Raw genomic sequence first — 71,260 nt, forward strand, 5'->3', positions numbered from 1 at the left:
ATCAGATTTTGTTCAGTGGTTACAGCCGTAATACAACATGAAAATAATTTTTTTTTACAAAAAATAAAACAATAGTCAACATTACAGTTTTATCTGGATCGTAATCGTTATCAACTAACGATTACTTTCATAATGGAGTCATCGTTTGGTCCATAAAATGTACAAAATGATTGATTAAGGAAAAAGAATTTGCAAAATGTAAAACGTGAAAAAAGTGCAATTAAAACAGATTTAAACGTTTCTAAATGACCTTAACTCGGATAAGGCTATGCCTCTTTTCACTGACTCAGAGACGCGTTGTGCCAAATTGAATTCTGGTCACATGCAAAATCAATTGAAGTGGTTCAAGTGCAGCAGAAAAGGCAGCAGAGCCACACTTTATTCACATGATAAGCATGCAGAGGGGACCCGAGTAACGGAGCACATCAAAGCCTGACTTCCCCTGTCTTATGATAAATACTTAACGGGACACAACATCTGCAAATGAAATTAAATAACTTTATTTTATACCTGAAGTACATGTAATAAACAGGCTAAAACATGGGTGAAACCATGAGTAGATTATTTACAAGTAAGTCGCTGTGAAATCTATTGATGATAGATAAGCGGTGTCAAGCGCTGCAGGCACGGCCTCGCTGTGCTTCGAAGAACAGTACTGGAAAATCCTTTCTAACGAAGAAATACAACGTTGAACCGCATCTCGCTCCAGTTTGCATCACACACACACACGTCAGATCACATGACAGTCACAACAGCGGGATAAATGGCAAACATGATCTGTTGTCAGTCCTTAAAGTTTGGAAAAAAGGTTAAATGAACACAATTATTATCAATGAATGAGCAGAATCAAAATGTATGATTAATAAGATGAAGAAATAAAAAGGAGAATAATGAAGTGATTGAAATAAGTTGTACAAAGAAGTGATTTTTTTTTTTACCAAAATGTCAAGAGTGTGACTTTTTATTTACGTTTTATTTTGTCAAAAGGCAAACGCTATTTCCAGGATTTAGTCTTTTTAACATTTTAGTCAGGAAAATAGCAAAGAGTGGAAAAGGCTCTGGAATCTGTGGCTGTTTTAAGTGATAGACATTCACTCTTTTTCTGTGTCTTTTCAAAACAATATTTCATCGACACTACATTTTTGTCTCCATTTTTCCACATTACATGATCTAATGAGGATCCATAGAGCCCCACTTTGTCATATTTATGACCCAGGGGGAACTCTGGGGCCAGGGACTCAAGAACACAAGTGTCCCATGCTCCCCTGAGTCTTCCCTGGAGCTCCACCCAACACGTCACTTAAGCCACGTCACTAAAAGCTCACCTACTAAAAATCTGTGCCAGTTTAAGTGTGTGCTTCACTTTATTTCACCATTAGATAGAGTTTACCAATAGAAGACAAAAGCTCACATTTAGCTGGTGCACCAGAGTCCATATATGTCAATAATAGTCCCCCCTTTAGAGTGAGATTGGTAATAAATCTCATGTATTTTTTGTGTCTGAAAAAAACGGAAAACATTTTAAGAGTACGTCGATATGTGAAACGGTCTAAAATACAAAATAAGGAGCAAAATAAATAGGAATTTCAATTAAAAGGCACATTGAAAAAGGGTAGATTTGCTGCCCTCAGGTGTTTGGGAAGTCAGGTGCTGTCGTGATAACCTGACAAACCTTATAAGAACCTGAGAATCAAATAAGATCAAATAAATAAATAAATACAAAATGTTTGACTACCCACACAGATATCCCAGCGCTTTATGATTTATGACTCAGGGGGATCCACCTGTCAGAGGAGGATTAACGCGTCAGAGACGGGATCAGCTTTTCTCCTGTTAACCAAACACACGTCCTCCATTATGCTCTGACAATAATAATAATAATAATGATGATCTTAGACGCCGATCGTGTCTGCTGTGGTGACTTAAATTAAATGTAGGTCATTGCATGTGTCACTCACTGGCTCCTTTATTTACTCTGTCTATCCTCGGCCTTGTTTATCTGCCCTGCAGCTGCACTATGCTCGTTCTTGCCCCGGTAGAGCATCATAGAATCATGTGTGTGTGCGCGCGCGGCAGAGTTCGCGACAAATAGATGACACAACCTGGCAAACCCAGACCTGTTTTGCCGTTTTCACATCTGCTCGCGAGTAAGTCGTACAAATGATCTCCAAGGCCGTATACTGTACGTATCCAGGGTAAAAAAAAAAGGAATTTGCAAAGTGATGTAAGCGAGAAGCGTGAATGGACATGTAAACTGAGCCAGTGGCATGAAGTCAATTTACATGTGCAGCCTCGTGACAGCACAGCCTGTGAAAGCATCACTTCTACTCCCTGAGTGACCAAGCTTTACTCATCTATTAAGAGGGCTCACCTCTCTGGGCCGAGTCCGGCCTGGATGCGCGTGGCACTGTATCGCTGGGCCGCAGTTTCGTGGCCGTGGGAGGTTTGCCGAACGTACTGCTCGCACTCGGCCGATCCGGCACCTGTGCGAAGAGGCTCGGTGTCCCCCACGATTCGTCTGTAATCCACCGTCTGGCTCTCCCTCGTTCCTTCCGCACCAAAGTGCTCGTATCCATAGCCCTCCATCTCCCGGCCAAGGTCAGGTCTTTTTCTTTTTTTTGTAAAAAATGGCAACGCAAATTCACACGGGACGTCCAACAGCTGACAATTTACATTTGGGCCCAAACAACAGCAAAAAAGAAGACTTAAAACTTCATCACCAAAGTTGAGGAAATGTTTCTTTTTTTCTTTTTTAATCTGAATTCCTTTGCCCGTTGCTGACGTGCAGATTAGATATGTCGCTGCACAGATGTTCCCACAGAGACACAAACTGACAGAGAGCGTAAAAGAGAGAGGAGAAAAAAGAGAAGGACCAGAGGCAGGCTGCTCCGTCTGCTCCTGCTCTGGATGCACCTGCCCACAAAAAGGCACTGGCTACCTTCAGGCGTGTCAACAGAGGGCGTCACCCTGGAGACTCTCCCACTGAGAGGGTGTTGCTGTGGCAATGATGTCAGCAGCAGAGAGTTGTTGTGGAGTGAAGGTTGCGTTTAAGTCGTTGGAAATCATCAGAGGAGAGTTTCTGCTGTCAGGGGAAGAGGAGGAGGGTAATAATGAAGCTACGGTGTGTGTGCGCTTACATGCGGCATGAAAACACTCGCTCGCTCGCTCGCCTGGAGCGTTTCTCCACAAGGTTGAATAGAGTGAGTGGCCGCCCAGAGGGCTTCCCCCCTCTCTATATGAGTGAGCGGAACACTCAAAGTGGAACAATTTCAGCGTTACAGAGCGAGCATGATCATCACCAGACTGTTGGGGACATTTGACCGACACAATAAATGTAGCCTCTCTTACTCTTGGTTTCTCGTTACAACCAAATAAACTCAAACATTATGATAAAAGCTGCGTTACGCTATCCTTTTCACCTGGTTTGGATCCAATTTGACCACTTTTTTACTCATAAAACTCGTGATAATTGACAGAAACACAGCGAAGAGCAATGTGGCGCTTTTATTTTCTTTGAAGGAAGTGACTTTGACGTCAGTTTTATTGATTTATTTCAACATGAGGCATCAAATAACACATTTATCTCTGCAAACTAGGGGAGAAAAAACACAATATATTTTATGGGTGAAGTGGCCCTTTAAGTACAGTAAATGTCATATAAAAAAAGTGACTTAAACTTCTTCCAAAGTCATTTTCTGGTAACATACGTATACTTTTATCCCTTTAAGGCACCGTCTATTTCACGTGCTGGAACTGTTGTATAAAATAAAGAACCCCCAACACACACACATACGGGCCGACACTCAAAGGGATCACCTCCAGGTGACTGACTGTGACAGCTGGTGGGACGTTAAGATGGAAAATCCTCTTGGCATGTGCAACGACGGAAAACCCCCCTCACCCACACCGTGCCGCTAATGAATCCTAGTGTACTTATATATATCCATCCCATCCATTCATCTTCTACCAGCTTTCATCCTCCACATGAGGGATGAGGGTCACTGGTGCCAATCTCAGCTGACATGGGGGCGAGAGGCGGGGACATCACACCCTGGATCATCAGCCCATCGCAGCGTCACATAGAGACAATTCACTCTCACATTCAATTTAGAGGGTCCAATTGGCCTCATCCACAAAACATGCAATACTTATATATATATGTATGTATATATATAGAGAGAGAGATTTATTCAGGGATAATTGGTGAGCTGATGCTTCACGTCTCCCGTCCTTTCCTGCTGTCGTCATCTGTGGCATTAAAGAGTTAGTGTCACATGCAGGAGGGAGGAGAGGGACGAGAGGGAGGAGGAGCATCCACTCCAAAAAGAAAAAAAATCTCCCATGTGCTTCCCCTCAGACTGTGCATGGGCCTCACTCATTCAATCACTTAATCACAATGACTGTCATGTGCACGGCGTGGGGATTCATCGACGGGCTGAGACAAATCAGAGTCATGAGATTCAACACAAGGGCAGCAATGCCCGACTAAAGAGTGCTCCTTGTTGTTGTGTAGAATCTAAAGGAGAAACTGTACTCTGCTATACAGCTCAGGCCTCTCTAAAGGTCCAATTGGGGATTCATTGGCTGGAATCAAACCTCGTACACATAAGTATGTGTTTGTTAAACGACACGTTTGCGCAAGCGCACGCTTGCATTGCCGTAATTACGCCGCGGTTTGTGCTATCGCTAAAATTTCTCAAAGCGGAGAAGTTGAATCGGCGTCTTCGAGAAAGAGAGTTGGAAAAAAACGCCTGTACATAGTTTTAAATTCAACACAAAGAAATCTGGTGTTCGTGTACAACGACAGAGTCTTCTGTTTTTCTACTTTAACATGGAAGTTAATTGTAAATAACTGGCTAACGGCCTGAATTACCAGCAATAGCATTTTCTTGCCCGTCCTATATGAGGAGACCTCGAGGCAGATTTCTGCCCTGCTCCTGAAGTTAAGCCGGATGAAATCAGAAGCTTTAATTAAACAGATACTGAGTGTTCTCACAAGTGTTTCAGAGAAGTAATGACAGCTCTATAGCTTTAGGGAAGCTATATGTACTCTGAGGGCAATAACACAATTCAAAATAGCTCAGTCTGGTTCTTAAGATGGCACAAAACAAGCTGAACCACTTAATCTAAGAGGAACATTTAAGGACGCTAACCTTTTCTAACCCCAAGCTGGCACACCTATAAAGAAAGCACCCACCTGGTTGAGACACGTCAAATTCCTGTTATCACACTGTATAGAACATTCTATTCTATGGAGTTGTGACTCTTCAGTCTTCTACTTTCACACACGGTGCACTGTGTGTGTGTGTGTGTGTGAATTCACGGTCACGTTGTCCCAAAACAAACAAAACCATTTCGCTGTTGCCAGAAATTCTGACCTTGACCGTCACCACTGCCAAATATATCTGCTGCCGTCAGCTGCTTTGCTCGCTTCATTTCATTCTTGTCCGCTTACCCCATTAACCCATTAACTTAAGAGCACCAGAGACTTAAAGGCCACTTAAAGAAACAAACTTAGACAGCTAGCTAGCAAGATAGCTAGCTAGATAGCAAGATAGATAGATAGCGTTTTAGCTAGCTAGTCTCTTTTCTAGTCTTGTTAAGCTTCTTTACACTACACATTACACTTTGCCGTTCACCCATTCACACGCTTCAGCATGGGGTTAAGTGTCTTGCTCAAGGACAACGTAGACTAGCAGAACCAGGAATTAAACCCACAACTTTCACTTGAAAGACAACTCGCCCCACCACTGAGCCACCATGGCTCAACCCTAACTCCTCACTTAAGTACATTTTATATCAGAGTTCAGTACAGTTAATGTCACACGTTTTAATACTTTTACTTCAGTAATATTATTTTTTTTTTTAAAGTGACAACGCAAAGCAACTTCTACCAAAGTCATTTTCTGGTGAGATTTTACTTTTACTGAAGTATCTCAAGTAGAAGAAAGGCGATGTACTCCACGTGGCCTGGTCGTCTGTATCAGACAGGCAAGTGTGAGTAATATAGATCTTCTGGGATTGTTATGAAGAACCATCTTTACATGATAATAGTCCGAAAAGTCCAGTCCTGATGCCAGTGGTCAGAGGGAAAATTACAAGACTGGTTTAATATGATGACAGTAACTCAAATAACCACTTGCTAAAATCAAAGTAAGCATAGGAACCATCTCCTGCTACATCAGCAGAATACAACATATCCAAAGTCCTCTACACCTGATGGAATGGCTGCATACTGTTTATTTAAAAGACTAAACCACAGGTCTGGTGTGGTTTTACATAAACAGGTCCTCTGACTACTCTAAACGACTTTTAAGGTCATCAACCCCAAACCTGTATTCTAACTCCTCAACTATCAAACACTGCCATCTAGTGGATGCAATGGTGCAACGTCACAATCGTTTATTTTGAAAGAATGTGTGTCTCGGTGACCTGATCAACACATAACTGTGTGGATTCTATTGCAGAAAACAAGTGTTTCTATTGATTCGCAGTCTTGTGAGCTTGTTCCTGGAGTGACTCCAGCACACTGTTTATGAAGATGTTTCAAGTCCATGAAAACAAAAGGATTTAATTCTCTCTCTGCCTCTCTTTGTCTGTGTGTGTGTGTGTGTGTGTGTGTATGGTAATCTGAACTCTTGGCTGCCGCTCAGTTGTTTCACTTGGGGAAGAAGCAGAAATGTCTGGGAAAAAAAAGTGCACTGAGTCAGAGATAAGTTCGGTGACTGATTCATGGTTTCTCTTTAAACCCCCGAGAGAAATCATAAAACCTCATTGTCTGTAACTGAAGCTTATTGCGAAATCCAATCCAGGCCTTATTTGGAGCAACATGCTCGCCTGTCTTTAATCTCATAGCTTGGAGTAACATTGATTTAAAAAAGCATAAACTACAACGCTGGGTAACCGTGTGCTGTCGGGAGATATGAAGTTAACCCTTTCACAGCATCAATTCCCAAAGGCCTTCTAGTAAAAGCTCCTAATGTAAAGCTCTCCTATGTATTACTTATTTAATAATAATGATAATTACTCATATTTTCATCCTCTAGTAGCAAATGCATTGTGTTTCCGATCGCTGAATGTATGCTTTTATGCCCCGAAGAGAAGTGGAGGCTCTGTGGGACGGAGTTTCCTCATAGACTGTGCCAAGAGGAAGTGAAATCATGAAACACAGAGCAGCACTATTCTATTTTTTCTTTCTCTGCTCACTCGAGCGCACAGTGGGGAATTTCTGGGAAAGCCTGGAATCTTCACTTTGTGCAGAAACTAGATTTATCTAAAAGCTTATCTCACATGTTTGTGTGAGTGAGGGTAAGAGCAGGTCCACACTCGCTTACACCCATCATAATGTACGTGTGTTCATTCCTTAATATTCACCCACTCATTAGCTCTGAGTCACAATTAAAAGGTGGTGAATGTGTTTCTCGACACTTCCTCAATTCCTGTATAACGACAACAACAAAGCTACAGCGACACAAGAGCACAACGTTTTCAAATGACACCAATGACACCATACCCATGACTAAGCATGACAGCTCTGAGGGGAATGTGGACGTCCTCTGCCAATGAATCTGTCAGTCTGTCGCCTCAAACAGGTCACCTACAGATTTTAATTTCAAACGCCCAACCTTCCGCCGAGTCATGTGACATATTCGAAACATCTCGCAGCCTCCTCTCGTGCCAAAAAAACGAAACAACCACACAACTTTACTTGACTTTGGTGTCAAAATGTAAATTAGACCAAAAACGTAGTTCATTATTGGATATTTGTAGATAAACAGAAGGATATATGGATTCATTTATCCCCAAAAACTGCAACTCTTAATAAGTTCAACTGCCCTTCATATCTTACATGGGCAGCCCATGGCCAAGAGGGAAGGAATTGGGCTGGTAAGCGGAAGGTTGCTAACAGGCCTTCCCAACCTGTGCTGATGAAACTGCTACAGATGGTCCAGAACTCAACGGCAAGTCTGGTCTTCAATCAGCCTTAAAGGGCACACCTCTGTTCATTGAGTTCCACTGGCTACCCTTCGCCGTCCGCATCAAATTCAAATCACTGACACTAGCCTACAAAGAGCTTCATGGGTCTGCTCCCACCTACGTAAATGCTCTCCTAAAGGCCTATGTTACCCCTCGACTACTCCCTTCATCAAAGTCTTGTCGTCTGGTCGTGCCAACACTCCGCACAAGACAATCCAGACTCTTTCCGTGTGTCGTTCCAAGCTGGTGGAATGACCTACCAGAACAGGGGGGGGCGTCCCTGTCTATCTTCAAGGAGCTCTTGAAGACCCAGCTCTTCCAAGAGCATCTTCTGTCCTAGCACTGACTCTCCTTCTGCACTTGGATCCACGTCTGCACTCTCACCCTCTGTCAGTCCACTGTTCCTTTCCAAGACTTCTTCTATGTAGCTTATCCCTCTTTGGGAACCTTTGGTTCACTGTGGTTCTGAACAGAACTAGAGCTTGAACAGGGACCATGCAGTGTGAAAGTACGCCACAACAGAAAGGTGCCAAAATGTGGTTTGGTTGTGTTGGCACGCTCTAAAACGTTTGATGCTCAAAATGCAAAGTAAGTGAGTAACTTATCGACACTAAACAGAATTGTTGGAATGTCCCTTTACATATATTTCCACTTGGTACATATTTGTGATATTATTTATATACTTATATATACTATACTTAATAAGAAATAAACGAAATAACGAAAACTAGCGTTTAAATAAACCTGGATAACTAACTGAAACTGAATTGTGTCTTTAGTCTGTTGGCTATTTCGTTTTTACGTAGACCATTACATTTCAGGGACAGTTTTTCATTTGTTTAAAATGGCATCTTTTGTTGGGGTTTTTATGACACACAATAATTATTATGACCTTTTTTTTTGGCATCTTGCACCTGGCAAATACTCCATATAACAAAAAGTCTGATAGTAAAACTAAGCATTTATAAAAAAAACAACAACTAGCAAACCTGCTCTAAAAACTAATGACAACTAACTAACACGAATGAAAAATCCGTAACTAACCTTAACTGTAACCAGACTCTGACTGTTCTTGGGTGAAGAGGGGGTGCCCTCTGTGCGAGGACAATGGGGGAGAAAGGGGGACAAAAATAAAATGTTACACTGTTCACTTATGACTGAGCGGAAATCCCACAAGTCTCCTCGGGCCATCTGATGTTTACAGAGGCAGGAAGTTGAGCTGCTGTTCTCTCAGGTGATGTCACTCGGAGAATACGAGCGGAGCTCGACGGCTCGATGAATCACAAAGACTCAGCTCCTCCTGGGATGAAGACACTCGAGGCATAAGACGAGGAACGACTTCAAACAGCGTCGGATTTGACTTGTTCTGGAAACGGCATCTTTAAGCTTTTTAAGTTCCCCTCTCCTGACAACTGGTATGTTGTTGTTTCAAGTTGTTATTCGCCGTGTGTGTGTGTGTGTGTGTTCTCAATCACTCTCTGTCTTACCGCGGTGGTTTTTCTTGTCTTCCTGGTCTTTTTGGTCGTTTTCGTCTTCCACGTCTGACACCATGTGCTGTGTCTGTCTGCGTCGGCGTTCATGTTCCTGTCTTTGTCGCTGACCGCGTTTGATTTGGCTGTGCACGTGTCTGTGGCGCACGCGTATGTATGTATGTAAACGTATGCATAAGAACACGTCAACACATTACTGTGCACAATGTAAGGAGGACGACGCAAACACTAGTCGGACTAAAATAGAGCTAGTCAAGCTACTGTAAAAATGTTAATATTGTACCTGCACACTGTAATTGTTTTTGCAAAAGTAAAACATCTTATCCTCAAGCTATACTGCGTTTCATAATCGTCTCTTTTTTGTTTTTTAGATTACCCAAATCATTTCTTTTCTACTTCCAGCAAATTAAAGAAGCAATTTTAGTGTCAAAAACACAACATCTGTTAGTCAAATTAGTTCAATTTTGGATGCGGTTGACCGATATCAGTGTTAGTCGTTAGTTGGTGCGTTTACATGCGTGTTTAAAGACCGATGTTAGTCGGACTAAGAACAGTAATTCCATTTTCTTAATGTTATGTAAAGATGTTTGTCTGACTAAAAACGATCTAGTACTAACATACCTGGATGAAAAAATGTAAATATTGTACATGCATGTTAAAAGTCAAATATTTGTCAAACTGAGACAATAATTCTGTTTTGTTAAAGTCACATAATCTTTAAAAGTTGTTTTTTTTGTTTGTTGAACAATAACAAAGGACTATAGATCGTTTCATCATTGCAGCTCATTAAATAACCTTTTCTTTTTTTCTCCTTTAGTAGCCAAATCTGGTTTTGCCATCGGAGACATGTTTTCCGCCGTGCTTAAATTGTACTTCATCGGGACAGCGCTCACCTTCTTCGCCGTCATCTATGGAATCGTGGACTCCGTCGGAGGAACGATGTACCTCCCGAACCACCACCGCGGCGACGCGCTGGGCCGCGCCACGCAGCAGGAGCTCTCGCCACGAAACCACCCGAGACAATCGTCTGTGACTAAGAGAGTCGGCTCGTGATAAGGGGGACATCCCAGTTTACGGACCTGTCCGCTGGATGGACACGTTGGACGTTGAACAAAGGGACATTTTCGTGCTGGTTTCTTGCTGATCATTACTGTATATCTGACATGTTTGGAAATGTTGTGCACTATGTTGATATGGAGGACGTCTAATCCCACAATGTGTGTTTTTTTTATTTTTATTTTTTTTATTGGGTCTACTTTACGCATGTTAAAGCTTAACTTTACATCTGATGAAAAAAGTAACAGCACTACTGAAAAATGACTTGCACTAAACATAAGAAATTTTGCTCCTGGGGTTATGTTTTTTTGTGAAATAAAAGAAAAATGCAATTGAACTGCTGTGACGAGTGTGAGTTTAACTGCAACAGGATTATGGCCGTTTACTGGAAAGCTTATGACTCAAACTTGGATGCATTTGTAACTTGAGTGTTCCTGGCAGTGACCGATGGCAGAGAGTATTTTTGAGCCACTTTTTGAATCAAAGACTCCCGAGAAACAAGTGGGAACTTATTCTTTTTTGGCCCACAGCGAAGGATTTGGCAGAAGCCAGAAAGCCTGGTAACAGTAGTCAAGTCATGTCAGGTTTGACTGTTTTGATTCATGGGCCTGCAAGAACTAATGCATGCCGATGCAGAACAGGCTAGAAGAGTTTTGGAAAGTATTCAAAGGCACAGCACAGCGCAGTGCACACAGTGTGAACAGTGAGTCGAAGTTCCAAGGAAGCGGTCGCTTCTGTCTTTGTCTGATTCCACGAGTGATGTGAAGCCGCGGGACACTTTTCTGATTTGTAATAGCGGGTTTTATACATTTTTATACAAGACCAAAACGGTAAAATAAAAGTTAATGTTGCCACAGTGGCTTAAGATGTCGAGCAGAACAATAAAGTCCTATGAAATGCAGTGTACACTATCAGGGCCTTGGGTTTGCAGGTGATTTCACTGACATTTAACTACAGTTGAAACCAGAAGTTTACATACACTATATAAAAAGACACATATGCTTTTTTTCTCACTGTCTGACATGAAATCAGACAATCACTTTTCCTGTTTGCACCCAAGGATGAACCAGACTTGTGCAAGTCCAAAATATTCTAAATTCTATTATATTCTATTGCAAGGGAATGCAAAGTTATTGCAATAGAACATAGAAATATTGCAAGGGAAATGCAAAGTTATTGCGATAAAACCCAAAATATTGTGAGGGAATGCAAAGTTATTGTGAGAGAACTCGAAAGTATTGTGAGGGAAATGCAAAGTTATCGCAATAGAACATAGAAATATTGCAAGGAAAACGCAAAGTTATTGCGATAAAACCCAAAACATTGCAAGGAAAACGCAAAGTTATTGCGATAAAACCCAAAATATTGCGAGGGAATGCAAAGTTATTGCGAGAGAACTCGAAAGTATTGCGAGGGAAATGCAAAGTTATCGCAATAGAACATAGAAATATTGCAAGGAAAACGCAAAGTCATTGCGATAAAACCCAAAACATTGCAAGGGAATGCAAAGTTATTGCGATAAAAAAAATATTGCGAGGAATGCAAATTCATTGATAAAACCCCAAATATTGCAAGAGAATGCAAAGTTATTGTTATAAAACCCAAAATATTGAGAGGGAATGCAAAGTTATTGCGATAAAACCCAAAAATATTGAGAGGAATGCAAAGTTATTGCAATAAAACCCAAAATATTGCGAGGGAATGCAAAGTTATTAAAATATTACGAGGAATGCAAAGTTATTGCGATAAAACCCAAAATATTGCGAGGGAATGCAAATTCATTGCGATAAAACCCCAAATATTACGAGGGAATGCAAAGTTATTGCGATAAAACCCAAATATTGCGAGGCAATGCAAAGTTATTGTGATAAAACTCAAAATAACAGGTCTCCTCCAAACTATAGAATGTATTTTTGTCCACACTCATATTTCATATTTTCAATATTTGTTACATCACAGGAAAATGTCACATCTGAGCCTAAACAATTAGAAGTCACGCTTTTTCCTTTCTTGCACTGGTTTCCAGTGGCCACAAGGTGCATTTCCATCAAATGTGACTTCTCTCCCCGCGGCTCAGGACACTTGGATGCGGGCAGAAACACCTGCTGCTGGCTGAAGACTCACTTCACTCAGCACTTTTTCCCTTTATGTTAATGACCCGTGCAAACACTTCCCACCCCTACTCGACTTCAGAGCGCAAAGGAACCAAAGTGAGTCAGAGTCGGTGGAACTCAACAAATCGGACATGATCTGGAGACTGGTGGTCCTCGGTGTCGTGTGCGTCTGTCTTGTGGCCGCTGGAGAAGCCAGGCGCCGCGGGGGGAGGACAGTGACTTTCCACCGGACTCAGCAGCAGGCTGAGAGCCGGGGCCAAGTGCGCACACGCCCCAGAAGAGACACCAACAGCCAAACATCATCATCATCATCATCGTCATCAGGCGCGTCCAGGCTTATTTCTCACGGTCCTCCCTTCACCTCCTGCAGGCTCACACTCACCCCAGCAGAACACAGAGTTCTGGATGACAATACGCACGAGGTGAGGTGTGTCTAAAAAGTGTGTGTGTGTGTGTGTGTGAGACAGACGTTGATCTGGGAAGTGTTTGGTGAAAAGGGAAAAAAAGCCATGTTCAATATCCACATACTGAATGAACTGACTTACCACTTGTTAGCACTTCAAGTTGCATTCACTGTCAGCAGATAAAGACTTTGTTGGCATGGAAATCAAGCGCTAAACATGGTTTGTTTAGCTAATTAAAAAAAGGGTGTAAATAAGCGTTTTAAGTCATGCAGGTTTTCCCTCGCCTTGCTCTTCCAGACAGGCTTCAATGGTGACGATGGCTCCTATGTGATCCTCACATGGGTGGGCGGTGGCACAGGAGTGAGTATTTCTGTTATGATATTAAGCATGGAAGGTATAAACCTGTCACCGTCATATTTAATAAGCTGTCTTTCTATAGAGTGGACTCTCATGTCAGTTTTGAACTCGATTTCTCAGGTGGTCCTGGTGCTTTCCACCATCAGTTCTCCTCTCGACTCTTTTCTGGACGGTGGCTCGTCTCGACTTTACAGGAGGTGAGTCTGCGTCCGTCCGTCCACGTGTTTGTCGAAGCCGCTCAGTGCCGACCTTGACTTCATACTAGACTCCCTTTCTCTCTCTCTCTCTCTTACTCTCTCGACAGCACGGACTACGGAAAGTCGTTCCATGACATTTCCAGTCGCATCAACAACACCTTCGTAAAGGAGGAGTTTGGAGTCAGCGTCGGCCCGGGAAGCTCTGTGAGTTCACCTCCGTGTTAGTTTGGGCAAATCCGGACAAGTTCTTGCACCCTTTCTTTCTTTCTTTCTTTCTGAGTTCTTTGTATGAAGTAAATGGTACGTTCACATGGTGTGTGTGTGTGTTATTGCTTCACAAAAGACCGAAGACATATTGTGTGTCAGGGAACTACGGTGGCCTTCGCACACCAGGAATGTTTGTCTCTTTAAAACACACACTTATGTCAGGAGTATTATTCATGTTCTGCCAATAAACCCGACGCTACCCACCGCACACAGAAGTGCAACTTTTAAAAGGCGCTATATGTAAGTTCTCTGTTCCGTTTCCACGTCCCTCCACGCAGGTGATCCTGACGGCCGACACTCCAGTGCTGGACAACCCCGGCGGGATCATCTTCACCTCCACGGACGCCGGCGCGACCTTCAAGTTCACCCGGCTGCCTTTCCACCTGGCACAGCCAATCACCTACCACTTCCTTAACCACGACTACCTCGTGGCACTGAGCATCGATGTGAGTCGCACATTCTTTCTTCCTTTCTTTGTGTGTCAAACCCACGCCCTTGAAGGTAAACATGTGCGACGTTGCAGGGCGGCCTGTGGCTCTCGCTGGACTTTGGTGCCAAATGGACAAAAGTGCATGATGGAGTGCATTCCTTCTCGTGGTGAGAGTGAACAGGAAATCAATCCCTCTGTGTGTGTGTCACTGGGATAATATCACACACACGTATACTGTTTATGTTCTCACACAGTAATACACATATCTGTAGCACTTTCACAAACGTTTTAAACGTCTTCTTTCCATCAGGGGAGCTGGTGTCAACTTGTTCTTCAGCTGTAGTCGAGTAGACGCAGGTAGGAATTACAACAATACAACTATACAATGATACAATAGCGGCTCTTTATTGCGCCTGTTCAGAAGGAAGCATAAAGCAATAAAATTGCCACAAAACGATAAATGGCAGTAGCTACTGTCTCAGTGCTCAGGTGATCGAAAACAAGCTGAATAGAAGCCGGAATGGTTCCATTCTCACTGGATTCTCCTTAGAGACCCTGGTATACTTCTGCGTCAGGGTCCTGCAGTATGCCACGTCACCACCGGGTGGCGGCACAGGTCTGGACGCACGGGAATAGGACGCATTCCGACCAAAGAAGAGGAGAACGATGCTACAGCTCCCTCTGCTGTAGTTTGCAGATGAAAGGCTCGGAAGGGGGGGAAGTTGGGGTGTCAGCCGGTTTGTGGGTCACCAGGTTGAGGCTCGGATGACTAACCCTTGGCGACGACTTCTTCTGTTGCCGAAATGTTTTTTCTGCTTGGTGAGAGGGGGCTTAATACTCCACCACTCGGTGGGGGGGCAGAAGTTCACTCCCAATGTGGTCTTTATGCGTGGTTCCAAGATCTGCTCTGATATCTGGCAGCATACCGTCGCATGATCCCGTTTTCTACAACGGCCCAAACGGACAAACCAGCCCGAGGTGCTTTTACGGCAGAAGCTTACTCTGCAAACACAGAAAAACAACTCACTTGTTTGGGATGTGAAGGCCACCGTAGTTCCCCAATGTTCTGGAGTAAAAAGGTTTACGTGAGAACAGGAGTCCTCCCTTTTGTTGAAATACACGGCCTCACAATTAGATGTCAATGGACCTTGATGGGTCTGTGTTTTCAATGAAGAACTACGATCCCTGTGACCAAGTCTTTGTTCTCGTCGATGTGTGTAGTGGAGGCGGACGAGCGGGGAGACTTGGTGCTGAAGAGGACGAAGGACCTGGGCAGAACCTTCACGGTGATCCACGAGGACGTCTTCAGTTTCGGCTACATCGGCGCCTTCCTCTTCTTCTCCGTGATGGAAGACTCGGTATGAACGACAACTGACACATTTAGAAACGATGACACGCTCTTGTTATTGCTATTGTTCCGTTCGCAGAGATCTCCGCGCGTCATGTACTTCTCGTCAGACCAAGGAGACACCTTCAGTCGAGCACTGCTGCCTTCTGCTTCTACTGAGCAGGTGACAAATCCCTTTTTTATCTTCTATCAGATAGACTTGTACACCAAAATCATACATAGCTGTTCATATTTTCTTCCACAGAAACTGAGGTCTGTCCTGCCCAGTTGATCTGTTATGGAGTTACACACACACACACACACAAACCTGTACTATACCTTAGTGAGGACACGTCAAAGACCTCAAAATGGCCTTACCTTAACCTTAAACCAGGTCTTAACCCCCCCTGAAAAAGCCCTCTAAAGTCGTGAGGCCCAGCCAAAATGTCCCCACAAAGATGTTTTTGTGGACCTCACAAAGATATGAACACACACACACACACCCTTCACATCTTGCTGACAGCACAAACAAACACATGATCTCACGGGTTTATGGAATAAGAATTAAGCAGTCGTCGCAAAGTTGTTATTTGAATTTCGTAGTCAATTCTACCCTCATGTTCTTTCGTAGTCAATTCTACCCTCATGTGCTCTGTCTCATGTGTGTGTGTGTGTGTGTTTGCAGTTCTACTCCATCTTGGACGGGGATGAGGACATGCTCTTCATGCATGTGGACAACCCAGGAGGTAACACACACACACACAGACACACACAACCTGTTTCTCCTAGTAACAATAATACTAATAATAACAATAATAATAATAATAATAATAATAATAATTATAATGATGATAGGTGACACACTTTCAGCCCTTCTTCGGAAAAGCTCAACGGTGAAGAGCAAAGACTGGTTTCACAAGTTCCTGGTGTTGCTGACAAATCGTTCCATCACGCTGAGTGTGTTTGTCCACGTTGTTCCCGCCCCCTTTGTCTCTCTCCCTCTCTTCTGTTTTCTCCCCCTTTTTTCTCCCTTGGCCCCACATTTCTCAGTCACGTCTGTTTTGTTGTTGTTGTTATTGTCGCGATTTTAGTGTGTGTATGTGTGTTGCACAGATCAACATTGGGGGTGGGATCTGTTGTTTTATCTTTTGTTGGCTGGAGGGAGGGGAGGGGGGAGGATTTAGGTTACACTGTAAAAGCTGACAAACATATCTTGGCATCAGGGTGTAACACAAGCACACACAATAACGAACACACACACACAAACGTCTTCATGGTGAAGCGTCAAATGCTGCTCATACAGGTTTATATTATCATTCAGTTCTCACTCTTGCCAACAAAACGACCGAAACGAGGCACTTCTATCACCTTTTAAGCTTTATTTTGGTTTAAAAAAAAAAAAGAAGAGTGGATTCAAAGGTTAAAAGAAAAGTCACTTTTTAAGTTCTTTGTTCGGTTTCTTTGAAATATTCAGAAAACAAAAAGAAAGTTACCACATCCTGTTTGCACCAGTCGGAGGAAATGTGGTTTATGATAACGTAATAAAAAAACACTTTTCTTCATCTCATGTGAAGACGATGATGAAGATCTTGTAAAAAGTGCCTAAAAGGGAAGTATCTTACAGTTGAAGTCACTTTTTATATAATACGACTTATGAAGTCTTATAAAGTATATGACATTTACTGTGCTTAAGTATCAAAAAGTCATTTTCTGACATAACATGTACTAAAGGCCATGGTGGCTCAGTGGTAGGGCGAGTTGTCTTTCAACTGGAAGGTTGTGGGTCCAATCCCTGGCTCTAGTCTGTATGTGTCCTGAGCAAAGACACGTAACCCCCATGTTGGAGCGTTTGAATGATGGGTGAAAACTTTAGTGTTAAAGCAGCTCATCGAGACTGGAAAAGCTCTATATACAGACCATAATACCGACTCTTCTTCTTCTTCTGATTTTATTTGGTAGTAAAAAAGACTGAAAGTAGGGCAGATACGGTTATTACCTGGTACATGTTATTATTATTATTTATTTTTAAACTGCAGACACCTTCTTTGGGACCATGTACACGTCCGACGACCGCGGGATCTTGTTCACCAAGTCGCTGGAGCGCCACCTGTTTGACGGGCAGAGGAAGAGCGACTTCACCAACGTCACGTCACTGAGAGGAGTTTACCTGACGAATAAACTTGACACGGGTAGGGTTCTTTACGTTTCCACCTTAAAGAACAACCTTAAAAAATATTCCTAAGACCGTTTGTGATATCTGGGAAATTCACGGTATCTTTGTCTGCGTTTGGTACGTTAGCCGTGATCCAGACCAGATTTACCGGCGCGTCGCCTCTCAGTACCCATAATTCCCTAAACGGTTGTTATTGTCATAGCGTCTTTTATGTTTCATTTGGTTCAGGACAATCGTGACTTGGACTCTGTTTTCTTTGTTGCAGACGGCCGCATACGCTCCGTCATTTCCTTCAACCGAGGAGGGAAGTGGCGACAGCTTAACAAGCCGGAGAACGTGGACTGCAGCGAGCAAACTAAGAAGGTACGGGGACGTGACTGCACTTCACGTTATTTCAAGTGAACCGTCGCTCACTGTTGCCCGTTTGCTTCGTAAATCAGTGCAACCTTCACGTACACGGAGAACACAGTCGGAACAACAGGATCGTACCCATGCTCGCGCTGACCGAGCCGACGGCTGTTGGTCTGGTCATTGCCCACGGTGAGGTGACTTCACCACGTTTACTTGCCTGTATCTCTGCTGTCAGCTGGAAATGTAGACTTAATAAAGATTAGACACTAAATCGGGATTATTTTCCCCTTTTTTCTCAGGCACAGTGGGCGATTCCCTGTCGTCGTCGCAGCACCCCGACGTGTTTGTGTCCTCGGATGGCGGCTATACCTGGAGGGGGACACTGAGGGGCCCTCACCACTACAGCATCCTGGACTCTGGGGGTCTGATTGTGGCTGTGGAGGCCCAGCACGAAGGACAAGTCAAGACTATTAAGTACAAAGTGGATTTTTTTACTATTGCATTCAACCCCACTGTTACCATCCATGTCGTCGTGCGTCGTACTTCTCATTACCGGAACTCCTAGACCCGTTTTGATATCTAGAAAATTCAAAAACTATGGACTGGCGACCTGTCCAGGGTGGGGCCCCACCTTTCACCTCAAGGTCAGCTGAGATTGGAGGATAAAGCGGTAGAAGATGGATGGACGGCTACCGGAGAGCAGAGAACTAGAGCTTTGTGTTTTACGGTAGAACCTCAGGACTTCCCCGGGAACGAGCGTCCAATCAATATAAATCCAGATGATGGTCATAAACACAGTTGGCACAGTTAAACAATATAGAATTCTATTAAGTTTTTTGTGTTTCCAGATTCTCCACGGACGAGGGCCACTGCTGGAAGTCGTATAACTTCACGGAGCAGCCCTTCTTCTTCGCTGGTCTGGCGTCGGAGCCGGGCACCAAGGCCTTGAACGTCAGCGTTTGGGGTTTCCGGCCCGAGGAAGACGGGCAGCCCATGTGGGTGGCCGTGACTATTGACTTCCAGAGCCTCATCACCAGAGAGTGTGAGTTGCATTCAGTCCACCTGACTGTCGGCCCCCTTACTGCGCATGCTGCCATCTGGTGGTTGGATTGTGAAGTGAAGTTCTTGTCTCCAGGGTTTTCACTTACCTCAACCTAAAAAGGCCTTAAACACGTTCTCCCCCTCTTCATTTCTGATACATTCCACAGACCGGTTTTTTAACACATGCCTGCAAAACCCTTCATTTAACCTGCTGCTCGTCATCTTCGTCCATTTTATAAAGACTTATTTCTCAAACCAACAAAATCTGTGCGTCTTTTCAACAATTTTTGCTTGATTTATTTGTGGGATTCTGTCAGAAAACAGCTATGTTTGTGTGCTTCTGTGCACCAGACGTGATTTAGCAACATCTGAGGCCAGTGACTTGTTCGTCTTGGAGCGATGAATTCTCAATATTTACATTTAAATGGGTTTTTCCTTAAACACAGCCATTTTTCCAGAATATAATTGGCAAATAACTGCATGTTAAAATACCGTGCCGATGGGTGAAGACGGAATTTATTATCTGTTTTTGTCAGTTTTTGACACTGTTGGAAATTGTGTTTTGCTGCGATTATACGTCATGCAAGCATAGAGTTGATAGTAGACGCAACCAGGGCTCTCATTTACATACGCTACGAAGGCAGCAGCCGACAGAAAGTGACTGAACTCCCTTTGTGGCCCGCTAGTTTCATTCCATGTCATGAAAATTACAGCCACAACCATCAACAACTCCTCCCCTTTTTCCCCCCCCTCTTCAAACTGTTTTTCTCAGGTAGCGACCGGGACTACGAGGAGTGGCTCGCTCATTCGTCAGAGGGGAAGGACTCGGCGAGGAGGGGTTGCGTCCTGGGCGTGAAGGAGACGTACAGGAGGCTGAAGAAAAAGTCTGTGTGCCGCAACGGGAAGAGCTTTGTGGTGAGCAAGAAGCAAAGCCCCTGCCTGTGCACAAGAGATGATTACTTATGGTAAGTACGTGAGTAAGTAAGTGAAAGTGTTGTTATTACTCATACTCAAAAAGTCATATCTCATAAATATGACTTTTTATCTCATAATTTCGACCTTTTATTTCATAATTTTGACTTTTTGTCTCATAATTATGACTTTTTATCTCATAATTATGACTTTTTATCTCATAATTATGACTTTTTGTCTCATAATTTTGACTTTTTATCTCATAATTAAGACTTTTTATCTCATAATTACGACTTTTTGTCTCATAATTTCAACTTTGAGTATATTTTTATTATCAAGACGGAAATGGGCTTCCATGCAGATCCTTTTTTCTTACAGCGACTACGGTTACTATCCTCACCCGAACACTTCCGAGTGTGTGAGACAACCCAACTCTGCCAACAAAACGCTGGAGATCTGTTTGGATGGAGAGGAGGACGAGCTCCTGACAGCAGGGTAAAAACAACCACTCTTTTGTTTAAAGGAAAACATAAAAAGTAAGCCTCGTGCACATGCTCACAGACGTCTGAATTATGCTTGCAGGTATCGCAAGGTCCCGAGCGATAAGTGCGAGGGTGGCTTCACGCCTCAGCTCGCAGTTCAGACCGTCATCAGGCCGTGTGGCGTTAAACCCACTCCTGGTTCGCCCACGTTGTCCACGTCTCCGGAAACAGTCTTTGACACACCGGTAGAGTCCATTCTGTTGCTTTTATCTCTGTGTTCGTGTTCATGTTTTCAAGTAAATGACACCTAGTTGTTGCACGTCGTGCATGTGCAGCGAGAGAGGCTGGTGCTGATCCTGGTGTGTGCAGGGGCGGGAGCCGTCGTCCTGGTCGCTGTCGTCTCCGCTCTGCTCGCCGTCAGGGGAGTGGTTTATAGAAACAGGTGAGCGTGACACACACATGCGGTCAAGGTCAATACAAGGGCGTTGCCTGTGTTCTTCAGGTATGGCGCCAAAAAAACGCACCACTTTTTCTCTTTTGCCGACATCATGTTACCAAAAATCCGTCAGATTTTGATCGGCCCGCAGCTTCGGTTTTATAATCTATTATCTATGGCGCGGGACGGCTATGCTATCACGTTATCTGACTCCAGATGTGATAGAGAGGCTCATTTTGTAGCTTAGATTTGGTGACATTGCCATTTAAAAATTGTAATGTGTGACAATGAAAATAAAATGATGATAAAACAGTGTATTTGTATGCAACCTTTGGTGTTTTTTTTAAAAAAAAAGGTCTGAAGGGACCACTGGCGGCTGTTAAATCGCCGCCGAATCGATACGGAGCTAGCCTCGCCGGCTAACACTAGCCAGTTAGCAGTTAAAAAGGGTTTGGACACACTCGCTCACTACCTACTGGAAAGTACGTTGTCAACTATGTTAGTTTGTTATGTTTGCTGGTTTCAATCAGGAAAATAAGCAGAACACGTTGGCTTCAGGTTGCTAAACATATTGTTTTGCCTCCTGAACGTAGCACACGTAGCACGTAGGAGTTTGTAGTATTAGTATGTGTGTGTGTGCATCAGCAGATAAGCCAATATTGTGTATATTTGATGTGTAACTGTGTATTTCAACTCTTAATTATTTATACTGTATACAAAGCATGTGGATTTTTTAGGTACAATAGTCGAACCTGTCACATGACCGAGACCTTCAAAAACTAGTCTCGAGTACTCGCACACACACACACGCACACACACGCGCCCTTGTGTTTTGTGCACACATCCTTGAGCTGCGCGTACTGCGTAGACCTTTATTTATTTAATTGTGGTTTTCTGATTTGGTCTACAGGTCACCAGTGTACCGTTTCTCCAACCTCCAGATCCAGGAGGACAACAACTGCGACAACGAACGCGAAAACGGCACGAGCAGCAACGGCGCCGCCTGCCAACACGACTCAGACGACGTGAGCGCTGTCACGATCACATAAATGTTACTCTTTGATGTTATTGTCGCAGGCTGAAAATGTGTTGTTTGTTTTTTTTTTAGCATGTCATCTAATTTATTTTAGTATTTTTTTGGACAGGACCTTATTGAATGACACACGACAACGGATATGAGATTGTCCAGCTGTGCTGTATTCTGTCAGGATTAATCCTTCATATTTGGACCAGATCATCCTTCTGGAAATTGTTAATGTCTTAATTTATTGAGCTTTCTTCATTTCATTGCTTTGCTTGCTTTTTAACATGTACAGTTTTGTTTTTTTTAAACCACACGTTTATGTATGTTCAATGTGAAAACAATCCTTACTTCACATTTGCATTTGTGAAAAATAAATGATTGCAAAACTACGCCAGTGTGAGTGTCCGTCCATTAGATGGCGCTGGTTTCGCTGAAAAGTGTCCCGTCTGTGTCAAAGTGGGCAGAAAAAGAAGAAAGCAGGTAGTTTCAGTTTCTGTAAAGATCCTGCACTGACACGATGTCGTACTACGTGACATATCAAAAGAATGGAAGACAAAATGTACAATGTCTCATAATAATACACAATTACAATCACAATACAGTAATAATGTGATTTTATATATATATTTATTTATTACTGTATATATTACGACAAGGAAGAGGAATAGCTGCCCTGTGGGAATCTGAGATTGGGGCGGGGCGGAGAAGTGCTCCGACCTCGCGTTAGTCTTCGGTTTCTTCGACAGAGTGGCGCATCTCGCCGTGTCCACCCAGCCGAGCTGTCATCGCTCCCACACTACAACAGACTGTACCACAGGGATATCGGGACGGACACAGTGAGCCAGGTCTCCCCACAGTCACTCAGGTTCGCACACACCTGGCGGTGATCCAGCGGTGAGTTATGGATTTATTCATTTATTTGTCATGACAACATAAACAAGTTGTTTCAGTGTTGTTGAAAAAAAAAGAAAAAAGAAGAAGAAGAAGAAACCCGGAGGAGAGCGCGAGCTACACACACGAACGGCTTTAAAAGTTAGCTTCCAAGCTAACATCACCGTCCGCGGACAAACACGACTCTGCGTGGAAGTAATTCAGCGCGAAATAAACACTGGCGCGGAGACAGACGTGTGTAAATTGCGTCCCCGTCTCTGCGGTTAGCAACCGACGTCATGACACGGAGGAAACGTTACCCAGCTGCTGTGACGGCGATTGAAAGATAACGGAAAACGCATTAAACTCAGCATTTCAGCGATTTGGCAGACAACGAAAGGGTTCACGATGAAATATATACGTTTCCTGTCTGGGGGACAGCTGCTGAAAATGGACAGGGTGCAGGCAAAGTGCTTCTCCAACAACTGTCCCAGCCTAACTTGTTGGAAGTGGGAGACTCCCCTCTTAATATTAGAGGTAAACATTGGGCCTGTACACTTGTGGGCCTCAAACACAAATCTGCTATGAAATGCACATTGGAAACAGGGGAAAGAAATTCACTTTTCCTCTAATACAAGGCAGCTTTCACAAAGCTGGAGTGGAACGGTGTAATTGGATCTGCCTGGTCTCCAGAGACAAAAGTGGACTTATCTCTCTGCTTGAAGATAACCAGCATTTCAGTCAAAAGTGTGTGTGTGTATATATATATATATGTATACAAGTCCAAGTTAATCACATTGTTTTCAGATTTGTAGAGATCCAGTGTCAGGAAGGGGCCTGGCCGTGCCGTGTTGGTTAATCATTTTCAGATTAAACAGTGGTTTCATATTTCAGGTCAGGTGTGTCAGTTGGTTTCTTCAGCTGCTGATGTTCTCCTCCTCTGATGGTGCCTAAAGGATGGGGGGGTAAATCGAGCGTACGTGGTGATGGGCAAATGAAGCTTCTGTGAACCACTGAACCAGTATCTTTCTTTGCTCACTACACTCCCCAAACAGTCCGCGAACCAGTGAGGTGATTCATTCAGTCCACCCAAACCTGCTTCAGGGGTGTGAAGCGCATGTCAAAGCTTCAGTGTCACTCTGCCATCACTAGGATACAGCTTGTCGAACAAGAGGCTTTTACATGACATTCATGCGCCGTGTTTTAAATAACACGCGTTACATGAAGAAAGTGCCAGGCAAAGGCACAAACAAGTTCTGAAGAGGCTGCATCTGCAATGTGTCTATAAACGTGTAATAGGAGCTGTGTTATTGGACGTCTAACTCTTGTCTGTGTGGGTCAAAAATGACGGCCGCTGTAAAGCAAGGCCCTTCTCAAAGTACTTAATTGATCGTTTATTATACCATCTTTTTCAGGTCTATACACCTTAACAAACATCACGTACATTCAACTTCCACATGTAAACCCCATAAAAACCTCTGGATTGAGCTGATTGTGCGATTGTTTCGTTGCCACAGGTAGTTTTTTGTGGGAAAAAGAGGCTGGACGCGTGCTAAGATGATCCGGACCGCTGGTGAGTGGATCTCCTACAACACACATCAGTGTGTGATGACAGGGAAAGTCCAGATATATATATATATATTATATTTAATGTACAAAACATTTAGACTCTTAATCTTTTCTGTGTGCTTACTTCTCTTCCAGGTATTTTGAAGTTGGTAGCGCTCGTCACTGCGTTCTTCCTGGCTGTGTTTTTGACATTCCAACTGCTGGAGATCAACATGGACTTTAAACTGGGCAACATGATGTGTGAGTGACCTCATCTCTACTCTTGACACTGTAGGAAGTAGCCGGGAATGAGTTGTAAATGACACGTATTCACTCTCCTGCCGTCATCCCGGGGCACGTGTGTTTCCAGTAATGGTAACGCAGTAATAGAGCAGTGTTTGGAGTCTCATCTTCCCTCTGGATGTTTCCTGCACTGCAAACAAACCCTGGACGTTCAACAGCCCGACAGGATAAACGCGTCTTGCAGCCGAGAAGCAGCGGGGACGTGGGTGTTGGTAGATCACTCAGGCATATACTCATGTTGAGTTGCCAGCAGGGTTTTGTTAATTGCTCTGATTATCCACACAGAAGAAAGGCAACAGAGCTTTAAACAAATAGAACCGACTGTAGTGAAAGTCCTGTGACAACAACCCTTGTTTGGATTGATTTATGCGGCTGCTGCTGCTGCTTGACTAATGTTCCTGGGATTATTTAGTGCATGAACTTTACGATCCAGGTCACTTAAAGTCTGGATCCGGACCCGGGTCCCACCCTTTACGGACCCGGACCTTTTTTTTTTTTTACAATGAATCAGCGATAATTGACAGAGCGTTTGTGTATGAACTGGCACGGTTTTTCTATATTTTACAGAACTAGAGGTCCAGGAAATGCAGCTGTAAATTACCATGCACTCGACTACTGAGAACTGGGTTTATTTTTGGCATGCAGAAACCCCCCCAAAAACCACACATTGCTTCACAGAGCAATGTTTACACTGGGGCGTGAAACTAAGTTGTTGACTACACACACACACACAGGATGCTGATATTTAAACTATGCATCGCACTGGAGATTGTAGAAGTTATCAGAAGTAGCTGCACGTTCCACCACGGCGATCTTAAGCCAGCTTGGAGGCTTGTCCAGAAGAGGTCGCCGTTCCTGGAGCCGCAGGAAACGTTAGCCAAACACACAGCAGCGCTGCCTCACGTTTATTAGTGGATCGGAAAAAAATGTCCTGGTGCGACCGTTCACACCTAGCAATAAACTGCATCCTGGTTGCGTCACCCGTGACGTCGTGAGCGATAAGAGACGAGTAGTGTTAGTGACGGCTACAAATAAAAGTAGTAATTAGTGTAAAGAACAAACAGACAAACTGCGGATCAGAGGGCGTCAGCTGAGCTGAGCTCACATGCGTCCTCCGATTGCACCTGGAATGTCTTAAATGTCTTAACGGGGTCTTAAACATATGAAATATTTGCTTTTCAGCAAAGTCTGTGACGGGGAACTTAGTCAGTAAGTGATTTCCCTTTTATCTCTGTTTCTCTGTGTCTTTGCTGTCTGCTTGAATGCCAATATTCCTCCTTATTAAGTGTTTTTTTGTGTGTTTTTTTTTTTATTTTAAATCTCTGCACCCGTTGAAATGCCACAATCGAATCACCCGTATCGCTTCACAGCTTGACGCTTCTTGTGCTTTCATGTCAAAAAACCCGTTTTACCTGCACTTTCCTGTTCCAGGTGTTTGCACCCGCTTGTGTGACCTGTTTGTGATGTGATGTGATGTCTTTGTCACGGAATTATGCAAATTCTGAGCGGGATTCTTGAAATTCTCCCCAGCAAAGCCAGTCAGACACAAGTGCGGCCTGTTGAAGTCGTGTCCGAACGCACACTTTGCCTTCAAGATCGTGAGCGGAGCAGCCAGCGTGGTGGGGCCCAGAATGTGCCTGGAGGACAAGATGTGAGTCAAGTGACAAGTCGGTGTCATAAATGCACATAGTGTGCTTATAAATGATGAGACCCGGGTGTGTAAATTCAAAGGTGTGCCCTCCAGGACCATGATGTTGACGCTGACCTCTGTCATTCTTCCGCAGAGTCATGAGCGGCGTGAAGAACAACGTGGGGAGAGGGATAAACATCGCTCTGGTCGACGGTAACCTCGTCGCGGCGTGCACACGTTTCTTTTTTTCTCGCTCAGTAACTGCTGTGAGCAACAGTCCGTCCGTGAAACATGAACGTTTGTTTTCCATACGCAGGCAAAACGGGGCAAACCACAAACACAGCGTTTTTTGATATGTGGGCAGGAGGTGAGTACATGTCGTTACACACACACACGCACACACACACGCGTGTATCGTGTTAACCAGGTGCGACCCGTGTGCAGATGTGGCCCCCTTCGTTAAATTCCTGAAGGACATCAAAGAAGGGACGATCGTGATGATGGCTTCGTTCGACGACGCTGCCACAAAGTGAGCCCGCCGCTCCCGTGACACGCGTTGATGATGATGATGATGAGTTGAAATAATTTCGGCGTCTTTGCTCCCGTAGGCTCAACGACGAAGCCAGGACGCTCATTGCTGAGCTGGGCAGCTCGGTGATCAGCAGCATGGGCTTCAGGGATAACTGGATCTTTGTGGGAGGGAAAGGCATCAAAACCAAGAGTCCTTTTGAGCAGGTAACACAAGAGGTTTGATATGTTTGCCACTTTATCTTCGCTGTAAGACGATATGATACGATGCACCGTTATTGTCCCACATTGGGGGAAAATCCCCCGTATTACAGCAGCAGAGAGATAGTCACAGAAATGATATATACACACAGGTGGAGCATAGAATTGTGACAGTGGATGAAGGATGAATTGAGTATTCTAGTGTCTGCAGGGAGCACTGCCGGTTGTTGTTGTGAAGTCTCACAGCAGCAGGAAGGAAGGCCTTCCCAGTCCCTTCCTGTCGCTCCAGAGAAGACGTCTGGTGCCTTCCTCTGCTCTGCTCTGGCCTTTCTTAGAAAGTGCGGCCGTGTGGTTTGGACAGAAGTAGACCTGTGTACACAGAGAGAGAGCAATTTTCAGCTCTAACAGTGAGATAAAGGATAATTGTCCGTCTATGGAAACACTCTTAAACCTCCTGAAAGACAAGTTTCTCTTAAATTGGTCTTGAATTCGCGTCAAACCTGTTCGGCGGGTGTAAAACAATATTGTGTCGTGTGTGGAATGTCTTGTCGAGTGTGTGATTGTGTCGTTTCCTCCCTCTCCAGTATATTAAGAACAACCCGGACAGCAACAAGTTTGACGGATGGCCCGAGGTGCTTGAGATGGAAGGCTGCATCCCCCAAAAATACGAGATGTGATGGAAGGAAGCGGCACCGCCCCTGTTTGCCGCCGCCCACCCTCTGTCCTCCTGACATTCCTCGTGTGCACACGAGACTTTTCTTCTTCGTCTTTTTCTTTTTTTTTTTTTTTTCGTCTTTAGCTGTTTTCAGACTGGGACTGCAGAACTGGGTCCGAACGAGGAGCGCGTTTCACGTCCGGGGGGGGGGCGAGAGGTGGTGCAGCGCGGGCGACGGAGAGCGGGATCTGCTGCTGCTGCTGCTGCTGCTGCTGCTGCTGCTGCGTTCTCACAACAAAACAACTGGTTTTTCACTACCACGCCACCGCCGCTGCTGCTGACGCCATTTCTAAAGTCATGCGTGGACGTCAGTGCATGTCTGAAAGCAGATTATGTCTTTGGGCTGTGAAAGGGTCTCTTGCTCAAAGGGTTTTATTGAAATGTAACATCAGCCTCCCTCCTTCCCCCTGACCTCTGAACTTTCTGAAGGTTTTTTTTTTTCTCCCCAGGGCCGTGCGGACAGCATGAAGCTCAATCTCAATCAAACAGCGTTCAGGTTTCACAATGCCTGTGGACATTAATGTGGAATGGGATGAATTTTGTGGCTGGTAATCTGAACTAAGCCAAAGACGCGTATCCACCGCCTCACCGCGGCACGGCACGGTTAAGTCGCGTTCCCACTAGCGTAGTACCTGGCCGTCGCAGGAAGAGGCGTTACCGAACAATGCCGAACTGTCGCTCACTTCCAAAGACTTAACAATCCTTCAAAACGTGACGTAAACGTCTTAAATCTTAAATATTTAACAGAGGAGTGTGGCGTGTCTCAGTCCAGTGACTGCGCTCCGGTCATGGAAGGAAGACAGTTTTAAACTTAATTACACTGAAAACAGCTGCTTCACAAGTCACTATGTCGCGTGTAAAATTCATGACTCCGCCCACGTCGAGTCAGTGCTTTGTGGAAAACCAACCTAAACCGTGCCGTGCTGTGCCGAGCCGGGACCATAGTGGACCAGGGCCATTGGACTCAGTAATATCAGGCAGTAAGGTAGAGCGCACTGAATAGAAGGGACTTTAATGAACACTCTGACATTAAGTAGCTTTAGAGCATGTCGCATTTTATTGCACTGCTGACTTTTCTTGTTTTTCTGAGGGTGAGTGGCATGTCTTAATCAAATGCACCAAAATCACTGTGAAATATAATGTACATATGTGTGAAACGATGCTGTAGTAATAATAATAATAATAATAATAATAATAATAAATATAACTGATGCTGTTGGTTATATAGATACAGTTACTGTGGAGAAAGTCTTAGAGTGTTGTTTCTAATGTCGTTCCAAGTCTGCCATCTTTTGGTCTTCTGTTAAAACACGTTAGCAAGCGTTCAGTCACTTTACCTCATGTCGACTCGTCAGTCCCAGATTTGAAGATTTTATATCCAGCACCGTGTGTGATCATTATCGCCTAAGACCTTTGCACAGTCCTGTATCTATGTGATCTATTTATAATGTGTGCATGTGTGTGTGTGTGTGGGGGGGGTCATTCCATTTTCTTCTGTTCTGCACTAGTTTGTCTCACTGTCAGATGTTCAGCTCGTTTAATCCCAACTCCCCCAGACATGAGCGTGAATGTCAACGCGGGACTATCAATCACTATCGATTACCAAACGCGACGCCACACGTTACTGCGTCTTTTACATAAATACAGAAACATGTAGAGGAGAATAAGTGCCTTTGTGATTGTAAAATCATTTAGAAAGAAAAGAGTTTAGAATATACTGTCAAATGATTTTTGTAACCTTTCTTTCTGTCCTTCTAACAGCAGTGTGTGTGTGTGTGTGCGCGCGTGCGTGTGTGTAATATGCACTGTGTCACTGTTCAATAAAGAAAATGTGACTGTCGCACGCGCTTCTCATTCCATGTGTGACGTCCTCATAATGATCAGTATACGTGTGTATTCTCTCACTTCAGTGCATGACGTCATGCCCAACTAAATGTGTTCTAAACTGACCAGCAGGGGGCGCCCGCGTCTCATAAGTCCCCCTGTGTGTGTCCAGTGGTTCGTTGTGCTGCTGTTGACACACAACATGGAACATAATGACAGTGTTCTGGCCTTGCTGTGTATGTGTGTTAGGGCCACTTTATTAGGTACACAGGACTCTTCATGAAGAGCCTTGTGCGTTCAGACTAATTGGACGGCCACACCTGTCAATCACACTGCCGTCCACTCATTTATCGTCTTGTTTTCCTGTAAATGGACAAACTTCATTTATATCACGAGCCGTTGACGTACGACCAGCAACTGAGGCAATTACCCTTTGAGGAAAAAAAACGTTTATCTCGTGATAAATCAAGTGAATTAGGCTCATTTTCCCATAAACTTCCATTTTTACTTGTCCTGATAAGACAAATAAAAACAAGTGCAGTATTGCTTCTCTCTCTCTCTCTCTCTCTCTCTGCAAGCTTCCCAAAATAAATCTGTCCTCCACACAAAAGGTGCTCGCTTGTCAAAAGAAGGAAAATCCGGAGCGCTCAGCCTTTTCATTCCCAGTTGCCTCGGCGCGGCCTCTGACCTCTGCCCTTTAACCCCCATCTGACCAATTCACTCCCATGCTTCTGAAGCTTCTGCTCCAAAATGAGCGTCACAACAAACTCTCCTTGACCCAGGGATTCATTCACTGTCCACATGTAATGCTCCACTGACGCCAGCAGGTGGCGCTTGCTGCCTTGCTCAAGAACATTTGCATCAGGGCCGGTCGGTGTATGAGAGACTGTCTCTTTGTCTTTGTTTGCTTTAAGCAAAAAGGGCTCCTCGTCTACAGTAGATCCAAAATGAGTTTCAAATGAACCCTGCGGAAATGTTACATATTGTGTCTTTAAATAAAGGAAGCCGGGGGTCAAACCGCTGAGCCACTCTCACCTCATAGAGCAAATGAACCAAAAAAAAAAAAACCTTTGTTAAGTACTTTTAACTTAACAAACCCATTAAATATGTTTATTTTTGGCTCGTACACGAGGGCCATGACATGATAGCTGTCAGATTTATCTTTATTCTTATTTATTTAACCAGGTTTGAGATCTAAATATCCCTAAAAACAACAAGCGGATACGATTAAAACCACATAAAACAGCTTTGAACTCATTCAGTGTCACGGTTTGCTGTTAAGCAGCTCTCTAACGACCCTAAGAATCCAAATGTATGTACCAAACACGTGCACACCGTCTAGCATTGAGGACGCAAACAAAGAACGACTGCGTCCTTCTTGGCGCGCGGAGGCCACCGTAGTTCCCCGACATCACACATTATCTCACAGCGGACCTTTTAAAAACACAGATGCTGTTGTTGTCAGTTTTGCGTTGAAGCTGTCGTTAAAGTGACCGGTTTGGTGCTGTTAGTGTTCGGAGCGTGAAACCACTCCCTCAGTCTCCGTCTCTTATCTGATACTGGACACCAAACTGGGCCCAGCCCCTCATGTTTACCTCCAGCTCTGCACATTTTAAGCCTTTTAAACTACTTTTCTTTCAGGTTCTCTCCCGCCCCCCCCCCGCGCTCCTCCAGTTTAAGCTCTGACCTCACTGCCCTTGTTTTCTGCCTCCAGTCTTACAACTGCCTCTGCAACACACTCGCACACAGCTGTGTTTACACGACTGTAGGTCTGTGAGAACGTCCTGCTGATGTCAGCACAGACAGACAAAACGCCGCGAGATGGCGGGCCCCCCCGAATCGATATCCCGAGCGGTTCGGATCGATATTTGTCGCCATGCTGAACGTCTTCTGTGTTTTTTTTTACACAATCCATCTACTGGTTTATCCTCCACATGAAAACCGAAAACCAAGTTCTAAAAACCTTACAAATGGCCAACAAGGGCCTGTGCAACACACACACACACACACACACACACACACGCACACACGCACGCACGCACGCAGTCCTTATGTGTGTGTGAAACAAAAGGTTCCATTCATCGCCGTCACTCAAGACTTTTTCTTTCACTCGGAGCTCAGGGTCAGGAGGTTTAATGTGGTTCTGATCACTTCTGGGGGGGGGAGGGGGGGGGCACCCTCCATCCACCATCTGCTCTGCCTGGAACCAGGTGAGCCATGAAAACCTTTCACAGGCTTTGAGGAGGACCAAAACAAATAATGGACCGAGTGGAAACAATGGTCCAGGGTCCAGGCAGGGGTGTTTTTTTGGGGGGCCCCAACTTGGAATACACACACATCTTGCCCAACTGGATGAGTTGAAAGGGTTAACTAGACTGAGTGTGATGAGCAAAGACTTATTTTTAGTTGAAACTGAAGTCAGCAGGGGTGTTTTCAGACGCTTCGGGGGGGGCCTCGGTTGGACCTACATCAAAAAACACATCTTCTTTTGTACATGTGGAAACAATATAAGTATGAGTTCCCCCATAAACCACCAACTTTCTGTTAGATAGATGCTAAGCAGCAGGGCTGTTTCCAGAGACAATGAGGCCTGGGGAAAAACTGGGATTTCTTCTCACACTAAATGCACAGCACTTGGAGTTGAACAGATGGGAGTTCCGAACATAAGCACAAAAAAGCTAAACACCAGGGGAACCCAGATTATCTCCTGGTGGGCCACCGAGACGTTCACCACACACCGAGGTCTGTGACCGTGTGGCGACGAGCGGCCGGAGAGCCAGGGAATAAGTAGACGCTTGACGACGAGATTGGGTGCAGGTGCGCTGCTCCCGCCGCAGGTGGACTGATTGCGTGTGGGCGGAGCAGGAGGCGGAGCCTGACAGAGCTTAAGAAGAGCAGAGCTCAGAAAGCTGAGTTTGAGTTGATATAGAGTGAGGTGGTGGTTACTGTTCCAACCAGATGAGTTATTACAGATGTGATATGTGATATATATATACATATATATACTGTGACGTGGGTCAGAAAGTTATATAAAACAGCACAAAGGAGCTCATAGTAGAGAGCGTCTTATGTAATGCTGTAAATGTGATTTTCCACTTTTGTCCCATAGCGACCGTGTTTATCCGCTTGTTTTTTTTCTGAATTTATACTTATACTTGATATTAAGGCGACGTAATTCACACTGCACGAACCGAGGCAGTGAATGAGGGCTTTCAGAGAACATGACTCCAGCTGATCAGAACGCCGCTGCAAGGATTTCCTCCCATTGTGTCGCTGCCCGTCTCCTCAGAACGACACAGGCTGTTATTATCTTCTAATCCTTTCACCGTATGTCACATGGGTGGAGGTACAATATCAAATGATCATATTAGGTGTTGGAAATAACAGCGTGCGTGGCTATAAGACGCTTTAATACTCTTCTCATGTGGTGAAACTGTACCTTTATATATTATATACTCTACTTGACTTTGTTATTTAGATTTCTAGCAACTTTTGTTACTACCAAATAACAATCAGAAGAAGAAGAGTTGGTATTATGGTCTGAATTTATATAGAGAGTTGAAATTATGGAGGTAAAAAGTCATAATTATGAGATAAAATGTCATAATTATGAGATAAAAAGTCAAAATTGAGTATATTTTTATTATCGAGACTAAGTTTGACCTCTTTTTTTTTTGGCGTAAATGGGCTTCCATAGTTTTTTCTTTGTGAAAAACATGTTTCAGACCTCTTTTGGTGTTAAAGAGTCAGACTGAGCAAACAGAGTGCACGTGTGTGTGTGTGTGTGTGTATATACATCGTAGGTGACGCTACTTCAAAGTTTGGCCATGCTGCACAAACGTCTGACTGTCTGCGGTGTTGTGTTTGCTTCCATAAAAAGGACGCAGGTGCCCTGTGTGTGTTCAACCTGCAACCTACACCTCATGGTACATGGTACGCCCCGAACTTTGGATCGTTGAAATAACAGTGAAAGTATGAGCTCCTGAAGCCGCGAGTCGTTTCGTCAGACGTTGATGTTTAGTGACTGTGGGGGTGGGGGGTCACTTAACCCTGCAGAGGGTGGTGACCAATGAGGATCCAGAAATACCTGCTGATAGGAGAGCAGGGAGGGGCCACGGTAGAACAACAACATCTTCACGTGTGTGTGTGTGTGTGTTTATGAGCAGGGTGGGTGTGGCGCTTCACACGACGGACACAGGCGATTAAGAAGAACGCGTGCTGTGATTGGACGAGTGACAGAGGCGTCGTCTCGTCCGACTGGTTTTAAATGTCCGGAGTATTTACATGCAAGTTGTCAGAGAGCGCCCCCTGCAGACCCGGAGGATCTCATGCTGGTGTTTTTGGGACTTGCATGTGTTTTCAATTTTTCGTTTCTCCTTCTGCAAGTGGTTACTTATGACTCTCTTGCGCCACCAGGTGTCAACCACTCACTTTCAACGTAACGGGACGCCAGAAGCAAGCTGCAGCTCCTATAGAATTGGTTCTCCATCAGTTGTTTTAGGGTCTTTCTGTCATTTCTGCTGATGATTTCCTTGGTTTCAACCTGTTGGACGTCTGTTGTCGGTTCCACGTCTAAATGCAGTCTAGAACAGAATAGAAAAAATAAAGGAATTGGCCTCACTGTTCCAATACTTTTGGAGAGCGCTGTATATGTGTCTTTAAAATAACAAAAAAAAGGCCTCACTGTGCCTCTCAAAAATACAACGATGCACTCAAACAAACGCCGTTGAGAGCGGCGAGGAAGTCCGATATGCCAGCGTGGATAATTTCCTGGAAACAAAACAGGAAACGTCAAAGATTGAGCCAATGTTCCCATGCAAATGAAAGTTTTTACAGCCTCTCACTGTCACGTGAGAGTGAAAACACTGTTCTTCTGTCTGAACTCTCTGGTCTGGTTTAGCTGTAAGCACGGGCGAGTCACACAGCCAACAACCACCGGTCCAGGCTCTATTTGCCTCCATCGTGTGACCTCAATAATATAAAGCCTATCATTTTCTTTTTTGCCATTGTTTGCGTCTCTCGCTGCCGTATCTCCCACTCGCTCCCTCCTCCAGTAAATCTGCGTCAGTTTGCTGATAATTATAGCTTAACTGGAAGAGATGTGGCCGGCTGTGAGCGCTGCAGAACAAGAGAAGGGAAAAAGAAAGAGGACTTCCAGGATTGGTTACCCCTGCGGGATCAGGATTCAGGGCCATGTGTGTGTGTGTAAACAGGACTTTCTGCTCTCGCTGAACCCAGTCTTTGTTTCACTTCCTGCCTGAAAAATCAAGTGAGCTGCAGTGAGATCCAAAGTGAGGTCCATTTCACTGCTGCACACAAAACAAAGGGAATGAGTCGACGTCATGTGCTCCCTCTGTGTGTGTGTGTGTGTGTGTGGGGGGGTTCTCAATGGTCTGATCTTGTTACACTAATGGCCGCAGTCCTGCCGTTCCTTTAATGGTGCACAGAGTTCACCAGGGACGGATGGATAACACAGGGAGGAATGACGCACACACGCGCTAACAAAAGAGACGTCCCCATCCCAAGAGTTACAAACTGGCCCCTTTTAATACTTGTGATATGAAGCAGAAGTCGGGGTCCGGAGTCCCGCCCGGTAACAAGTCAAGCAAAACCTGAGAAAACGTTCGGCACGTCCGTGTGCGCTCCGTCGAAAGGGAAAAAATCAACATTTCCGCTAATATTCATGTCCCTCCAGAAGAGTGCGATGTCTCTAATTGTTATTCAAGCATAAAAAGCCGCTGCAGTCAAGGGAAGATGGAAACGTGTGGAGGATACGCACACACAGATCAAAGAAAGCTCCGCCTCATACACTGTTATTCCTATTTATAACATCGCAGCCCCTCAGAAGAGCAAATTGTTGTTTGTTTGCAGAAAGAAAGAAAAAAGAAGCGCTTGCATACAGTATTTTCCCGTCAAACGGGAGCAGCGGCTGCCTCGAGGTTACAAAGACAAAAGACGAGGGATTATGGTCGGAAACACTCGCTTGTGTCCCGGGCAACGGCTGGCGAAAACACGGAAGTGTGACGGCCGCGGCTAAATTATTTCAAGATCCACTCGAGGAAGACATTGTTGTTGGAGTTAATTCCAGACATGATTGTCGTGGGTTTGCATTACCATAAAAAGCAGGAGACTCTCGTGCCTGTCATGAATAAAATGAAGGAGTTCATGGTTTCAGATCTTCTTTAGGTCTTCTTTTGGTAACAGGGCCTCATATCATGCAAGTGATCCCGCTAATACTATTTCAGTTTATGGTACGACTGCCAAAAAAAGCTTTGTTGATAACCAATGTTAGCTTTACGTCTGTAGTTTTAATGTCTTTGCAATATACAATAATCTTGAATAAGATCTCATATCAAAAGTTGGATTTTAGTCGGACTAAGACAATAATTTGGTTTTCTCAATGTCATGTAAACAAGTTAGTCAGACTATCGTACTTGGATAATGTGATTCATAGTCCGATTACTCCTGCATGTATATGCTTAGTCAGAGTAACGTACCTGGATAATGTGATTCATAGTCTGATTACTCCTGCATGTATATGCTTAGTCAGACTAACGTGCCTGGATAATGTGATTCATAGTCGGTTACTCCTGCATGTATATGCTTAGTCAGACTAACGTACCTGGATAATGTGATTCATAGTCCGATTACTCCTGCATGTATATGCTTAGTCCGGACCTGGATAATGTGATTCATAGTCCGATTACTCCTGCATGTATATGCTTAGTCAGAGTAACGTACCTGGATAATGTGATTCATAGTCCGATTACGCCTGCATGTATATGCTTAGTCAGACTAACGGACCTGGATAATTTGATTCATAGTCCGATTACTCCTGCATGTATATGCTTAGTCAGACTCGGAGTCGGACTTGGCGTTCTGTGCGTGCACCAGAATGTCCTCCCCGGTCTTTGACCTGGAAGTAGAAGGATGTCGACGACGTGTTGACTGTAGTGGCGGCTTCTTTCTTTAGGCAACACAGCAACCACAAGGGGCCACGTGTCCTCGGACTCTGCAAGTTGCCCGATTGCCTGCCTTAGTCAGACTATAACCTCAGCTCGATTAAACCGTGCATGTGGACGTTCCTGTGTCACAGCGAGCCAGAACAGTCTCGTTACAGTCCATGTAAAAATGGCTCAGGCTCCGCTTCCCCAGCAGGAGTCTCGTTGTTTCGCGGCGTTTCCGCAGACTTCACAGGAACAGCAGAAACACAAAATGTCCTTTGTTTTTCCTCAGTTATGTTTTAACAACATTACAGGGGCAGAAAAAAAAGAAACAAGTCATTTGTTTATCGTCTCGCTTAAACGGTCTCCACTGACCATGAAGCCGCCCTCTCCCTCTGTGCTGTTTACAGCTCTCTTTCCCCCCGTTTCATTATTATACGTTCAGTAAATGGCAGCGGCAGAATCTGCGTTGTGTACTGTAAACAAACCCACGTCACACTATTGAACCTTTGTTACCTTTGGTCGGGGGTTGAGTTCAGCAGCCGCGGCGGTTTCTAATTTGGTCGTCTTGATGCCGCAGAAGGCCGTGTTTGTTTATCAGCTCTTGTACAATCAATCTTTCCAGCTCCAGACGGATAACGCCTGCGCTATCAGCTATCAGGCTACTTAGGATCAGAGAGGACTCTTTAACACGGGCTCTCTCCTGCCTGTCACTCAGTCAACACACACACACACCACACATGATTCACATTCTCTCACAGTTTAAAATGATAAACCCACATTTAAATGTTAAATATCCAAATACAGTTTTTGTCTCAATATCCAAAAACAGGCCAAACAAGGCAATCAGAGATGGCAGACCTCACCCCATTCATGCAACAAGCCTCTGGCGGCCTCTGTTGGTCATATTGGCAAGTGCAAGTGTGGAAGCACAGACAAACAGCCAGACAGACAGGCAGACAGAGCCACTAAAAACAATACTTCTCTGATTCTCTGACTTCCTGAAGCAGCGCGCTAGTGAAATTACCGTAATAACCGCGCGTTGTGCTTTGACGTGCGACTCGGAAACCCCCGATGCGTAACCACGGTAACGCAACGTACGCATGCTTTACCGTGAGACACAAGAAAGAACCCAACCCAACTCTTCCCTCCTCACACACCCTGACAGTCTTTAGGGGACAAATGCAAATATAATCCTATACAGCAGCCGGATCATGCGTTCTCTGCTTCCACAGCCACAGGCGTTCAATATTCTAATGTATGCAAAACCCGTATATCACTTCATACGCAGAGCGCCCTTGCAGCAAGGTTAGGACGTGGGAAACGGTGTTGGACGCATCACCGAGAGCTGATCTGAAAATGTCTCACATCAGGTTATGTTGACCCGGCGTCTAACGTGTGATTTCAGTCCCTGGGCTTTTACAGTTCCATTGTCACCCCGGGGGCAATCAGCGCGGCGCGGAAAACACGCGCTGAGCGACTCGTAATCGTTTCCTCAGTCCCAGCAAACCCAGAACGTACAATTAGATATAAATATATACAGAACACAATCAGAAGAAACACTCTGTCCAGTTGTTATCTCGTCTTCTCTTATCTCTTATCCTCGTTTTCGTGATGTTTAGAAAGTTGTTTGTTTTTTTTCTCACAGCGAATCAATGACCAAACAGAAGAAGAGAAGACAAAAATAACTAATAAATATAAGTGGAATAACAGGGAGAATGAAAGCGTGCGACGCCGCACATTATCACAGTATTATTACGTACTCTTATGCGTCTTTTGTTACATACGTTTTTGATTGTTCTTCATCAGATTTCTTACATGGGTGGATTAGTGGTTTAGCACGGGTGCCTCACAGCAAGACGGTGCTGCGTTCAGTTTCCAGAAATGGAGATTTTCTGTGTGGAGTTTAGAGCGGAAACAATGAATTAAATTAAAAATGTGTCTTTGTTTCTTTGCTCCATAAAACAAAAGGAATCATTAAAAACGGAATCATTTGGGTTTGTGGACAAAAAGAATAACAAGACGTGTCTGTGTGCTGTTGTCTCCGGTTTCCTTTCCTTCCACTTTACAGAAGAGAACGCCGACCAATAAAACATTTATGGAGTTAAACGCCACTGTTTTTATAATCCTTCATATTTTTTACTGCTATATAAGGTTCAAACGGTATAAATTTAGAAGTTCTTCTGTCGTTCTCTCTCCCTGCAGCATAAATAACCCCGGTGACTCCGTCCTGCTGAGACACCAAAGACCGAGTGATTGACTGAGAGGTAAAAAGTGAAAAAAATGCCTGTCGTGCACTCACTAAAATATGCACTTTTCCCCTTTCACAGGCATAAAAAAAAACAAAAACAAACAAAAAAAAGACTTGGCCTCGTTGTTTTTATCCAAAAAAGAGAAGAGAGAGTTCTCTTTGTGGTGGCAGTGAGACAGTCTGGGGATTTTCATGTCACCGCTCCAGCGACAGCGTGAAAACATTTAGGGAAAGCAGAGGAGAGTTTGACACAAAAGGGTTTTGTTTGGCAAATCATCGCCTTCCACTCGGGTTCTTCTCTTTTTTTGGAAGACGAGCAGCGGCAAAACAAGGATCTGTGCGCGGGGCAAAGGTCACTCGCTGCGGACCAGATGTGAAAAGGCCAAATCACAAGCCACTGTCAGCGTGGAGGAGGTGGTGAATGAGCTTCTGTGTTCCTCCGCCCCCTCCTCCTCCGTCTGTCTGTCCACAATCAGCTGAATCGGCTCACGTGACAGCGAAGATGAAGCAGTATTGTAATCGTGAAATCATACGTGATTACTGTGACGTTTCCATTTATTTTTATTCTACATACAGGATACATGTCTTCATATAAGTGTAAAATAAAAGTTCATTTGGTTTTTGAGGCCTTACAGTAAGCATGTGAATGCCGCCGAACGCCAAAAGACAGGAAAAGGAGACGCTGAATGATTCAAAGTGTTCTCACAGATGTCGTGTCCTTCACTGACAGCTGGCGTCTGTACAGTCGGTCTATGTGTACAAATCTATGTGAACATTTACCCTTCCAGTAAAACTCCCCGGGAGCTAAAGCCGTGGCTTTGTTTTCCTCACACGGCGACTGACGACAGGTGGGAGATCACAGTGCTCAGGAGTTGCCGCAGTTTCACACGCTTTAGGGACGACTGAGTGATTGTTTGTGGCTCCGAGGGACAGAAGAGGTCAAGACAAGTCACAGTTAAGGCAGGACCGGCTTTGGACATTGCTGCCGCGGGGCCAGCTGCTCACCCCAGCTGCTACAGGACACTACTGTCATTCACATTTTAAGCTCCAAACAAACGCACGGGAGAGCAAATAGTAAACAGCGACGCTCTCAGAGAAACTCGGGCCGAGTGCCAGCTTCTCTTTATGTAGGACAGGACAAATTCTGCACCGCGAGTCATTTATTTGTTCTGGAATGGCATGTGACATGTGCCGCGTCCCTGAAACACGTCCAACAGAGCGTTTTGTTTTCAGGACGGGAGCCGCTCCTTAAGTGGTGGAACGTTTAGTGCAAATCGAGCTCATCGTAATTAACCATTAACCATTAACCCTCTCGCTAAATAGCTCGCGGGCTCCAGGTCGTCTTCTGTGGAGCCGCGCCAACGTCGACACAAACACATGATTCATCGAACTACAAAAACAAAAGAAAGTAAAAGATCCTCGCGCAGTGATCGTGTGAGCACATTTAGGCAACTCAAAAGGCTGCGGTACATATGCCAGGACTGTAAGTGGCGCTGTAACGTTACAGAGACAGAATGAACCGACCCAGGTGAAAGAAAGGGAGATAATCTGTTTTCTGTGTGCATATTTAGCGACTTTCTTTCAGACACACACGCAGAGAAGCACTGTGTGAGCGCACAGTCACAGGCGAGCTGTGGATGTGCAGTGCAGCCGACTGTTCCGATCTGTTCTCCTTCTCTTGATTTTACGCCTGTGAAATCTCCAGATCCCTAAAGACAGAAACGTGTTCTCGTGACATCGAAGCGTCTTTTCACGCTGACATTAGTAAACTTTTCATCGACAGTAAAGTTGGTAAAACTGTCCAAAAATCTCTAACCCAACACTGAGACAACCAGAGGAGGAGAGAGTTGGAAAAAACGCCTGTCCATAGTTTCTATTTCCTAGTTTCCAATAGGTCATCTGGTGTCTGGTTTAACGCACGTCAACGAAACTCGGCACATGCGTTTCTTAGGTCGGGGCGGTCAAAAAAGTCAATGACGACCTATCCTCTAAACCCAACAGGAAGGCCGCCATCTTGGATTGAGCGGTAATTTCGGAGGCAATTTTGCACCAATGGTGCATTTGAACGAACTTGTCCTAGTTTTAAATTTGTTTTTTTTTTACTGTTCAAATTTCAAAGTTAACATGCAAACTCTGGTGCACGACTGCTTTGTTTTTCTTCATTTTAAATGGCTAATACGCTATTTTATAACACGCGGTCAAATTGTAAATAGCCAGATATTGAAAGTTATTCCGGAAAAAAACGGGAAAACTCATTTAACTCATGGGACATTTTCATTTTCTGGCCCCTTTACAGTTAAAATTAAAATAAGCAACAAAAAAAACCAGACCTGTGTGGACGGGCCCTTAAGCCACGACTCAAATTAGCAACTGGATATTTCAACCGTATCCTCACACACACACATATCTACATATCGGATCCACAGGAGGCTTTTAGTTCTCCGGTTTAGAGGACCCACAGGCTACACGGCTCATTACAGCTCTTTAGCCCTCCTGCAGCCCTGTAATTATAAATCCCCGACAACCCTCTCACATGAAGCCATTCATTAGAATACAGGAGCCCCGGAAAGCATGAGTTCATCACTGTCCGAGATTTCCATCGAGCAAACTCCTGGTTTCGTTTGTTTTTGCATCTTCACGGGCGGAGCGACCATTTGTTGACAGTGCAGCCAAAAAAAGGTGGTGGTGGTGGGGGTTCAAATGAAGTGTTTACATACCACATGGCCCTGTGCGGGGGCTGCTTGAAGGTTTCATCTAGTGTGTGTGTGTGTGCGCTGCAGCATGAAGGGGCAAGACTGATTTGGTAGGCAAAAGCAAAAGGAGATGTAATCAGCGTGGGCAAATGCTGCCGTCTGAGAGGACTGTTTACACTTATCAGCCACGCACACGATCCAGTTTGCACACACACACCCATATACGTGCACTCTTACCCTCACACACACACACACACACACACACACTTGATTGTAGTGCAGGGACTATCAGACAAAACGTGTTATGGTACACAGAGAGCAGTTTGACAGATAAGGAACTGAAAGTTGTGCCATCACATCCCCACATGATCTGCCGTCGTGTGTGTGTGTGTGTGTGTGTGTGTCTTCGTCTTTGTCCCTGGGCTGTTTTGGTTCCACGGCGTAGCCTTCAGGACATTTGTGTTTGCGTCCTATTGCAGCGTGAAGCCTACGTACTCAAGAATTCGAACACAGAGCACTTTGGCTGCTTTATTTTGCCCTTTTTTTTTTACCATGTTCAAACTCAGAGGCTTTAAGAAAGTTTTTTTTTTCCAGCACAACCTAGGCCAGGGGTGTCAAACATACGGCCCGGGGGCCAGAACCGGCCCGCCAGAGGGTCCAATCCGGCCCACAGGATGAATTTGTTAAAATTTCACACCACGATTACAATCTAAATCTCTTCCAGATACCTGTGACTAAATGTTTGTGCCTTTTTAGATCCAGTGTGATGTGTAAATAGCACATTTAGGCACGATATTGTTGAAATTGCACTTATATTTCTCAAGAAATGTCATGTTTTGTAAAAATATCCCTCATGAAATGTAAAACAAAGGAGCAAAAAAGCAAGGAGTTCTTGTTGTTCATAGGTTATTATGCTATTATTTTACTATTTCTACAGGTCCAGCCCACTTGAGATCAAATTGTGCTGTATGTGGCCCCTGAACAAAGATGAGTTTGACACCCCTGACCGAGGCAATCAGCTCCACTTTCACCAAGTACTTCAGCAAAAAGGACTCCAAATCTTTCAAATCGGGATCTGATTTGTGAAATTTGTAATTACATAAAAGAAAAAGGCTCTATTTTGTGACTCCGGCACAATTATTGCTACTTTATATCGCTACTAAAATGTGATATAAACAGGAATCATTGGCACTCAAGGGTTAAATAAGCCTCGTACCGCATAAGGGACCGTACCCATGGCGACAGACCTTCGGTTTTGTTTCCTCTTTCGCGAGTTTCTCCATTTAAATCTCATTGTGTGCCGCTGCGGATCACCCATGCTTTTCCCACGTGCCCACTCTGTTCTCTGGCTGTGCCAGTCTTGTTTGGCTCTGGCTCTTGATGTCTGAGGATATAAGAGGGGGCCCCATTGAGGCAGACAGCCCTGGCGGGGGCCTGGCAGAGCCCTGCGAGCAACAAGCAACAAGCAACAAGCTGCCCATTATGACTGCGAGACAGATGCAGGTTGTGGTGTGCGCCAGGCCGTCGCTGGAAAACGATAGTGGGCTTTGTGTGCGAGCTGTTGTGGAGACTCATCAAATGGCCATTGTTGATTATGTCCGCGATGTAGGTCAATGGAGTTCTCGGCCTGCCCCTACTCACTGGACTTTTTGACCCCGTGCTTTGTGATAAGAGACTTCTTTTAGAGCCACTGGAGAGTGTGTGTGTGTGTGCTTGTATTTGTTACCTCTTCAGGACTTTTTCCTGGCATAAACACCGACCTTGTCAGGACCGGTAGTACTCAATAGTCACCAGGAATTTATTTACCTGGGGGAAATCGGTGTTTGTACTTCCAGCGCACCTCAAAGTTCTGGAAAACGTATTCAAATCTGGCTGCCGCTAGCTTGTCAACTTTTTGGATTCGCAAATTCTGCTCAAATGAGTTTGGACCTCGACATCTGTCCATGTCCTTTTATTTTGCTCCATGTTTTTGAAATGGCAGAGCAGCAATAGTTCTTCTTTCTTCGATCTTCTTCTAAAAAAAGGCGGGTCGCTGCTGCACTGGCTTACCAAAGCCAAAAAACACTGGTTGCGGAACGGGTCGGCACAGCTCCGCCAATTCACGCACGCCTGGATTTGTGTATGTCTCGTAGTACGTCTCACACGGGAAAAACTCTGTAGACGCAACAAGCGGCGCTAGCATTTCCGCCGACCCGAAGAAACGGGATCACGCTGGGCTTGCGAGGATTCTTTCTGCGTTGTGGCGTCGACACAAGATTCTCTAGATGCTTTATTCTGAAAAGCAAACTGCACCTTCCTACTTCCTCTCCCGCTACGCAGATGTTTGCTCTTCAGCACACAGCCCCGCCTCCTCGAGAGTTAATCTGAAAAGTCCCAAATCTGGAATAGGGACAGTTTTGGGTCGAGGGAAAGTTTTCCCCCGGGTAACTTCAATGGAAATACGTCAGGGTTTATCAAAATCCCATGTTTGTGCTGTGGGAAAGGCGCTATGGAGACCAAAACCTGGTCCTAATGAGGAAGAATTTTATTTCTTAGGAACTGGTGAAGTTTAGGGCCAAGATTTGGATCGTTAGGTGAAGCAGTCAGTGGTTAAGGTGAGGTATGAGGCTTTGGTTAGTCTGTTCAAATGAATGGACGTCATTACAAAGCCCTTAAAGGATGGCTGCATGGCCGTGTGTGTGTGTGTGTGTGTGTTGACCTGCTGAGAGACTGAATGATGTCACTGATCTCTGTGGGACAAATGGTCCTGTTGATGTCTCCGGGGCAGGCTGAGAAGAAAGACAGTGTTTATTGTCCCGCCCTGTGGCCACACCACACTGTTCCCGAGTGTCAGCGCCCGGGATTAAGATTACAGACACGACAGAGTGTACTTAGCTCTGTTTTTTCTCTTCTTTTTTTACCTACGACAATATCATCCTTTATTCTGTGGTAGGAGGACGACATAAAGCCGCTCAGTTACCCCAGAGGTGGACAATAATATCAAGTGGATCTACTTTTAGTGACGGGATTTAAACACACTGACACATTTTTGTTGTGCTGTTGGACACGGTAACAATATTTTATCTCGTTAGTAGCCTAAACTACTATATATGTATATATACATGTATATATATATATATATATACATATATATACATATACACATATATATATATATATATATATATATATATATATATATATATATATATATATATATATATATATATATATATATATACATATATATACATATATATGTATATATATGGAACAAACAGTTTTTTACGCGCGCATTTTTTGCATAAATTTTTAACATAGTTTTTACATAGTGAGTTTGTGGTCAAGGAGACGAGAGGTATCAAGGTCACTTTTGCCTCTTAACTCATCCCCCTCCCACACACACACACACACACATGTAATTATGCTTGATGAAGTGTGACATTGTCGCGGCAACACCGCCAAAGGTCACCTGTGCCAAGGTAACGCAGCAGAATCGATGCTTATTTATAGGAGAGAAGCATAAGTAAGTCCCACGCTGGTTTCCATGGCGGGTCATGGTCGCCCTCCCTCTCTCTCTCTCTCTCTCGCTCTTCTCCATCACTGTAAATCCCATATTCCCTGAATCAGAGCCCAGTTATCGTTGTAACCATGGAGACGCTGGGTGACATTGGGGATGCGGTTAAAGACCGTGGATCCCCACTCATCTCCAGCCAGCGTCCAAAATCTCAAAAGCCTCATTGTCCAAACAGCAGTCTCTCCATTCCACATGAATACATCACACGCACGCACACACACACACACACACACACACACACAGAAGCAGGTTTATATATAAAGATGTACAGAAAGCACATAGTGTTCATGCCGGTGTTCTGTGAATAATACACATTTGCACACGTACTAAAAAAAGGCTCCTCACACACTTTTATAGATACTTTTGCTTCCAATTTTTTTTTTGCTGTCCGCAGCCATTTATGAGGCAATATGATCGTCATCGCATTCCTCCCGAGTCTTTTACTCCCCCTTTGTTCAGGTTTTTTCAGTGTTTTCAGACCAGCGGATGAAATCTCCGGCATAATGACCATCTGTGCACTTTATAAGGCTGACTTATGGCTGCAAGTACGCGCTTGTTGTTTGTTTTTTTTTCCTTGAGACGTGTCGGGAGTAGAGTTGTGTGTTTGGGGGGAGGGAAGGAGGGGGAGAGAAAGCTGCCGATTGGCTGCTGTAACAAAATCTCAAGGTTAATGTATGTCACACACACACACACACGCGGCTTTATGTTTTGTCACGTGTGGAAAAAAAAAAAGACAAACAATGATCTCACATGGATTCAATCCTCCCACTGGGCCCCCCCGGGTATGGATAGCTGCCTCAACTCCTGCCTGCTCTGATGGCCTTATATCTTATTTATAAGCCTTTGAAGTCATTAACAGCGACACACAAAGACCCTTAACCCCCTAAGGTGTTTTGACGACACAGAATTTAAGAATTTTCCCGTATGGAGGCTGAAATAACGTGTTTATTCTGTAAAGTTTGTCACCTCCCGAGTTTCCTCTGAATGTTGTGTTTGTGTATTTCTCGTGACTTCTAATCAAACTAACTCTCTAGTGCAGGGATCAACGAGTCACATGATCAGCATGTCAATGAAATTAGTCATTTACTCCCCAAACCTGGCTGTTTTTTTAAATTAATGTCATTTCTAGCAACAGCATCTATTTCAGGGGTGTCAAACATACGGCCCGGGGGCCAGAACCGGCCCGCCAGAGGGTCCAATCCGGCCCACAGGATGAATTTGTTAAAATTTCACACCACGATTACAATCTAAATCTCTTCCAGATACCTGTGACTAAATGTTTGTGCCTTTTTAGATCCAGTGTGATGTGTAAATAGCACATTTAGGCACGATATTGTTGAAATTGCACTTATATTTCTCAAGAAATGTCATGTTTTGTAAAAATATCCCTCATGAAATGTAAAACAAAGGAGCAAAAAAGCAAGGGGTTCTTGTTGTTCATAGGTTATTATGCTATTATTTTACTATTTTACAGGTCCGGCCCACTTGAGATCAAATTGTGTTGTATGTGGCCCCTGAACAAAAATGAGTTTGACACCCCTGATCTATTTGAACCAGTTTTTTTTCAGAATAAAAGCTCAATAAACTCAATAAGAAATCATCGGCCGGGCCCAGACACTGATGCCTGCGGGCCCGTTTTGGCCCACCGGCCACCAATTGCTGACCACTAACCCTGGTGGTTGCTCGGTATAATGTGATTTTCTGGGTTTCAGTGAAGACAGTGATGTCCACTCTCTGTGGAACTCGCAACAGAGTTCTCAATATGACCACCTCGGCCAAATCCATCACTATATTGACTCAGTCATGTGCTAACCCCCCGCCCCGGCCGCTCGCCCGCCCCTCAGCCCCGGGCTCATGGGATACATGATACTAAAAAATTTAGCAGAAATCACATCAAGTAGATGCACTGCTCCATTGATTGTAAGAATGACATCATCCACATCATCCCCCAGCAGCTCTTCACGTCCCAGCGCCGAGAAATCTTTAACCCTGACAGATTCTCTTTCAGGACGAGGGTGTGTCATTGAGATTCATTTTCACCTGTCTCACCCCTCACACAGCCGCGTGTGCGTGTGCCGGGTTAAATCTGGAATAGAAATTTCCACATTAGTCTCCCGGAGACAGAACAAGGCAATCTATGAGACAATTACATTAGAGTGTGGAGTGCGCGTGGAAAAGCTTCTCCTCACACACTCAGGGTGTGAGCTAATGAATCCGAGCTGGAGAGTGGTCGGTTTGGTGGACGTGTAAAGATTCAGCTTATTTTCAGCCTCATTACGTTTTTGTTCCATATGAAGTTCTGCAACATTCATGTGAACATTGAGGAGCTAACTGGTTGCGAGTGCTCGTGAAAGAAGGCTGTTTTAACCCTTTAAAACACTGTAGTTGCACATGAACATGAGATTTTGGGTGTTAAATTTAAATAACAATTTGTTTGAGTCTCAAAAACAGGCCCAAAAATTGGAAACTCATGCGCTCTCCTCTGTGGCGACAAACACGCTGATTCGCCGGCTTCCTGCGACGCCGCGAGTGAAATTACCGCCATAAGCACACGTCGGCTGTTTTTATAAATTCAAATTATAGTTAGTGGCTCATTCAATGTTCCTTCGCTTAGCAAAAGCAAGTATTTGCCAACAAAAGGATGAGAATTCACACGTTTTCTGTGATTTGCTAATGCTAGCTAGTGACAATACACAAAATGGTATGGGTGTGGAGGCTTCAGAGTCGTTGGAAGGTTTGTTTTTCATTTGGAAATTACACTCATTCATTCTCTTGTTGACATGTCTGGACAAGAAGAAACCAAAGCATGTTAGCTTTACTTAACTGCTAGCTTAACTTTAGCACTTAAAAGGGAAAATGCTGGCTGGTTTAAGTCACATTTACGACTTTTCAATATTAGGAGACTCATCGTTGCAGTTACTCTAGTAAATCTAGTAGTTTCCTCGAGGTTGGTCAAGTTAGTGGGTAGTAAAGCTAACTGGCTAATTTGTTGCTAATAAGTTACGCTTACTCAACTTAGGCCAAGTCTTAGTATAATGTTTAAGAATTGTGCCAACGTAGATTGAGCTAGCACAGTTAGCTCTGTGCTAAAGGGTTAAAAGGAAGCTTGGGCTTTAAGGTTTTCTTTCTTTCTTTTTACCATTTTAAACTCAGCAGGGTTATTATGCGCTGCATTTTTTCTCAGTGCTTTGAATAAAGACAACTCATAAAACGCAGAGGAAACGGCTATAAAATACTAGCTCCGACATTAAATCTTGACCCAAAAACAACACATCTGTAATAAGAAAAACAAACTGTGTATTTCCAAGTCAGAACTCCCAGATTGTGAAAGGTTTTAGTTGATCGAGCATGTTGCGTGTGTGCGTGTGTGTGTGTGTGTGTGTGTGTTCTCAAAGTGCAGGATGACTCATTCAGGGCAAGTACGCCTTGTTCTATCTCAATCAATCCCTGGCTCATCCTCTCCTTGTGCCCTGGGGAGCAGCTGAGATCTGCTAAAATGGGCATGACCACCTGCACTCCGCAGATACTCCAAAAAGGTTTGTGTTGAACAAAAAAAATAAATAATAATTGCCCCCTGGGGTGATTGTTTAAAAAGGTGGCGTCGACAGCGCCTCAAATTAAACCGATCCAACACAATCAGGTCCTGCAGTGATGTTTGTTGACCTCTTCATTTAAAAAGGTCGCGTCCATGATCCACGCGACTTTGATTTGAGTCCCATTCAGACACGATAACACACCTGGTGCAAACAGGAAGCAGAGGCTGCTCTCTACTTCCTGTTTTCTGAGTTAAGGTGGAAATTGAATAAAACAGGGATTTCTTTTATGAGACTGAGGAGGAGAAACTGAAAGTTTTGTTCACAGCTGATAGTTGAGTTGTAGATTGTAATGTTTCACGTCTTCTCATAACTTTTTTATGTCCTTTAACGCTTCTGATTTTCAGTTTTATTTAATTGTATGCTTTTAAAAAACAGTTATTGTATTGATTTCCATGCAATTACGTCTCTGCAGGTTTATTAATGACAAGTTTTTGGGTTGACTCCAATTTATACAAGTGTAAAAACTTGTGTCTTGCGTGGATAGGCAGTGACTTGTAGTACGATTCCCTGCTCGTTTCTTTCCTCCAGGCTTTATGCAAAAACGACATTGCTGTGTCTTTAGCGCAGAGTTAGCGTTTGGTTTAATGCAGTTTTTTATAGCTGGTCGTGCTGTGTGTGTGTGTGTGTGTGTGTGTGTGTGTGTGTGTGTCTGTGTTTGTCGCATGTTTGCACAAAATCTGTATTCAGTGCTGGGATTTCCTTTGTGACTTTTATCTGTTTGCACACAAGAATGTTGTCAAGGTGTGTGTGTGTGTGTGTGTTCCTGGGCATTTGAAGTGGAAATCCCTTTCAGGAGGAACACACACACACACACACACACACACAGTGTATTTATTCATGCTGGACCATGAGATTAAAATGCCTCGACCATTCATCTCTCTGTCATATCTATCAAATACAACAAAGACAAACAATCGCTCCTTTCGGGCCCCGGGGCTTTCCTTTGCCCTTTTTTTACATTCCTGTGGTCAATATTTGTCATTTCTTCCCTTCCCATTTATTAATCTCTCGTCCTCTTAAATATGTGGCATTTAATTACAGATGGATTAAGAATCCTGGTTCTGACTGTGGTGAGGACATGGAATTGATTGAGGGCATCGCACACACGCACACACGCACACACACACACACACAGCGACACAAGACAGATGGGCCTTCGGTTCCCGTCTTTCTGTAAAAGCCTAATGCAGACAAATTATGAAGAAGGATTGATGTGTGCTGTTCTGAACAGATGAGTCCTGACCTGGTGGAGCCCCGCTCATCTTCTCCCCCTTTCCGTTTCATTTCTCTCGCACCCTTTCACTGATTCAGATGCAGAGTTAGAATCCCCATTCAAAGTAGGTCAACACCCTCTCTTTCCCATCCGCTGCCACGTTCTCCCTCGCTCTATCTCCCTGCCACTGTTCCCTATGTAATTCCAATCCAAGGAGCTTCACGATGAAAGAAATGGAAAAAAAAAGCCGAGCCGGCGATGAGACTCGGGTGCTTTGATACGGACTCTGCTTCAAGCTCATTTCTTCTCTCGCTTTGTGTCCTTCTCCTCAGTCCTCTTGATGTCTACTTTACTTTTCATATCTGCCTGAAACCGGACTCTTCCCCCCCTCGCTCTCTGTCCATCCGACCGTCTTTCCCCCTCTTTACCCTCTCGTTGAGTTATCCGTCATTGTCGCTGCAGTCCCTTTTCAGGAGTGCCTGAAATTATACATCAAGGTTGCCCCCAGCCTACAAACTCTCTGAGAGCTCCTGTACAGCTCTAATGCTCTTATTAATGGGGCTCCGTGTATCGCTGAAGGACGCTTCGACAGGGCAGATGATTTGGACATTAGATCATTCAGACAATTTTCCTAATTACCGGGTCGTCTTACCCTTGGCGTAACACCACTTGACTGTTTGAGTCTCGGAGTTTTTAGAGAAACCGCTGAGCAGTTTGAACAAAAATAAAACTCAGATTAAAGTCACTAGCTCGTTCAGTGTTCCTTTGTTTTGACATATCTTTGCCGTCTCTTTTGTTTTGCCAACATAAAAGGATGAGAATTCACACATTTTATGCGCATTGGTACGTGATTTGCTAATGCTAGCTAGTGTCAATACACACAATGTTATGGGTGTGGAGGCTTAGAGTAGTTGAGAGGTTTGTTTTTCATTTGGAAATTACACTCTTTCATTCTCTTCTTAAAAAAAACAAAAACGGGCCAAGTTTAAACCACACCCTGTTAGCCTAACTTAACTGCTAGCTTAACATTAGCACAAAAAAAAGGGAAAATGCTTAGTCCACAAGATTTTAAACACCTCCCAGTTAAGACTTTTTTAAGACTACTAAATCTAGCAGTTTCCTTGAAGTTGGTCAAGTTAGCAGGTCGTAAAGCTAACTGGCTATTTGTTGCAGCGTCATACAGTTTGTTAAAATAACTTACTCAAGTTAGGCTAAGTGTGCTTTATTTGTATTGATAATAGCACAGCATTTCATTTATTCATTCAGCTTCTGGGGAGGTAATGCTTTTCCACAATAGCAATGCAAAAAAAAAGAAGTAATATTGATATGTTTATGAGTACTTTGAGATTACGCAATGAATGTTTTGTTTTTAATTGCCCGATAAACTTTGGTTGGAACACATTTATTGTGACGTTTGTGGCCATATCAGCCGACCCTACTATTCTCCCGCGGGGGTGAATTTGTGATTGGTTTCTTTGTCCCCGCTCCTCCACTGTAACTGTTCCAGTCCAAGCCCTCAACACTGGTGGGGGGGAAAACCATGCTAATCCATTCTAATTACCAAGAACAAAAGCTAAAGGCAGTGACTTGAAGGTGACATGGGGACATTCTTCAAAGGGCCCGTCTCCATGGCAATTGCTGTGGGGCAGGACAGGGGGAGTCCTGGCCATGTTTCCCAAACTGTGGTACGTGTGCCATCTGTGGTACGCAGTCTTCCTCTCTGTGGTACTTGGAGGTAAATCAGATTTGTCTTATTTGGGGATAAAGATGTCTGTTGTGGGACGTCCATAGCTGACCTGTATTTTAACGTTATGTGATAATGGTGTTACTTTGAGAGCTGGATATTTTCTCAGGTGGTTCTTGGTCTATAAAAGGTTTGAGAACCACTTCTCTTGAGGCCAGCGTGTGATACAGTGTGCTTCTAACGTGTCTCGTGTAATGTTTAACTGACACGGTCACAGCACCACCCGACAGCTTTCATATAACCATAAAGAAACAAAAAAAAATGCCATTGTTCCTTTGTTCATGGGGCCATTTTTGCGACGTCCCTTCTTCTTGATGACCATGTGCAAATTGCCGCATTCCCCCCTGAAGGCAGCAGCGCTGCGAAGCTTAGCTTTATCTGTTACAAACACATGCTGTCGTTTCTCTCACCTACTGCCCCGTATGGCTGGCCAGACTGTTGAATGGGCTGCAGTTAATGACGGGCTGAGTGCTGCCTGCCTATGTGTGTGTGTGGTTATGTGTGCACAGGTAATATCATGTTCCTTTTATAGCATGATCCATTAAAGAGCAGGTACTTCTCACAGACCATAAAGGCTATCATTTTAAACCATATACTGACAGTATCTTGAATTCTTGTTTGCTAACTAACACAAATTCAGAGAAATCGACGTGGAAAGCAACTGTTAAGTTAACTTTTGGACTGCTGCCACTTTAGCAGGACTGTCTAATGCTCAGTTTAAAGATTTATCACAACCAGATGACAGGTTAATACTTGTTATTTTATAGTAATGTATCATAAAGGCTTGATATTATCTTCTTTGTTCCTGTCATTACACTGCAGAGAAGAGATATGACTCCAAAGTAAAATGGGGTTTTGTTTTTTTTAGATATAAAGTTGTCAGTGTATAGAAAAAGCAGAACATAGACAGTCACGAGAACTCATTAAAATACACTTTCAGAATCAGATTTGCGACCTCAGATTGACCATAATCATGCAATTTATGATCCATATTCAACAGTCTCACAAATGTGAACCTTTCGCTGTCAAACTGCATCATTTTGATAATGCCAGCGCTTTTTGGCTGAACCCAAATCCGCGTCGAGCGGCTAACAGTACGCTAATCTTCAAAGAGCAGCTTTGTTAAACACAAAGGGGGCATTTTACATTCCACTCTTCCACAGTTCCTGCTTTTACTTACTACCATGTGGTCCAAAATACCCCCAGAAATACAGACGGTGCAGCTTTGGCTGAACGCAGCAACAAGGAACCCTGTTCTTTTGTGGGGGGGGTGACGACAGATTTAGTCTAGACTGAGGTGGCAGGTGTGCTTACACTCGACGTTTTAAATGTAATGTACGCACACGCACGGGAGATTATATGTGATTATTAACACGTCCACAGTTTTCACCGACCACTGGACAAAAACAAAAAGCCACCTGATAATCCCCCAGACGACGGCCGGTAACTCAGACTTGTGTTATTAGCGAAGAAACCACGTGGTTAGGGCGCAAATATGTCACTCGGATGACTGTTTACCAGAAGAGCAGCGACTTACAGTACATATTCAAAAGTATCACCTTCTATGCAACGGTGCGTCACACTGCGGTGGGCGGTAAAAGGACGCAAGTGTATAGGAAGTGCTCTGTCAGACAGATTAACCTGAGAGTTGTGCACGCTCATGATTCTGAAACACAAACACACGAAGCATACATGTGCTTCTTTTTCTGACATTTAAAAAAAAAGCTACATCCTGCTTGACAAGCAATACTATCAGACCAGGCTGAGGGAGCGTTTGTATCGCAAGGGCCGGTCGGTGCCGTCAATACCGCTTTTTGAGCATTAGAATTCACTTTTTCCGTGGGCGTGTCTTTGTGCTCTCAGTCAAACTCAGTCAACCGGTTTGCTAAAGCAATAACGCGGACGCCTCCATCTGTCTTGAGCGTCGTGCAATAAAAAAACCTTTATATAACGTCGCACATTCAGTAGTTTCCACAATGTAAAGAAGCTCGGCGCGGTGCAAAAGTGCTGAACCCACTGTCAGAGGCACACACAGACTTTCAGTAAGTGGGTTACGTTAGCAGTGAGCGGAAAAGCACTGGTGCCGCTTCTATATTTCTCGTAGTGCTGTAGAGGCATAAGGAATCACTATGAATGTTGAATTATTGTTCATAAACGAAGCAAATCATAGTATTTCTAGTGTTAAAGTGTATTTTACGGCGCGGAGCATGCCAAACTTGTGAACTTTTGTTTTTTGGTGAGCCGTACACTCCCTACATGCAATGACATTCAAAAACGGGCTTTCTTTGGCTCCAGAACTCCTGACTTCACCTTTAGTTATGAAATGACCGCGATACAGTAGAGGTTAAGGTTGCAGTACTCCTTTCAAATGCTAATGGTCACTGTTGTGCGTCATTTAAATAAAACTCACACTGGAGTTGGCGCCGTGTCCCACTGTCCATCTTGTCACACTTAATGTGATATTTAGAGCTTGTAATCTTTACATAACCTTGACATTTATTTGTCCACTGACTTTTCTTTTCCAGTGGGGAATAAATTAAATACACACACACACACACACACACACACACTGCAGGTGTTTTTCTGCCCCTGTTGTGTATCTGACGATTGGCCACAAATAACAGTGGCCCGTTCAGATACCATCAGCAAATAATAACAAGGTGTGAACAAGTCTTGCTCTCCCGGGGTGTGCGGCGTGTCAACGCTTGATCAAGAGCTTTGGTGTTGCAAGAAAAGAAGCCAATTAACTTCCGCTGTCACCTTCCAGCTCAGTGGAACCAATGCTGAAGGGTGTACAAATTGCGGCCAGGAATCTAATTTCAGATCAACACACACACACACACACACACCTGAGGTGCTTTAGAGCAGGAAAAAAAAAAAAAATTCAATCTGAAGAAATTTGATGACTTGCACTTGCTGCTCTGTACTGGTTCATCAAAGTTGCACTCTTAGTTGAGCCACAGTCTTAGCCGCGGCCAAAGGGGAAGGTAGAGCGTCTCAACCCAGGCGCAGGTGCAGTATGAAAGGGAATAAGTTCTTGGAAGACATGCTTGGCAGACACAAGAGAAAAATCAATATCAAATTCTTTTCTGTGCATCCAGCACAGGATGCTAGGGTCTGTGAAGTGTGCGCGCTGAGCTAAGCATACAACCACAATTGTTTGTCAAGTTTAAAAGACGAAACAACTGCACATTTTACACAACCTGAAAGCCCGTTTTAGTTCTTACACGACACAGTGTTTGGTTTTAATAGTGGACGTAGCAGAGCATAGAGACATATAACAGGACCTGTGTTACATCACCACACAAAGATAACGGCTAAAGAAGAAACTGCGATAATCTCATCAGGACCACATCCCTCTGAACACCAGACAGGATCTGGTCCACTTATCTTTCAGTTTCCGTCGCAGGGCTCATGACTACACTCAGGCGCAACTAGCCAACAATACAATAAACAACAATAGTAGTCGGGACACAGAAGACGACAACATGTCATTTTGGACTTTAGTAGAATTAAATATTAGAAATAGCACTTAACATGCTAACAACTTGCTGCTAGGTAAACAAGAAACTGCCAAATAGCCACCTAGCATAGCAAAAGTGGACACACTTCTGAATAAATAGATCCCTTGATAGTGAGACAAGGACATTTGTCCAAATATATGGTGTAGCCAAGCTTATAGTTTAGCTCGTAGCTTAAACTGTCGCTTATGTTTGCAACAAAACTTTCAGCTGAGTGAGAACTCTTCATGGAAGTGGTTCTCTCTCGTTTGGCAGTTTGTTGGTGAGTAAATGTCCCCAGACTTGCACCAAATGTGTCCCATTAAATGAGGGGCAATTCATGCACAGGAAGTTAGACAGCCAAAAACAGCAGCTTTAAGTGAGAGCAAAAGGAAGCGACATTTCATAAAGAGGATTGTTGTGAAACTGGTCGTACTTTGGCCATCTGCGCACAAGTCGACACACTCGTAAACAACAAACTCAGACAGGGTTTCACAGGGTTTCGGTTCAGCACATCAAACACATCAACATTTCCTTCTCGAGCATGTGAAGCAGTCAGTGTCTGTCCACAGACAACATGCCAGTGCTTTTAAAGGGAGAGAGCGATTACTAACCAGCAGCAGCTGAGACGATGAGCTCACCTGCTCCTGCTCTGACGAGCCACGCACACACCCACACTCACCTGCACCTACGACGTTTTATTATTCTTTACATTTCAGTGAATGTGAAGCACAAAGTACTTTACATGGCAGAAAATAGGTTAGAGAACGATGCATGCAGAATATTAAAATGACTCATCTAGTTTTTTTATGGTGTTTAATTGCCTTTTTTAGCAGATTTTTCTCAGGTACTTTCAGTGTGAGAGGCAGACAGCTCAGACTCCCCGGGCTGCCAGGTTTGCTGATCACTGTGTCACCCTGTCACTCTCGTGCAGGTTGAAGTCGGGCTCCCTTCTCGCCATTACACAATCTTCACCTCACCCTTGTCCTCAAAGGACAAATTGACGGGAGCTTAGAAACGCGTCCGCCCGAGGCGTTCTCTGGGACGTGACACAAGCCTTATATTCTTGTCAGTGTATAAATTGGAGCAGGAGAGGAGAGACGCTGTGACATCCGCGGCACATTCATTCCCCCTCTAATCCTGACAGACATTTCACTCCCAGTCTTTTGTCTCTCAGTCTAGATTGTGTCGATTTCTCTCAGTGGCAGCTCTTCCTCTTATTTACACGATTTTCTTACTCGTCTCCACAGCCTCCACAGCCTCCACCACCTGTTCCCGCCACGTGACGACAGTGACAGCACAGACAGGCGCTGCACAGGGCCAATTTCCTGAGTGCTGCACACTGCTGCCACTCAATTAATTACTGCAGAGACAGAGTTGGGAGGAAGCGACTGACAGAGCGTTTAGCCGGGATCAGTTTGGTCCCTCGCAACATACTGCTATCCTGCAGGGATGACGGCGGAGGACACAGTGCCTGTCATAACCTTCTATAGGGACCTGAGTGAATAAGATGTGTTGCAGTCCTGCCTGGCAGCCATATGACCAAAATACAGAATGCCATTAGCGGTACAAATACATGGAAACACAAGCCACTGTATCAACCTAAATGTGATGAACTGATGAACGTCCCGTCTTTGTTAATAATCTGTTAAATGAAGCTGCTACGCCGTTACTGTCTCGCGTCTTCACTTGACTTGACTCTTGTCAGAGATTAGCTGTGCTCGTGTTAGTCCCTCGCTGCTGTGTGCTCATGAGAATTTGTCCCTGCTGTGTTCCGTTACTGACTTCTCAAGCTGACACTATTTGGTTAAAATGCCAAAGAAATGACTGGTGGGGATTATTGAGAGCGGAATAAAAGGGTTTAGGAATGAGGGCGATTGGCTCGTGAGGAATCCTGCCTTCAGAAATGGAATGTGACATCGAGTGTGTAAAGGGTAAGGGTAGGTCTTTGGGTTAGGGTTAGATTTGGGGTTTGGGGTGTGCATACAGACACTAACAGAGGCAGAATGGACCAATCAAATCACTATACCTAGACCAGTTTAGGTTTAGGGTTATGTCAACAGACTATGAGTCACATCATCCAGGTACGATAGTCTGACTAAGTCTAGCTTGATTTTAGTCGGACTATTGGACTAACTATACCTAGACTAGTTTAGGTTTAGGGTTATGTCAACAGACTATGAGTCACATCATCCAGGTATGTTAGTCTGACTAAGGCTAGCTCGATTTTAGTCGGACTATTGGACTAACTATACCTGGACTAGTTTAGGTTTAGGGTTATGTCAACAGACTATGAGTCACATCATCCAGGTATGATAGTCTGACTAAGGCTAGCTCGATTTTAGTCGGACTATTGGACTAACTATACCTAGACTAGTTTGGGTTTAGGTTTAGGGTTATGTCAACAGACTATGAGTCACATCATCCAGGTATGTTAGTCTGATTAAGGCTAGCTCGATTTTAGTCGTGCTATTGGACTAACTATACCTAGACTAGTTTGGGTTTAGGGTTATGTCAACAGACTATGAGTCACATCATCCAGGTATGTTAGTCTGACTAAGGCTAGCTCGATTTTAGTCAGACTATTGGACTAACTATACCTGGACTAGTTTAGGTTTAGGGTTATGTCAACAGACTATGAGTCACATCATCCAGGTATGATAGTCTGACTAAGGCTGGCTCGATTTTAGTCGGACTAACGTGTTATTGTCTTAGTCCGACTAAAGTTGGACTTTTAGTGAATTGATCCACAGTAAAAAAGTATCCTCCCTGAATCAAAACATTGCCCATTTATCAGGATGTGAACGATAATAATAATAATCTTCAGACTGGAGACATCAGCAACTACTGTGTTGAGCTGTTTGATGCGGGCAGGATTTGTGTACGTCACCATGGCAGTTTCCTCTTCCAAACACTATAAATACACACACACACACAAACACTTGCTCGCGTTAAGCCGTGGTACGAGCAAGAATGTGGCTCCTGCTGTTTTCCTTCTGTAGTGACATCACCGAGCATGGCAGGGTTGGGATGCAGTCGACGCAGCTTTGTGTCTGTGATGTTTTAGGCCTGTCGCTTTTTACAAGCCCTGAGGAATTGGTCAGGTTGGATCAACTTAAAGAGTTATTAACGCCTCTTTTGTGTGGGGGAAACCACACCCACATATGCACAGTTTACACACAGATTCAGTTCAACATGTCCTGACAAAGCACCGCCAAAGCATCCTGTTTCACTTACACTCACACAGCTTGAACTTCAGCTGGAGTTCAGCGAGTCTGTCACACATACACATACATGCAAAGATAGGATGATATATTGACTATATATCAGTATTTTAAAGTCTGACACCACACGGGATGAAAGTAAAAATTTGAGCACTGTGGCTTTAATCTAGTTCACCACCTCACAGCTGTCAAACGGACTCACTCATTCATGTCCTGACATGTCTCCTGACACAGAGTCAACCTGAAATAGATACATTTCATATGCTAATGGTCATATACTATACGTGGTTTGTATCGTATGCATGTGTCGATGTGAGATGGGTTATGTAAACCTACTACTCTTACCTTTTGTTTTAAATAAATAATTACATAAATGTAATTTTCACTAAATCATAGTTATGGAGAAACTCATTTTACAGTCAGTTTACCTGCAGTTTACAGTTAGTAGAGGTTGTTAGGGTTAAGGTAAGAGGCAAGGTAATGTCTTGCCTCACTAAGATGGCTTTGTGAGGTCCAAATAACGTGGAAAGCTGTCTCTGTGAGGACATTTGGACCTTGTGGGGACATTTTCTCTGGGCCCCACAACGTTAAAGGGCTTTGTTTTCTTTCCGGCTACTTCAAAAAGGTCCTGTTAAATCAGGTGAATATGGTGGGATTATGCCTCTGTGCTGACGTCCGTGCTTTCACTTCTTGTCTCAGCTCGGTGCCACAAAGGCACAAAGCTAGTACGACAATCAATACACACAAATATCATTATATAAAGTGCTCCTTGACATGCTTCAACAAGCGCGGCCGCTGACTTATTGGCCCAAGTCAAGGGTCGCGTCTGATTTGATAGCCATGCTGCATAAATTACACATGTTTTCTTACATGTATGTGAGGGTGAATGACGCGCTCACCTGTCAAAGCGGTTTACAGGGACATGTTATGACTCCATGACACTTTATACAGCAGAGAGTGAAGTAATGCATGAGCAGCATTTTAATGAAACAGCGCCTGATTGCTCCGCACTGCGCTGTGTAACTTGGTGCACGATCAATCATTTGGTGAATGAATGAATTAGTTTTATTGATGTTATGTCATGGCCTGGCCCTCATATATTTATAAGATAAACACCAATGGATTTTACATAGGTAAGGGAAAGATGAAAACCCAATTTTATCCCAATTCAAAGATCTGACTCAAAATCAACATGTTCATTTTATTATTTATTTGATTGTGATTCTAATGTTTCTTCTTTTTTTCATCTTACTGTTTCTAAACAGTTTAAAAACGAGTTTAATGAGGGCCTCGAAAAGACTATTGTTATTATATCCGTGTCATTGCGGTCATTTTTGAGGAGGTTAACGTGCATAAAAAGTCTTGAAACTGTGCACGGATGTCAGTTCTGGTGAAAATGCCATATCGGCAAAGGGCTTGGATAGCGCCCCCCTAAGGTGAAACCTAAATGGAGCAAGCCAAGATTAAGTTGCACCGAATTTCACGAAACTTGGTGGGAACTTGGAACAGCCCAAGAAGAACAAAAAAGTCAATTAGGACCACGGCCTGAGTTCAACAGGAAGTGTTCAATTTGGCGTCCATCTTGGCGATTTGCACGCTAAACCAACTTTTAATAGTTTTTTTAACTTTGAGTGGATTAAAATAAATAATAATTTTACCAAAACTATATAATTGTCGCTCCTCCCATGGGAAACCAGTGTCCTGTGACTAACACAGCTTACACAAGTGTAAACACGCCCCCGTCGTGTGGACGGAGTTGACCTTCCTGATGGCAGGAGCGCAGATTCCTCATGGAAAATCCGACTAACGTGTGAATCACAGTGCGGTTTTGTCTCTGCAGGTCTGAGGGAGATAGCCGTGAACGCGGGCTTTAACCTCGCGGTCGTCGCGCCGTCACTTTGTCCTGTGAAAACACAGCTTGTGTCGTAAATGGCAGCTTGCAGTGAAATGACAGCCCGCTCTGACCACGACTGGATTTGAACCCCCCCCCCCGCCCCGCCCCCCCAGCTGTTTGGGACTGTTTAATGTGTGAGTCATGGTCGGGGTTCAAGTTGACAGTCAGTGGCTGTTACTCACACATGCTCCAGGGTGACTGTACAGGCGGCACGTTCACATGATGTTTGTAAAAATCTAATTATCGTGTTAGTCCAACCAAAACAGGACTTTTTTTAATGTTATTTTTATATCTTACTTCACGTGAAATTCAGAAAATGTAATCCTTCAAAGGGTACTGGTTACAAACTGGCTGTTTTTATGTATTTATAGGAGGCAGAAACACATAGATTCTGTTTGTGGACCGGGACAAGGACAGCAGTCTAATTAAATGTCAAATTTGAGCTAAAGCTAACCGTAGTTTGAGCTACCATAGTAGCATAACATGGGAAGTGAAAGGGAAGTGGGAAAAAAAAAAATACTAAGTAACATTATTGGAATGTGGTGTTAAAGGAAATACAAATATATAATACAAAACAATACAAATATAGTTTCACATAAGTATAGTTTCACATTTTCGGAATTTTAAAGTGACGACTGATACATTAGCTGCTGCGCTAGCTTAGCACAAAGAATGGCAATAGGGCAGGGGTGTCAAACTCATTTTCGTTCACGGACCAGTAAAATAATAGCATAATAACCTATGACCAACAAGAACTTCATTTTTACAAAACATGACATTTCTTGAGAAATACAAGTGCAATTTCAACAATATCATGCCTAAATTTACTATTTACACATCACACTGGATCTATACAGGCACAAACATTTAGTCACAGGTATCTGGAAATGAAAAATATTGCATTTGATATTACGTTTAGATTGTAATCGTAGTGTGAAATTCCAACAAATTCATCCTGTGGGCCGGATTGGACCCTCTGGCGGGCCGGTTATGGCCCCCGGGCCGTATGTTTGACACCCCTGCAATCGGGTGAAACAGCTAGCCTCAGCTAGCCTCATCTTTGTTTGCTTAACTTTTATGGAGCCACAGCGTTAAACGACACACTTTGTGTTTGTCTGTGGTTTGCTGTGTAAGATATAACAAACAATATAATATAAACAATTATATTCTGATATTATAAGAATATAAGAAACACACTTGAATAATGTCAACATTTCAAACGTCTTCTGTTACTTTCCATTTCAGCAAAACTATAATTAACAGCCTCTTGTCGAGCAGCAGAATGAAATATCCTCCTCGGGCATAATACGATACGCCTTGAAGCCGCATCGCAGCGAGGTGCTACAGCCTCACACTCCTCACACAACGGCAGAAACTTTCAGTACGTGTGAACACGCTGTCCCACATCGAGCGAGAGGAACACGTATGTAATATTCATGGAGAGGCTACATATTTATATATCACACAGATGTGCTGCGCTCACACGCCATACTCTCTGTGTGAGTGTGTGTGTGTGAGAGAGAGTGTGGGTGTGTGTAATGACTCAGCCTCGGGGCTTGAAACTTGGACATTCCACCGGGGAAAGTCAGTCAGTCCCTTGCAACACAGTGAGAACAACAACGCGCACACAAGCGTTATGAACCGGCACGCGGCGACGATCCAAATACGACGAGAGCGATGCGACCCTTGAGCGGCCACAGATGCTATCAATGTAGCATGCAAGCGCACGTTAACAGGCATTTCCTGAGGCTGAGTCAGGACCAACGGGTTTATGCTTTTTTTTATTCCCCATTATTATGTCAAAACGTGTGCAATAGAGAGCGTCTGATATCCTTATTTCAGCACGACCTATAAACAATCCGATGGACAAAAACTGTACAAACACACCTGAGAATCTGAATATCGTGACAGAATTCGTGAAAAACGGTCTAATTTTGAGACTCCGGCGTCAATTATCGCGACTTTATATCGCAACTAAAAATGCGACATAAGCACTAAGGGTTAGAAATGAAGTTGGGCCACGGTGTTTTTTTTCCATCTCGACGTCCAACAACTATACGATGAAACAATAAACGTAGTATAAAATACTGTTTTCTGTTATACTATGTACCGTTTTTTTACGCATTATATTATGAATTTGATCAGTGTGTTTGACGGGTATTAGTTCCCGTCAAACATAGCGCCTGTGGAGGCGCTAGAGGGGACATTTTTCACCCCGCCCCCCACGTGTGTTAAACCAAACATTTTCAAACACAATTATGCAATGGCCCTTTGCTGACCGTCCCTTACAAGGCCGCGGGCGTCATCAGCCAATAGGTTATATGCAGCTTAGCGGGTTTATCTTACATCGCTGGTCATCTTTAGCAAAGGAGTATGTGGAACACACACACACTTTACGTACGACTGTATTACGAGGTCGACGTTGAGTTTTTTTGGGGGGTGGGGGGGGGGCGGGATTTAAAGTAACGAAAATGCGTCTCTGTTAAACGTCTGATTTCATCCCTGATGATTTAGAGCCACATAAAAGGTGCTGAAGGGAACACTCAAAACTCTGCTTGACGGCTCTTGGCGGGCCGCTCGCCATCTCAAATGTCACCGCTATAATTACACACACACACACACTGACACACACACACACACACTGACACACACACACACCTCTATATATGTGGTTTATATTGTTCGCATTTTGTCTTCTTCGTCACTGCGCTCTGCGGGAAGAGCGGCAAGTGCAAAGAATGATGGGAAATCTGGCGGTTTTATGTCGCGCTGCAGCAGAGGATGCATCTGGTCGAACGAAGCGAAGTGGAATCCGGTAGCGGGGCGTACAAGCGCACTTCAGGAAGCGGAGGAGAGCGTTCCGGGAGCACGTTTCTGTTTTTTGTGGAGCGAGTCGAGGCCAAGCGTACGTCCAGTGAGAAGGAGACAGAGTGAGAGAGAGACAGACAGAGGAGTGGAGGAGGAGGAGACAGAGAGCATCATGGAAAGTTTGTGGCTTTCACAGATGAGTCTGTTCCTGTTGACCCTGCATCAAAGAGAGAAGGGCGTGGAGAGTCTCAGTGACTTGTTTGTCTGAAAAGGTGATTACTCTGCCTGAGCCACACCCACCCACACACACACACACACACACACAGCATTTACTGTTTTACATCCTTGCAGTTGGAATCCACAGGCTGCGTCTGCGTCTTCCGTGTTGACTTTAGTGACAACATTGGGTGTTAAAGCTCATCACCAGACTTTCTGCCGTTTGCTCAAGCCAAACAAACAGTGACTGTTCCGTCTCGGTGATGTCACGCGTATCTTTAAACAGGGGTGTCAGTTTAGTGAGTGTGTGTCGTGGGACTTCAGGGGTTCTGCCAAACAATCTGTGATTGTCATGTAATACAGATAACACTGTGATTTAGGATAGAGAACAAATCAAAAATGAAGACTCTTAAAGGTGCACTGCGTAACTTTTACGGGCCTGTACACAGAGAATCCACAAGAGTTGGGAATTGTTTTTACATTTTGGGAAATAGAGTGAAATAATCTCAAAAATAAAATATCAATTTAATCAGTCAAAATTATTGTATTTTATTGTTTGAAATTATGATTGATCTTTGCACTCTGTCGCTTGTTCTTCACACTCTCTCACTTGTTCTTTGCACTCTCTCACTTGTTCTTCACACTCTCTCACTTGTTCTTTGCGCTCTCTCACTTGTTCTTTGCACTCCCTCACTTGTTCTTTACGCTCCCTCACTTGTTCTTTGCACTCCCTCACTTGTTCTTTGCTCTCCCTCACTTGTTCTTTGTGCTCTCTCACTTGTTCTTTACTTGTTCTTTTCTCTCACTTGTTCTTTGTTCTTTGCACTCCCTCACTCCTCACTTGTTCTTTGCACTCCCTCACTTGCTCTTTGCGCTCCCTCACTTGTTCTTTACACTCCCTCACTTGTTCTTAGCACTCTCTCACTTGTTCTTAGCACTCTCTCACTTGTTCTTTACACTCTCTCACTTGCTCTTTCTGCTCCCTCACTTGTTCTTTACACTCCCTCACTTGTTCTTTGCTCTCCTCACTTGTTCTTTCGCTCCCTCACTTGTTCTTTGCACTCTCTCGCTTGTTCTTCACACTCTCTCACTTGTTCTTTGCGCTCTCTCACTTGTTCTTTGCACTCCTCACTTGTTCTACTTGTTCTTTTCTCCCTCACTTGTTCTTTCTCTCTCACTTGTTCTTTGCACTCCCTCACTTGTTCTTTGCGCTCTCTCACTTGTTCTTTGTGCTCCCTCACTTGTTCTTTGCACTGTGTTCTTTGATGTAAATATTGACACAAATCTAATTCCATATATAAAGAAGTGTTTTATGTACTAAGGATTATTACTGAGGCTTCGCAGAGCTGATGGTTTCGTCTTAATCCTGGTTTCAGGTTTCCACACAGTAAACCCAGCCAGGTTAAGTGGGTCACATATGGTACAGTTATGTCACCGCACAAAGGAACATTTCACTGACACTGAATCTGCCCTCAAATGATAATCTGGCTCCTGTCCAAAGAGACAAGAGATAATTATCTGCCGACGCTGACAGAATGTTTTTCCAGATCTGTGAGCACACGTGCACGAGCGCGCGCGTATGTGTGTGTGTGTACATACGGAGCGTCGCCACCGCCGCCGTTGTTTTGTCTCCGGTGTGGAATCGTACAACTGTTGGTTTGCCTTTTGTGTGTGACCCACAGATGTCGGTATGTGTGTGTGTGTGTGTGTGTGTACACCCTCAGGATGTGTGTACACGACGTGTGTGTTCACCGAGAGGGAGAAAGAACATGTTTGGAAAACTTTTGCCCACACGCAGCCAAGGTCTCTCTCTCTCTCTTCATTCCTGACCTGACATTCTTTCCTCCGCTGTAGTTCACGTGTGGTTTCAAGATAAAAAAGCCTCCATTCATTAGTCTAACCCAGGGCCCAACATAAGGACAGGATACCCCACCCTTGTCTGGCAACCGGAGCCATATTTCACCCAGTGCCAGTGGTCCTCGCTTAGAAGAGGACACTCTCTGCGGCGTGTGAGTGTGTTTCAGGTGTCCACAGAGTCCACTGAGTCCACAGAGCAGGGAGGCCAGGGGACTTCCAGCTCACACCTTCTTCTCTTTCTCTTTTTTATGCCAGTTGACTTTTATCCCCCGCCCCCCCACAGAGAACTCAACCACACACCCCAACACGGTCTGTCAGTAATGAGGCATTTGTCTCTCCACAGCTGTGTGTGTGTGTGTGTGTGTGTGCTACAGATGCTGTCGCCAAAATCCAACAGGAAGAACAGGTACAGATGATTTCCCTCAGCAGCCACGAGTGGCAACTGCAGTACAGCTGCTCTTTTGTGTGTCACCGAGCTCGGCAGCATCTGTGAGGGCCTTTAAATCTCATCACGCCGTCTTCATACAACTCCCATTTTCTTTAAACAGCCCTAAAATATAATAACAGAGTAATAAAAGAGTTTAAAACCAGGTGCATTTTTAGTCCTTCACTTCCTGACGGGAGCTTATTCTCCTGGACTCGAGTATTGGCTGAAAAGAAAGAAGAAAAAAAAAGCCCCTTTTTTAAAAAAACAAAACATGTACTTTCACTTTCAGGTTAAAAAAAGCACTGCTGTGACTTTTCACCATTGTTTTTCCACTTCCATCAGGTGTTTTTGCATGGTCTGAATGGTCTAAGATAGGGGTGTGTAACATACAGCCCGGGGGCCAGAGCCAGCCCGCCAGAGGGTCCAATCTGGCCCACAGGATAAATTTGTTATCCTGTGGGCCATCATCAAATACAACAACTTTCACTTCCAGACACCTGTGACTAAATGTTTGTGCCTTTATAGAGTTACGATCCGTCCATAACTCCACAGCAGCTCGGATACTAACACTACACTGGGTCAGAGCAGCGCGTCATTCCACAGCTACAGCGAGAGCCGGCGAGAGCAAATGTGAATTCTGCGTGATTCTCGAGCAGCTGTGCGGTCACTTCATTTAAGAAACAGAAAATGTCCTGGTCCGCGCAGAAACCACGGTCTGTTTCAGTAACGGCAGGCAGGTGTGTAAATGTGTAAATGTGTATGATGTGGCCGAAACTGTGACGACATGGGAATTCAACACTTGTACGGACTTCTGCTTAACATCAGCCGCGCGCGTCGCCGTCTGTGTGAGAGTCATTCGACATGACAGCTCAGTGAGTCAAAGAGTTTGGAAAAGTTTGTCCCAGGCAATGAAGGGCGTCCAACTCCGCTACACTAGGGGGCGATATGTGAACTGTCAGGGGGCCTGGACTGAAAGGAGCTGGGCCATTTCTCCAATGTTTCCGTGTCAGCGAGACGTTGTCCCTCGGCGACTCAACGAAGCATCTTGTGGCTGTTTTTTTTCCTTTTCAATCAGCGGACTGTCGCGGATCTAGCTCCACCCACACCGCACCGTTACTCTGTTATCCCGCAAAGAAAGTGTACAGTAAAAATGGAACGGTTGGGACCGGCTATTTTGGCCCGATTCTTTTTCCTCCAGCTAACAAAGAAATCCTCAAAGACGGAATCATTTTGGTTTGTGGACAAAAATCACATCTCGACGTCGTTACCTCACAACCGCTTTAGAATTGTATAAGACAACGGAGTTGAACCACGAGATTAAAGTGTTACACGGCGAGATCTTAAACTGCTGCCCGTGTGTGATTGATTCTTTTGTGGATCAACAAAAATTGAAAAAAGGAACAATTTAATTGCTGCATTTACGCTCGTACATGAATATGGTAGAGTCTCAATCGAACACACACACACACACACACAAGACAAGAAAGCGGCACATCTTGTGTGACCTTGTTCAACACAGAGGAACAGCAACAGCGTGCCAGGGTTCTTTGGAGAGGTCAGCCGCTACGTGCTCATTAAAAGCAGTGGAAAAGTACGAGCCGCTGTGCTTTGTCTGCTGCAGACTCACACACACACGCACACACAGGCACACACACACACACTCATGGTGTCCCGCCGAGTGCTCCAATCATGACACAACCAAACAGACGAGCGGCCCACTCGCGCAGAAAACACAGTTTCTGATGTAAACAACGTGCATCCGTGTCCTCTTCGTTGCACTGGTTTTTCACGCACAAAAACGTCGTATCGGCACAAAGTGTGTGTGTGCGCCCGGCGACACGTTGGCATGTCGACTCACTTGGAGCCTGAAATCGAACCCACAACCTCCGAGTCGAACGCCCCCTTTCCTCAGTGGAAATCAAACTTGTTCCAGTTGAAAATCCAGGACAAGGGAACTCGGAAATTCAAGACTTTCGACATACAACAAATTATTCAGCGTGTGGATATTTTCTTACATCCAGGTCCTTTTTTCTGTTTTCTACTCAATCAATAGAATTTAAAGTTCAAATTAAACTAACATTCCCCTGCTTTTGCTTGCTTGTTTTTGCACAGTTGCAGTTTGTCCCACGGCCAGTGAAGGCAGCGCAGCTTCATGCTGTGTGTACCCTTTTTCTGTTTATTTTCAGCAGAGCGGTGACGCGGACGTCGCACTCCGCCTATATGAGGCTCGTCAGACGCGGTGCGCGCCGCTGGTTGGTTGGCCGTTGTTGCTGTAGCAGCTTGTGACGTTGCTGTGGGAGAGATGGAGGAGGACGGCGTAAGTGTGGGGGGGGAGGGGACTATAAGAGCTCGCTCTCAGGCTGCTGGAGCTTCACTCTGGAGGTGGACAGTTGAGTCACAGGGCCGGCTAACGTGGCGACAAGGGACAACTCCGCCCCCTCAACCCCCCCTGTATTTACCAACAACAGGCGTCTGTGCGCAACGCTGAACCGTCGTGGCACACGGAGCCTTTGAAGAACAGAAGGACAACTTCCCTCTACCTCGACTAAATCAATGCAAAGAACAACAACAACAACAACAACACAAGCGCCAACAGCTGCGGATCGCTGCTCGGAAGTGGAGACGAACACGTAGACGAAAACAACAACAACACAAGGGGGAAAAAAAAGCGCACGAATCGTCGTCCGGCCGTCGCCTTTTTCTTCTCAATGCATACTCTTTGTGCCCGAGGAACCATGAAACCAGAGATCACCGCCGCCGTGGGATTTCTCACGAGATTTCTGCGGGTGAAAGGACACGTAAACGATCGGCAGGTCCAGACGTTCACCCAAAGCTTACAGGACATTTTGGCAGGTAAGGGGAATAAAAAGAAAATCAATGAAAGGCGACAAAATCCGTCCCATTTTACGCACGACACAAACACGACTCTGGGACCGCGTCGTTCCAGACCCCAGACCCGCTTCACGCGAGGGTCTTATTTAGCGAAAACACGGTTAAATGTGCTCTGTTGTGTGTTTGTGACGAGGATCTGTAGAAGCGTTTCTTTGTTCTCGAGGATCACTATCAGCGCGGCCAGCGCGCACCACTGTGTGCGCATGTCGGAGAGGCGGGGGTCGGAAAACCCACGACGACAAAGTATCAATACTGTGGATCGTTTAAGACGATGTGTTCACGGTTTAATCGATAGATTGCGGCGTTTTGGTCGTTTCTACGCGGTTTGCCTTCGTGCGAACGCGACGGGAGAGCGAGCAGGAACGAACAAGGAAGTGCGCCTCGCTCGGCAAAAGCGCTCAAAGAGCGGCCCCCACTGAGTTGGTAGGCGGCTCAATTACGTAATGCATCGAAGCAAATACGTTTATAATGAAAATGTCAAACCCAAAGTGGATTAATGGCGCGCGCCGTATGGATGAATGTGTTATTTTGGAACAAAAACCCAGTTTGGGAAGCAGATGGCGCGTCTTTACGCACATATACTTGTATATTTTGAAGGTTTATACAATTTTAAATGTTTTTTATGTTAAAAAAGGACACGATTTCTGTATTGATTTCAATAAATCAGACTCAATGTAATAATAATAATAATAACGCCTGTGGCACCAATACATTATTGTGTATTCGAGGGGCTTTTCTTTGTCTCCTCTGCTGTAAACACATTCCTCTGAGCTTAAAGCTGCCATACGTCTGCTCCCATCCGCCCGTCCAACAGCAGATGACCTACATTTATATTACACAACGACCTCTCTGCTTCACAAACAACACGCCGTCGTGTTTTTCCACCCAAAATCAAGTAAAATGTCCGAATGCGGACACTTAGAACCGCTTTTCCCTCACAAGGAAAGATTAGACCGGGTCAAAAGAACAATGGAGCGAAGCCAGCGAGCCTCGGCGCCACCATTTTGTTTGTATGAAAAACATAATATTCATCGTAATATTTTTCCTTTGTTCAAAAACAGAAGGAGTGTGTGTGTGAGCTCCGTGCTGCTGTTTGTAAACAGACAAAAGTTAATGGAGTTGGTCTGTGTGTGTGTGTGTGGGGGAGGGGATGTTTTGGTTGGTGGGTGCCTGGAGGAGGAGCAGCAGGAGGAGGAGGGCATTAAAGATGGAGGAGGAAGTGAAGGGGAAATCCACTGCAACAGCCAGTCTGCCCCACATTTACCGGACACGGACGGGAATTGTGGGAAACTTTTTTTTTTTTTAGTGTTTATGGAAAAGCACACACACACTGGTGATGTGTTCACGGAGTCGTTAATGTGTGAAAAATAAAAGGTTCCTTCCAGTCAAACAAGCTCTTTTGTAAACAGCTGCTGCTTCTTCTTCTTGTTTTTGTTGTTGGGGAGAAGAATCCCGGTGCCGGAGGGCATTTTTTATTATAAATAAACAAGTAAACAACTCTTTATAGGTTAAGAACACATGTTTCACGTGTCCACCCCCGCTCTCTTCCTCCTCCTCCTCCTCTTCTGTGCCCTGGTTTTTAAGAATAGGCCCCGCTGATCCCTGCGTGCGGCTCCAGGGTTCGGCGTGATCCAAGTGCCAGCTCGTCCATTAGCTCGCACAGCTGTCTGCGATAAGACACACGAGCAGAGGGGGGGGAGGGGGAAGGGTGTTATTCCACGGATGCATACAGGTGGCCTTCGGGGCTTTCTGGCCTACTTCATTTACCCTGGTTTTTCTTGTGCTCACAATGCAGCCGCCGTCAATAGAAACTCAAGATGGACGAGTCCTTTCTAGGGTGAAGTTGTGTGGGGGGAGGGTTTGAAGTATAGTTTATGATCAAATACACCTTCAGTGTACATTTTGACGTTCTTTTGTAACAAAGTAGGAACAAACATGAGCCGCGTTTCACTTCCTCGTAAAATAAACAGTTTTCTCCGCTGCCGTCGCCTCCTGGAGCGCAGCGTGAGTGCCGTCACAGTGAGTCACTAGTTTCACTGCTCGCCCAAAACTTCCACCCAGACCAGGGAGGGGGAGGGGCGGAGAGAGAGGGGGGGGAGAAAAATAGGCTGTTTTCCCTTTAAGAGGCGGAGCCGTGCGTCTCAGATGGCTGCTGGCCCAGGACTTCGACACTTGTGGTGTTTTTGTTCTGGCAGACATGAGAGATTTCACAGGGAGGGAGGGGTGTGTGTGGGGGGGGTGGTCTTTTTCTCTCTTTTTTTGTCACGTAGGCTCATGGAGCCGCCGGCCGCCTGTTTTTATGGCCGTTATCAGGCCTTGAAACAGGTGCTGGATGTTTTTCTCCGTCTTCTGCCCCCGAGGACGACAGACAGACAGACAGACGCTGTTTGTTCGGCGTGTGAAGATTTAATTTAATCGACCGTTTGTACAGTAATTTTATTCACCGTATAGAAGAAAGTTAACACACACACACACACACACGCAGAGAGAGTTAAGTACTGCAGTATTTGTGTGGGAGGTTATACTGGAGTATTATGTCCTGAGGTAGATTATAAAACAGATACTTTTATTATTCTCACTCTTTAATTTACTGCATGTACTTTGCGTTTATTATTGCGTCCCTGCTTTAGTCAAACAATTGGAAACCACCCAAAAGTACAATTTATTGACCCTTTTAAGTAGATTTAAATGTATATAAATGGGGATTTATCACCTTTTTAAAACATTTTTACAGCCTCAGTGTCGTCGGTGTTATCTGTCCTCAAAGCACAGTCTGTCCGCTCCGCTC

The 71,260-nt window shown here is 44.4% G+C and overlaps 4 protein-coding genes and 1 long non-coding RNA gene across 10 annotated transcripts in view; 4 read left to right on the forward strand and 1 right to left on the reverse strand.

Moving 5' to 3' along the window:
* impdh1b (IMP (inosine 5'-monophosphate) dehydrogenase 1b) overlaps positions 1 to 2,837 on the reverse strand; it is a 16,768-nt gene extending 13,931 nt beyond the window's left edge. For all 3 annotated transcript variants that reach the window (XM_044021862.1, XM_044021860.1, XM_044021859.1), the window contains exon 1: positions 2,372 to 2,837. In XM_044021862.1, the coding sequence (XP_043877797.1) occupies positions 2,372 to 2,586 (215 nt within the window). In that variant the 5' untranslated portion in view covers positions 2,587 to 2,837. The remainder of the gene's footprint in view (positions 1 to 2,371) is intronic.
* Positions 2,838 to 8,966: 6,129 nt separating this feature from the next.
* LOC122766834 lies at positions 8,967 to 10,860 on the forward strand. Its single transcript, XR_006360112.1, has 2 exons — positions 8,967 to 9,392; positions 10,285 to 10,860. It is a non-coding gene; the product is annotated as an uncharacterized LOC122766834 (long non-coding RNA).
* Positions 10,861 to 12,621: 1,761 nt separating this feature from the next.
* si:dkey-159a18.1 (sortilin) lies at positions 12,622 to 22,427 on the forward strand. Of its 4 annotated transcripts, none has more exons than XM_044020725.1 (21): positions 12,622 to 13,059; positions 13,339 to 13,401; positions 13,519 to 13,595; positions 13,703 to 13,799; positions 14,141 to 14,308; positions 14,386 to 14,459; positions 14,603 to 14,649; positions 15,514 to 15,650; positions 15,720 to 15,803; positions 16,305 to 16,365; positions 17,656 to 17,808; positions 18,058 to 18,155; positions 18,233 to 18,332; positions 18,443 to 18,617; positions 18,992 to 19,185; positions 19,957 to 20,149; positions 20,475 to 20,591; positions 20,679 to 20,823; positions 20,948 to 21,020; positions 21,925 to 22,039; positions 22,160 to 22,427. In XM_044020725.1, exons 1-21 carry the CDS (start codon positions 12,769 to 12,771, stop codon positions 22,191 to 22,193), a joined length of 2,496 nt encoding a protein of 831 aa, XP_043876660.1. In that variant the 5' UTR covers positions 12,622 to 12,768; the 3' UTR covers positions 22,194 to 22,427. The 4 variants fall into 4 exon arrangements, with proteins under 4 accessions (XP_043876660.1, XP_043876661.1, XP_043876659.1 ...); XM_044020724.1 differs by having other exon boundaries at positions 12,623 to 13,059; positions 20,914 to 21,020; XM_044020726.1 differs by having other exon boundaries at positions 21,925 to 22,427.
* Positions 22,428 to 22,810: 383 nt separating this feature from the next.
* On the forward strand, positions 22,811 to 27,903 carry fam3c (FAM3 metabolism regulating signaling molecule C). Its single transcript, XM_044022542.1, has 10 exons — positions 22,811 to 22,932; positions 24,426 to 24,481; positions 24,613 to 24,717; positions 25,942 to 25,968; positions 26,290 to 26,410; positions 26,544 to 26,602; positions 26,706 to 26,756; positions 26,834 to 26,918; positions 26,998 to 27,124; positions 27,703 to 27,903. The coding sequence occupies exons 2-10, from the start codon at positions 24,466 to 24,468 to the stop codon at positions 27,793 to 27,795; spliced, it is 684 nt and encodes a 227-aa protein (XP_043878477.1). The 5' UTR covers positions 22,811 to 22,932; positions 24,426 to 24,465; the 3' UTR covers positions 27,796 to 27,903.
* A 40,042-nt stretch (positions 27,904 to 67,945) lies between these two features.
* btg1 (B-cell translocation gene 1, anti-proliferative) overlaps positions 67,946 to 71,260 on the forward strand; it is a 7,313-nt gene continuing 3,998 nt past the window's right edge. The window contains exon 1 of the mRNA XM_044021617.1: positions 67,946 to 68,433. Within this exon, the coding sequence (XP_043877552.1) occupies positions 68,289 to 68,433 (145 nt within the window). The 5' untranslated portion in view covers positions 67,946 to 68,288. The remainder of the gene's footprint in view (positions 68,434 to 71,260) is intronic.

This window comes from Solea senegalensis, linkage group LG3 (genome assembly GCF_019176455.1).
Source record: "Solea senegalensis isolate Sse05_10M linkage group LG3, IFAPA_SoseM_1, whole genome shotgun sequence".
NCBI lineage: Eukaryota > Metazoa > Chordata > Actinopteri > Pleuronectiformes > Soleidae > Solea > Solea senegalensis.

What these genes read in the sequence shown, in the direction of transcription:
- si:dkey-159a18.1 (XM_044020723.1), top strand. Translation starts at nt 12,769, where the DNA reads ATGATCTGGAGACTGGTGGTCCTCGGTGTCGTGTGCGTCTGTCTTGTG. An exon ending in GGAGTGCATTCCTTCTCGTG is followed by an intron (nt 14,460 to 14,602) that starts GTGAGAGTGAAC and finishes TCTTTCCATCAG; the next exon opens with GGGAGCTGGTGTCAACTTGT. An exon ending in CTTCTGCTTCTACTGAGCAG is followed by an intron (nt 15,804 to 16,304) that starts GTGACAAATCCC and finishes GTGTGTTTGCAG; the next exon opens with TTCTACTCCATCTTGGACGG.
- fam3c (XM_044022542.1), top strand. An exon ending in TGTGACGGGGAACTTAGTCA is followed by an intron (nt 25,969 to 26,289) that starts GTAAGTGATTTC and finishes AATTCTCCCCAG; the next exon opens with CAAAGCCAGTCAGACACAAG. An exon ending in TTCGACGACGCTGCCACAAA is followed by an intron (nt 26,919 to 26,997) that starts GTGAGCCCGCCG and finishes TTGCTCCCGTAG; the next exon opens with GCTCAACGACGAAGCCAGGA.